Genomic DNA, 72089 nt, shown 5'->3' with positions numbered 1-72089 from the left:
TGTGCTTTATGTACTTTGTCTCTAATTACTATGGAGACTGACTTACCCACCTAAAATGAAGCCCATTTCTCTTTCAGGACACATCCACCTGTTGAATTGTGGTGTTTAAGAGATTTTTTTTTCAGAACTGTTGCAGACAGAGGTGAGTTCCTATCTCCTTCTGCAATTACCTGCTGAATATCCTTGAGTGAGAGGTCATTGCCATAAAAATAACTTGCCAAAAGTTAATTTTCCTTATGCATAAGTCGTTGTTGTGGTCTGTTCAAGCTGCTATAACAAAATGCCATGGGCAGAAATTAATTACTCATGGCCCTAGAGGCTGGAAGTGCAAAGTCAAGACACTGGCAGATTTGGAGTCTGGTGAGGGTCTGCTTCCTGGATCATAGATGGCTGTCTTTTTCTGTGTTTTCACATGGTAAAAGGGGTGAGGAATCTTTCTGGGGTCTCTTTTATAAGGCCACTTGCTCTTTTAAATAAGGGTCCCACGTTGTTGCCAAGTGTACAAAAATAGCAGAAAAGCTAAAATCAAAATGTTGGACTAAGATTAGATGCAGGAAAAGATGTAGACAGGATGTAAAAAAAACAAGTATGTAGAGTCATGAATGGCTCAAAGTCAGACACAACAGCATCACAAATAACAGTCTAAACACTGGTCATCTCTGAGATGTCTTCCACAGATTAATCTCACCCATTGCATACAGATGCTTCCATTTTATCTTAACATTTCGAGGTGATTCATTTTATTTTGAGGACCTACGTGCCATTCATTTTCTTCCACAGCTGCACCAACATACACACACATGCTCAAACATTAGTCTCAACCAAAAATTATATACACAAACAGACTGAAGCTGGAGATGCAGTCAGTCAGCCAGAAGTTGTTTGGTAAATTATCTATTCATTTGGAAGAAAAACAAAGTTAGATCCCTATCTCAAGCTACTGAATGAACAAAATTAAAACTCCAAAATGTAAACATTAAAAAAAACTATAAACATACCAGAGATGATACTTCAAGTTAGAGCAGCCTAAAAAGGTGGACAAATCCTCTCCCCGCCAAAACAAATATAAAAGTATAAAGTTGTTTTGCTCACTTCAGCAGCACGTGAACTAAAATTGGAATGATACAGAGAAGATTAGCATGGCCCCTGCACAAGGATGACACGCAAATTCATGAAGCATTTCATTTTTAAAAAAGTATAAAATTGTTTAAACAAGCGTTTTAGGACTGGAAATCAACCAAAAGCAAATAATAAACTAAAAGGGTCTATTCATGAAATCTACCCAAATGTCATATAAGAACAGCAAGAGTCTGAACTTACTGATTATTTCCTTCTATCATCTCACATCTATAGACATAGATAGATGAGTAGAAATTATCCTTTCTGCAGCCAGGCGAGGTGGTTCACACCTGTAATCCCTGCACTTTGGGAGGCCGAGGCAGGTGGATCACCTGAGGTCAGGAGTTCGAGACCAGCCTGGCCAACAATGATGAAACCCCACCTCTACTAAAAATACAAAAATTAGTCGGGCATGATGGCGGGTGCCTGTAATCCCAGCTACTTGGGAGGCTGAGGCAGGAGAATCACTTGAACACAAGAGGCAGAGGTTGCAGTGAGCCAAGATAGTGCCACTGCATTGTGGGCGACAAGAGCAAAACTCTACCTCAAAAAAAAGAAAGAAAGAAAGAAAGAAAAATTATCCTTTCTGAAGAACACAGAAAAAAAAGGCTGGAGAAAAACGATCAGAGCCTCAGAGACCTCTGGGACAACATCAAGCACACAAACATACATATAATAAGAGTCCTGAAGGGGAGGAGAGCAGAAAAAAGGTTAAAAAAATTTTTTTGAAGAAATAATGCCCTGAAAACCTCCCAACTATGCTGAAAAACATTAATCAGCAGGTTCAAGAAGCGCCACAAACCTAGGTAAGAAAAACACAAAGAGATTTGCACATCATAGTTAAATTGCTAAAAGCCAAAGACAATTTAAAAATCTTGAATGCAGTAAGAGAAAAATAACTCCCATGTACAGAAGAACAACAACATATTTAACAGCTGAGTTTCCATCAGAATCAATAAAGGCCAAAAGGCAGTAGAACAACATATTCAAAAGACTCAAAGAAAACAGTGTCAACCAATATGTCCAGCAAAATCCAGCATATAAACAGAACCAAAGACAAAAACCACATGATTATCTCAATAAATGCAGAAAAGGCCTTTGACAAAATTCAACAGCACTTCATGCTAAAAACGCTCAATAAATTAGGTATTGATGGGACGTATCTCAAAATAATAAGAGCTATCTATGACAAACCCACAGCCAACATCATACTGAATGGGTAAAAACTGGAAGCATTCCCTTTGAAAACTGGCACAAGACAGGGATGCCCTCTCTCACCACTCCTAGTCAACATAGTTCTGGCCAGGGCAATCAGGCAGGAGAAAGAAATAAAAGGTATTCAATTAGGAAAAGAGGAAGTCAAATTGTCCCTGTTTGCAGATGACATGATTGTATATCTAGAAAACCCCATCGTCTCAACCCAAAATCTCCTTAAGCTGATAAGCAACTTCAGCAAAGTCTCAGGATACAAAATCAATGTGCAAAAATCACAAGCATTCTTATACACCAGTAACAGACAAACAGAGAGCCAAATCATGAGTGAACTCCCATTCACAATTGCTTCAAAGAAAATAAAATACCTAGGAATCCAACTTACAAGGGATGTGAAAGGCCTCTTCAAGAAGAACTACAAACCACTGCTCAATGAAATAAAAGAGGATACAAACAAATGGAAGAACATTCCATGCTCATGGATAGGAAGAATCAACATTATGAAAATGGCCATACTGCCCAAGGTAATTTATAGATTCAATGCCATCCCCATCAAGCTACCAATGATTTTCTTCACAGACTTGGAAAAAACTACTTTAAATTTTATATGGAACCAAAAAAGAGACTGCATTGCCAAGTCAATCCTAAGCCAGAAGAACAAAGCTGGATGCATCCCACTACCTGACTTCAAACTACACTACAAGGCTACAGTAACCAAAACAGCATGGTACCGGTACCAAAACAGAGATATAAACCAATGGAACAGAACAGAGCCCTCAGAAATAATACCACACATCTACAACTATCTGATCTTTGACAAACCTGACAAAAACAAGAAATGGGAAAAGGATTCCCTATTCAACAAATAGTGCTGGGAAAACTGGCTAGCCTTATGTAGAAAGCTGAAACTGGATCCCTTCCTTACACCTTATACAAAAATTAATTCAAGATGGATTAAAGACTTAAATGTTAGACCTAAACCCATAAAAACCCTAGTAGAAAACCTAGGCAGTACCATTCAGGACATAGGCATAGGCAAGGACTACATGCCTAAAACACCAAAAGCAATGGCAACAAAAGCCACAATTGACAAATAGGATCTAATTAAACTAAAGAGCTTCTGCACAGCAAAAGAAACTACCATCAGAGTGAACAGACAACCTACAGAATGGGATAAAATTTTTACAATCTACCCATCTGACAAAGTGCTAATATCCAGAATCTACAAAGAACTCAAACAAATTTACAAGAAAAAAAAACCCCATCAACAAGTCAGCAAAGGATATGAACAGACACTTCTCAAAAGAAGACATTTATGCAGCCAACAGACACATGAAAAAATGCTCATCATCACTGGCCATCAGAGAAATGCAAATCAAAACCACAATGAGACACCATCTCACACCAGTTAGAATGGCGATCATTAAAAAGTCAGGAAACAACAGGTGCTGGAGAGGATGTGGAGAAATAGGAACACTTCTACACTGTTGGTGGGAATGTAAACTAGTTCAACCATTGTGGAAGTTGGTGTGGCGATTCCTCAGGGATCTAGAACTAGAAAAACCATTTGACCCAGCCATCCCATTACTGGGTATATACCCAAAGGACTATAAATCATGCTGCTATAAAGACACATGCACACATATGTTTATTGTGGCACCATTCACAATAGCAAAGACTTAGAACCAACCCAAATGTCCAACAATGATAGACTGGATGAAGAAAATGTGGCACATGTACACCATGGAATACTATGCAGCCATAAAAAATGATGAGTTCATGTCCTTTGTAGGGATATGGATGAAGCTGGAAACCATCATTCTCAGCAAACTATTGCAAGGACAAAAAACCAAACACCGCATGTTCTCACTCATAGGTGGGAATTGAACAATGAGAACACATGGACACAGGAAGGGGAACATCACACACTGGGGCCTGTTGTGGGGTGGGGGGGGAGGGATAGCATTAGGAGGTATACATAATGTTAAATGACGAGTTAATGGGTGCAGCACACCAACATGGCACATGTATACATATGTAACAAACCTGCATGTTGTGCACAAGTACCCTATAACTTAAAGTATAATAAAATATATATATATATAAAGAAGCTAAAATAAATTCATTCAAAGATATACAAAAACAGGCCGGGCACAGCAGCTCACGCCTGTTATCCCAGCATTTTGGGAGGCCGAGGCGGATGGGTCACTTCAGCTCAGGAGTTTGAGATCAGCCTGGCCAACATGGTGAAACACCATCTCTACGAAAAATACAAAAATTAGCTGGGCGTGGTGGCAGTCACCTATAGTCCCAGCTACTCTGCAGACTGAGGCACAAGAATCACTTCAACTCCGGAGGTGGAGGTTGCAGTGAGCCAAGATCGTGCCACTGCACTCCAGCCTGGGTGACAGAGCGAGATTCTGCTCAAAAGAAAGATGAACAAAAACAGAATCTGTAGCTAGCAGAACTGTCCCATGAGAAATTCTAAAGGAAGACTTTCAGGTTGAAAGAAAATGGTACCAGAAAATGAATCCGCAGAAAGAAATGAAGAGCAATGGAAATGATAAATATGTGGGTTAGCATAAAGGGCTGTATGAACAGGTTTTTTTCTCTTTTTTTATATGAGTTTGTTTTAAATGTTCTGTTTAAATATATATTTATAGATTATGTAAGTTCATATGATATATATATATACATTTGTTAATATAAAATAGTTTAAAATGTTTGTTTAAATATTATATGACTGCATAAGGCAATCACTCTATCACTGTTCTGTCGGATTTATGGCATATATAAGTATAATAAATATAGCATTAATGGCTCAAAGAATGGGGAAATTGAGCTATATTAGAACAAAGTTGTTATATTTTTCAAAATTCCCAGCATTAAGCTAAAGTAGATTGTGATAAGATATGTATTATAATCCCTAGAGTAACCACAAAGAAAATTAAATTTCAAAATAGTTAATAAAATAACCTAGGACTTAAAATGTCTCACACTTAAAAAAAAAAAGGATGTGTTTAACACAAGAGAAGGCAGCAAAATAGGATGGGGGAAAAAAGACATGGGACATACAAAAACAAATAGTAAAATGGCAGATGTAAATCCAAAGATATCAACAATTAAATTAAATGTAATGGATTAAACACTCCAATCAAAAGGCAGTCATTATCAACATGTACGAAAAAGCACGGTCCAATACAGTCGTGTGCTACACCATGACATTTCAGTCAATGACAGGCCGCATACAGGAGGGTGGTCCCATAGGATTATAAAGAAGCTGAAAAATTTCTGTTGCCTCGTGATGTCATATCTGTGGTAACGCTGCAGCACAAAGCATTACTTATGAGTCTCTGGTGAAGCTGGTGTAAACAAATCTACTACCAGTCATATAAAAGTATAGCCCACATAATTATAGTTGCAGTCTCTAATGCTTGATAAAGATAATAAATGACTACGCTACTGGTTTATGTATACGCCGTACTATACCTTTTTTTGTTCCTATTTTAGAGTGTACACCTACTTATTTTTTTTAACTGTAGAGCAGCTTCAGGCAGGTCCTTCAGGAGATATTCCCAAAGAAATTATTGCTGTCATAGGAAGTGACAGCTCCGTCCATGTTACTGACCCTGAAGACCTTCCAGTGGGACAAGATGTGGAGGTGGGAAACAGTGATATTGATGATCCCGACCCTCCCTGTAGAGCCCTAGACTAATGTGTGTGTTTGTCTCTTCGTTTTTAACAAAGAAGTTTGAAAAGTAGGAAAAAAAATTACAAATTTTAAAAATAAAAATTGAATAAGGCTATAAAGAAAGAAAATACTTTTGTACAGCTGTACAATATATGCTTTAAGCTAAGTGTTATTCCAAAAAAGTCAAAAAGTTAAAATATTAAAAAGGATAAAAGCCAAGCTTGGTGGCTCATGCCTGTAATCCCTGCACTTTGGGAGGCCGAGGTGGGCAGATCACAAGGTCAGGAGATTGAGATTATCCTGGCCAACATGGTGAAACCCCATCTCTACTAAAAATACAAAAATTAGCTGGGAGTGGCACCACCTGCCTGTTATTCCAGCTACTCAGGAGGCTGAGGCAGGAGAATCGCTTGAACCCAGGAGGCAGAGGCTGCAGTGAGCCAAGATCACACCACTGCACTCCAGCTTGGCAACAGAGCTAGACTCTGCCTCAAAAAAATAAAAGGGTATAAATTTAAAAAGTTGTAGTATGTAATGTTATTTTATTATCGAAGAAAGAAAACCATTTTTAATAAATTAAGTGTAGCCTAAGTGTACAGTGTGTATAAAGTCTGCAGTAGGGTACAGTAATGTCCTAGGCATTCACATTCAATTACCATTCACTCACTGACTCACCCAAAGCAACTTTAGTCCTGCAAGCTCCATTCATGTGAAGTGCTCTATACAGGTGTTACATTTTTTATCTTTTATATCATATTTTTACTCTATCTCTTCTATCTTTAGAAATGTTTATATACACAAATAGTCATGATTATGTTACAATTTCCTACAGTGTTGAGTACAGTAACATGCCGTACAGGTTTGTAGCCTAGGATCACTAGGTTATACCCTATAGTCTAGGTGTGTAGCAGGCTATACCATCTAGGTTTCTGGAAAGGTACATTTCTCAAAACATCCCTGTCGTTAACTGACACATGACTACATAAGCTGTCTTCAAGAAAAGCACTTTTAATTCAGACAAAAGTAGTTACAAAGTAAAAGAATGGGGAAAATATAGCTGGCTCATGCCTGTAATCCCAGCACTTTGGGAGGACCAGGTGGGCGAATCGCTTGAAGTCAGGAGTTCGAGACCAGCCTGGCCAACATGGTGAAACCCCATCTCTACTAAAAATAGAAAAATTAGCTGGGCCTGGTGGTGCACACTTGTAATCTCAGCTACTCAAGAGGCAGGAGGCTGAGGCAAGAGAATCGCTTGAACGTGGGAGGCGGAGGTTGCAGTGAGCTGAGATTGCACCAGTGCACTCCAGCCTGGGTGACAGAGAGAGACTTTGTCTCAAAAAAAAAAAAAAATGGAGAAAATATATGTAAATCATACAAAATGTTACCATAAGGGAGTTGAAGTACTTATGTTAATATCAGAAAAAAATAGAATTTAAATCAAGAAATATTGGTAGGGATAAATAGCAACAATATTTCATAATGATAAAAGTATCAAAACATCAGAAACATAAAACAATTATAAAGACATAGGCATTGAATAACACATACATGCAGGAAACACTGACAGAATGGAAAGGAGAAATGGACAATTTAGTAATTGTAATTAGAAATTTTAAGTCCCTTCTCTAAGTAACTGATAGAATGGCTAGGCATAAAATGAATAAGGATATATAAATCTTGCACAACAGTCAACCAACTTTACCCAGCTAACATATAGAATGCTCCCACCCAACAGCAGGGTATACAGTCCTTTCACATCCACATGGAACATTTTCCAGGATAGAGCCTTTGCTGGATCACGAAACTAGTCTCAATAAACTTAAAAGGATTGAAGTCATCTGAAGTATGTCCTCCAACCCTGATGGAACTAAATTGAAAATTAACGACAGAAATAAATTTGGTAAACCCTCAAACATTTGAAAAACATACTTCTGAATAACCATGGAGGCCAGGAGCAGTGGCTCATGCCTGTAATTCCAACAATTTGGGAGGCTGAGGAGGGTAGATTACCTGAGGTGAGGAGTTCGAGACCAGCCTGGCCAACATGGCGAAACCCCATATCTACTAAAAATACAAAAATTAGCCAGCATGGTGGCACGCACCTGTAGTCGCAGCTACTCAGGAACCTGAGGCAGGAGAATTACTTGAACTGGGAGGCAGAGGTTGCAGTGAGCTGAGACTGAGCCACTGCACTCCAGTCTGGAAGACAGCATGAGACTCCGTCTGTGAAACCCCGTATCTACTAAAAATACAAAAATTATCTGGCATGGTGGCACACGCCTGTAGTCACAGCTACTCAGGAGGCTGAGGCAGGAGAATCACTTGAACCTGGGAAGTGGATGCTGCAGTGAGCCGAGGTCGTGCCATTGCACTCCTGTCTGGCCAATAAGAGCAAAACACCACCCCCCCAAAATAAAATAATAAATAAATAAGTAATTTAATAACCATGGATCAAAGAAAAAAAATCATAAGGTTAATTAGAAAACATTTCAAACTGAATGAAAACAAAACCACTGAAATCTCTGAGGGTAGCTAATGCAAGGCCTAAAAGAAAGTTTATAGCTTTAAATGCTTAAATTAGAAGGAAGAAAGATCTATAATCCATAATCTAATCTTTCACTTCAAAAGGTAGAAAAAGAAGGGCAAATTAAACCCAAAGTAAAGTGAAGGAAACAATAGCAATCAAAATACAAATCAATAAAATAAAAACAGTAAGGAAGAAAGTCAAAAGCTGATTATTTGAAAAGAGAAATACAGTTGATAAAATTTTCTCTAGACTGACAAAGAAAAAAAGAAATAAGACATAAATTATGAAAATCAGGAATGAAAAGGGAATGTAGCTACTGACCCTACAGAAAGGATTTTAAGAGAATACTATGAACAGCTTTATGCCAGCAAATTACACAACATAGATGAAATGTATAAATTCCTAGAAAGACAAAAATTACCAAAACTGACTCAATCAGAAATTTAAAATCTGAGGAGACTGATAACAAATAAGAAATTGAATTAGTAACTTAAAATCTTCCCACAAAAAAAAAACTCTAGGCCCAGATGACTTTACTGGTCAATTGTATCCAATATTTAAGGAAGCAATCTTGCCAATCCTATACAAACTCTTCAGAAAATCTGTGTATTTGTTTATGAGGGCTGCCATCACAAAGTACTGCACTATGTGGCTTAAACTATGGAAATTTACTGTCTCACAGTTCTAGAGGCTACAAGTCCAAGACCAAGGTGTTGGTAGGTTGGTTCCTTCCAAGGACTGTGAGGGAAGGGTCTGTTCCAGGCCTCTTTCACTGGCTTGCAGAGTCATCTTCCGCCTGTCTTCACATTCTCTCCCCTCTGTCTGTGTCTGTGTCCAAATTTCTGCTTCTTACAAGGACACCAGTCGTATTGGATTGGGACCCACCCTAAAGACCTCATTTTAACTTGATTACCTCTATAGAAACCTCATCTCCAAATAAGAGCACATTCTGAGGCACTGGCACTTAGCATTTTAATGTATACATTTGGGCAGGAGGGCACAGTTCAACCGATACCAATAGGTGAGGAGGAAATATTTCCTAACTCATTCGATGAGGCCAGTATCATTACCCAGATACCAACACAATACAAAGATATCAGAAGTAGGAAAAACTATCAACTAAAATCTCTCATAAAAATAGATGCAAAAACTCTTTAAAAATAATACTAGCAAACTGAATACATAAACATATATTTTTAAGTACCCACCATGACAAAGTGGGAATTACCCCAGGAAAGTAAGGTTAGATTAACATCTTAAAATATATTAATATTACATACCATATTAATAGAATAAAGAATAAAAATCGCATGATTATCTCAATAGATATAGGAAAATCATTTGACAAAATCCATGATAAAATAAAAAGAACTTTCCACAAAGTAGAAAAAAGCAGAACTTCTTCAACCTTATAAAGAGCTTTTCTCAAGAAACCTGTATCTATGTGATATTTGATGGTGAAAGACTGAGATCAGAAACAAGACAAGCATGTCCATTCTTAACACTTCTATTGAAAATTTTACTGAAAGTTATAGCCAGGGATAGATTGGAAAAAAATAATAAAAGGCATCCAGACTGGGAAAAAAGAAATAAAACTGTCCTTAATCACAGAAGATGTGTGCAGAAAATCTGATGGAATCTATTTTTAAAAACCTGCTAGAACTAATGAGTAAGTTTAGGAAGGTTGCAGGATATAAAACCAATATAAAAAATCAATTGTATTTTATATGCTAGCAATGAACAATCTAAAATGATATTAAGGAAAAAAATTGCACTCACAATACAATAAAAAATAATAAAACACTTGGGAAAATATCAACAAAAGAAGTGTAAGACTCATACACTGAGAATTTCGAAACAATGTTTTGTGAAGTTCTAAATAAATGGAGAAATATGTTATGTTCCATGGCATTTTATTATATTTATAGCATAGTTTTATTATAGTTATAAAATCAGTTTTTTTCTTTTTAATGGAGTTCTTTTTCAAGTTTGATTTTTTCTTTTTTCTTTTCTTTTTTTGTGTGTGTGTGTGTGTGTTTGTTTGTTGAGACACGGTTTCACTCTGTCACCTAGGCTGGAGTGCAGTGGCACGACCTCAGCTCACTGCAACCTCCACCTCCTGGGTTCAAGCCATTCTCCTACCTTAGCCTCCAGAGTAGCTGGGACTAAAGGTAGGCACCACTACGCCTGGCTAATTTTTGTATTTTTTTGTAGAGACAGGGTTTCACCATGTTGGTCAGGCTGGTCTCGAACCCCTGACCTCAAGTGATCCACCCACCTTGGCCTTCCAAAATGCTGGGATTACAGGCGTGAGCTACTATGCCCAGCCCCGAATTTGATTTTATTATACCAATATTATCTTCTCCCCTCCCACAGTTCCCCAATCACTTCTCTACACACTCTGGTCTGGCACAGTTTCAAATTTGTGGAGTTGATATCTGGGGCTCCTACTGGAAGGAGGATAAAAACAGAAGGAATTTGGCACGGGGCTCCTCCATCTTCCACACATGCGGCATTTGTTCTGAGAATGTCACCTCCCTCACAGTGCATGTCAGAATGGCACGCCAGCATGGGCCTCTGGTCTAGCACACAGAAAGGGTAAAAAGTACATATGGTGACCATTGTCACTTTGCAGATTTCCTGCCTCCCACTCACATGTCTGAGACCAGTTTTGCTACTGTTGCACCGCTAACCACAGAAGCCAGAAAGGGAAACTACTTTCTTTCTTTTTTTTCTTCTTTTTTTTTTTTTTTGAGATGGAGTCTCACTTTGTCGCCAGGCTGGAGTGCAGTGGCACGATCTCGGCTCACCGCAACCTCCAACTCCCTGGTTCAAGCTATTCTCCTGCCTCAGCCTCCCAAGTAGCTGGGATTACAGGCATGCACCACCACACCCAGCTAATTTGTGTATTTTTAGTAGAGACAGGATTTCACCATGTTGGCCAGGCTGGTCTTGATCTCCTGACTGTGTGATCCACCCACCTTGGCCTGTCAAAGTGATGAGATTACAGGCGTGAGCCACTGCGCCCAGCCAGGGAAAATAAGTTTTCAATAGAGAATTTTCTATTAAGGAAGAGAGTGTTCTTTCAGCAAAGACAGGCTTTAGCCACACCTGTTTTTATAAGGATTTGAGGGGAGGGAAATATGCCAAGAGACAACTTCAGAAGTTTATAAAGACAAGAGCGACCTCTCCAAAACAGCTAGGAGAGTGGGTCTTTAGTGGTGAGGTCTTCATCTCTGTCTGATCTCTCTAGGCTGAAGGACAGATGTGAATTTGCTGTGAAGGGATATTCTTCTCAAGGACACTTACCGTCTGTTTCCTGGGGATCGGAAGGTAAGTCATCAGTGTCAAGAACCTTACTGGTAAAACAATAAAACAATGTATTCATTCGGATTTGTGCTCTTCAAGTGAGAGGGGTTCCAAAACAGCCTTTCTGTCTGGACCCCTCGATGGTAAACCATCCCGTGTGAGGTCTGCTCTTTACTGTGTGGACGAGGCCAGGGCTGTCATTTGACATCCGTGGCCACAGCCCGGAGTCGGCCAGCTCCGGTGCGATTGTACTTAGTACATCAGTAGTCACGAGAAAACTGGCTAAGAAAACACGGAGCTTCAACTGGAACAAAATGTTATACGTGTAACACCCATGACCGTGTGGCTGTTTTATCCCCATTGCTCCTTTCTTTTCTGCAGAAGGTTCTTTTTAAATTTTAACGTATATTTGTCCAATTGTTTGGTAATGCATTTCCATGTTTTCAGAAATAGTGAATCAAATCTGGACTGGAACAACACTCCCTCACTTACCTCCTGCACCCAGCGCCTGCCTCGCTGTGGGAATGCCCCATCCTTGGTGTCTTAAAATTTGCAGAGCGTCTTTACTTGTACATGAGACATGTGCATATACAGAGCAAAAATTCTACATGACCTCACTTACGTGTGGACTCTAAAAATGTCACACTCACAGAAGTGGAGAGTAGAATGATGGTTACCAGAGGCTGGAGGGAGGGGCGGGCAGGGAAAGGGGAGAGGTTGGTCAATGGGTACAAAGTTCTCATCAGTTAGAAGGATTAAGTTCTGGTGCTCTATTGCACCGCGTGATGACTATAGTTAATACTAATGTATTGTGTATTTGAAAAGACCTGAAGGAGAGGATTTTCAATGTTCTCACCACAAAGAAATGGTAACTATCGGAGGTGATTGATATGCTAATTAGCCTGGTTGTATCATTCCCCAGTGTATATGTGTATCAAAGCATCACACTGTATCCCACAAATACATGCAATTATTTTTTAATTAAATTTTTTTTAAAACTTAGGCCAGGCTTGGTGGCTCATGCCTGTAATCCCAGCACTTTGGGAGGCTGAGGAGGGGGGATCATTTGAGGTCAGGAGTTTGAAACCAGCCTGACCAACACAGGGAAACCCCCTCTGTACTAAAAATACAAAAATCAGCCAGGTGTGGTGGCATGTGCCTGTAATCCTAGCTACTCAGGAGGCTGAGGCAGGAGAATCACTTGAACCCAGGAGGCAGAGGTTTCAGTGAGCCGAGATCACACCACTGTACTCCAGCTTGAGCGACAGAGCGCAGGCTCTGTCTCAAAAAAAAAAAACCTAAAAACTTCAAAAATAAATGTGTATCTTATTGTCCCAAATGTTTCACACACCAAAAAACCATTCTGTTCTAAACCTTGTTTTTCTTTTCATTGAACAATAATTTTTGGAGAGCTTTCCAAAGCAGCACATACAGAAATTCATTTTTTGTAGCCCTATAGTATTTTATCTTTGCACAATTTATTTCGAAGCCTCTATTGAGGGACACGTGGACTGTTTACAACGCTTTACTATTATTAAAAAAAAAAAGAATGCTGCAGTGAATTACCTTACACATATATCTTTTGCGTTGTATCTATGGAATAAATTCCTGGAAATAGAATTGGGAGAGATATACATTTGCAATAAATATCACCAGACTGTCCTTTGTAGGCTTTGGCTTATCACTTTATAACATAAAAATTTTTATAAGATATATCCTTACCTCATACCGTATAAAAAATTAACTCAAAATGAAACAAAAGCCTACATGTAAGAGAATACACAGGGATAAATCCTGATGATCTCAGATTTGGCAATGGGTTCTTTGTTCTGAGAATCCTGACTCCCTCACAGTGTGTGTCAGAAGCTCAAGCAACAAGAGAAAAACATAGATGAAATGAACTTCAACAAAATTTTAAACTTTTGTGCATTGAAGAACTCTATCAAAAAAGTGAAATGACAACCCACAGAATGAGAGAATGAGTTTGCCAACTGTATATATCTGTTCAGGGTCTGTCTAATATTGTCCTGTGATTTCCCAGATTTTTTTTTTTTTTTTGAGATGGAGTCTCGCTCTGTTGCCCAGGTGGGAGTGCAGTGGCACGATCTCAGCTCACTGAAACCTCCACCTCCCATGTTCAAGCCATTCTCCCACCTCAGCCCCCCAATTAGCTGGGATTACAGGCACACGCCACCACACCTGGCTAATTTCTGTATGTTTAGTAGAGATGGGGTTTCACCATTTTGACCAGGCTGGTCTCAAACTCCTGACCGCAAGTGATTTGATCTCAAGTGATCTGCCCGCCTTGGCCTCCCAAAGTGCTGGGATTACAGGCGTGAGCCACTGCGCCTGGCCTTAAATTCTTTATGTCTATTTGGCATCTAGTAACTGCAAGGCCAGCAGACAAGTGTTTACCTCTCTCCTTCAAGAAGGGGCATTCCCCTCCAAGGATGGGGCATTCCCACACTGAGGCAAGGCTGGGTGCAGGAGGCAAGTGAGGGAGACTTGTTCCCGTCCACGTTTGATTCACTGTTTCCAAAAACATGGAAATGCATTATCAAACAATTGTACAAATATACGTCAAGTTGCCTGGAATTCTCCTTTCGTGTGCAGACAGGCTGATCCAAGTCTGTGCCTCCACCTACCTTCTATATAACTCTCACACACCAAACCAATACTTCCCTTATCCTAAATCATCCCAAGGCCAGGTTCCAGGCAACTAGAGACCACCCCCTATAGCCCAGGCTCACCCATGTTATTCAAAGTAGCCAGTCCTAAACTGATGGCCCGGCCCTGCCTTGCCTTTCCTGCAGAAACTCCAGTAAGGGCTATGGCCCATGCCTTCTCACTCATCTTTTGCCTCTTGACCATCCTAATGCTTTCGCTGTGGCCCTGCGTGTTGTGGCATGTCCCCTCCTCTCAGGAACTGTAAGAAAACTCTTCTTTCAGTAACATTGGCCTCTCCACATCATCATTCAGTCACCTCCATAAACTAAAATCCTGCCATTACAATTGAGACAAGTATCCATAATATATAAAGAATGGTCACAACTCAACAATAAAAACACAACCCAAATCAAACATGAGCAAAGATCTTGAACAGACAGTTCTCCAAGGAGGATATACAAATGGCCAGCAAGCCCAGGAAAAAGATGCCCAACATCATTAATCATCAGGGAAATGCAAACCAAAACCACCATGATGCGAACAATATGAATGTCATGAAGGCCGCTGAGCTGTACAATTAAAAATGCCTCAAATAGGCCAGGTGCAGTGGTTCACACCTGTAATCCCCGCTCTTTTGGAGGCCAAAGTGAAAGGATTCCTTGAGCCCAGGAGTTCAAGACCAGCCTGGGCAACATGGGGAGAACCCAGCTCTACAAAAAATAAAAAATTAGCTGGGTGTAGTGGTACATGCCAGTAGTCCCAGCTATTCGGAAGGCTGAGGTGGGAGGATCACTTGAGCCTGGGAGGTAGAGGCTGCAGTGAGCTGTGACTGCACCACTGCACTCCAGCCTGGGCAAGAGTGAGACTTTGTCTCACAACAACAACAACAACAACAACAGGCTAAAATTATAACTTTTATGTGCTGCATATTTTACCACGGTAAGAAAAAAATAATTAAAGCATTGTGTTAGTCAGGGTTCTCCAGAGAAATAGAACCAGTAGAATTTGTTTGCTTGTTTATAAGCTATTGATTGGCTCATCTAGAACCAGAAATACCATTTGACCCAGCAATCCCATTACTGGGTATATTATAAATCATTTTACTATAAAGACACATGCACACGTGTGTTTACTGCAGCCCTATTTACAATAGTAAAGACTCGGAACCAACCCAAATGCCCATCAATGACAGACTGGATAAAGAAAATGTGAGACATATATATCATGGAATACTATGCAGCCATGAAAAAGAATGAGTTCATGTCTTTGGAGGGTCATGGATAAAGCTGGAAACCATCATTCTCAGCAAACTAACATAGGAACAAAAAACTAAACACCACATGTCTCACTCATGAGTGGGAGTTGAACAATAAGAACACATGGACACAGGGAGGGGAACATCACACACCAGGGCCTATTGGGGGTGGGGGGAAAGGGGAGGGAGAGCATTAGGAGAAAAACCTAATGCATGTGGGGCTTAAAACCTAGATGACAGGTTGATAGGTGCAGCAAACCACCGTGGCACATGTATACCTACGTAGCAAACCTGCATGTTCTGTGCATATATCCCAGAATTTAAGTAAAATTAAATTAAATTAAATTAAAGAGATATTGATTGGATCACATCATTCTGGAGGCTAAGTCCCGCTGTGAACCACCTGTGAACTGGACCCCCAGGAAAGCCTGTGGTGTCCCAAAGTCCAAGAGGTGGAGAATCAATAGTGTAGATTCTAGTCCAGGTCTTAAGGCCTGAGAACCAGGAGTGGTGAGGGCTGGAGAAGATTGATGTCCCACCTCAGTAGTCAAGCAGAGTTAATTCAACCTTCCTCTGCCTTCTTGTTTTATTCAGGCCCTCGGTAGATTGATAATGCCCACCCATGTTGACCATCTTCTTTACTCAGTCCAACCATTCAAATGCTAATCTTTTCTGGGAACACCCTCACAAACACACCAGAAATAAGGTTTAACCAACCAGCTGGGTATCCCATCACCCAGTCAAGTTGACACATAAGAGTAACTATATCAAGCATAGACCATAAAAACGAAACCAAAACATCACAGTGATACACCACTTCGACTTACGAGTAAGGCTGTATGAAAACAAGAAAGCCCCTAAAAAACAGAGCATAACAAATGTTGTTGAGGATGTGGAGAAACTGAGACATTCATACGTTGCTGGTGGAAAGGAAAAATGGTGCAGCCACTGTAGAACAGCTGGGCAGTTCCTCAAAACATTAAACACTGAGTTACCATTCGATCCAGCAATTCTACTCGCAGGTATATATCCAGGAGAAATAAAAACGTGTCCACACAAAAACTTGAACACAAACATTCGCAGCAGCACTATTCATAATAGCCAAAAGGTGGAAACAACCCGAACACCCAACAACTAATGAATAGATCAACAAAATGTAGTTTGTCCACACAATGGAGTATTATTTGGTCATAAAAATAGGCCAGGCGCGGTGGCTCATGCCTGTAATCCCAGCACTTTGGGAGGCTGAGGCTGGTGGATCACTTGAGGTCAGCAGTTCAAGACCAGCCTGGCCAAATGGCGAAACCCCGTCTCTACTAAAAATACAAAAATTAGCTGGGCGTGGTGGCGCATGCCTGTAATCTCAGCTACTCAGGAGGCTGAGGCAGAAGAATCGCTTGAACCTGGGAGGTGGAGGTTGCAGTGAGCCGAGATCAAGCCACTGCACTCCAGCCTGGGCGACAGAGCGAGACTCTATCTCAAAAACAAACAAACAAACAAAACCCGTAAGATTCCAACCTTTTGGGCTCAGCAATTACACTCCCAGAAGTCATGCCTCAAATGCACTTTTCTGTCTTCTAGGTCTTTTCTCCTCTCTGTCCTAATCTCCTCTCCATGCCTCAAGTGATGCCAATAAATGGGTAATAATTCCCTTAAACTCCGTGGAATTAATTTCTTTTTGACTACAGGAATTCACAGTTCAAAACAAAATAACCCCAGATTCCTTAATAAATAGAAACCTTAAAGTTCCTTCTAAAAAGATTCACAGCTATAAAAGTAATAAATGAATCGCCCAAAATACTGCACTGTGGGTCGGGTTAATAATCCTACTGGACAGGAGCTGGCATGACTCAGTTTGGGCGGCCGAGCCCAGACATCAGCATATGTGCTACTGTAGTGCCCTCTTCTGGCCGAATACAAAATCAAATTTATGTGGCCGCTTTTAGTCAAGTTTTCCATAGCTGCTTACAGGCACTGAGTTTCCTGCGACTTCCTGTTTATTGCCTCTGCTCTCCTCAAGTTCTCAGCTTTTTCTTGCATCAGCTAGGCTTGCCTCCTCCTCCTCAGGGAAGATCAAGATCCCCTGATATTCCTAATCTCAGCTCCCAAGATTTGCCCCTTCCACTACCCTGTTTCCTGGCTGTTTGCACCATAGCCTCCCACCTTGAGTAAGTCTAGTTCCATCTGTTCTCTCTTATCTATCTGCCTCCGTACTGGCCATTTACCATGTGCCAACATTGCATCTGGGCCTCTGCAATCATGACCTACCTGCCGTTCCCTCACTCACTGCCCCATCTCACCTACACTTGCCTGAGCACTCTCCGTTGATTCCTTGATCCGGGTTTTATAAAATGAGGTCTGTGGACAATCTACATTCTCTCCCCCTGGCTGCTTGCTACCAGGCAGATTCGTGAGCTCCCTGAATCAGACCTTCTGGAATCCTGGAACCCGCATTTATAATACCGTAAATAATTTTTATGTACATGCACACACATACACACAAACACACACACAACATAAAAACCAACCTGGGCTGGGCACAGTGGCTCACGCCTGTAATCCCAGCACTTTGGGAGGCCGAGGCGGGTGGATCATGAGGTCAGGGGATCGAGAACATCCTGGCTAACACGGTGAAACCCCGTCTCTACTAAAATACAAAAAATTAGCCGGGCGTGGTGGCGGGCACCTGTGGTCCCAGCTACTCGGGAGGCTGAGGCAGGAGAATGGCGTGAACCCGGGAGGCGGAGCTTGAAGTGAGCCGAGATCGCGCCACTGCATTCCAGCCTGGGTGACAGAGCGAGACTCTGTCTCAAACAACAACAACAACAACAACAACAACAAACACCCTGATGTTTTTGTTTGTTTGTTTTACTAAGCCATATTATCTTGTCCAGAAACTTGCCATGGCTCCAAGCCATCTAAAGATTTAAATGCAAAAGACTCAGATTGGCTTTCAAGGCTTTTGGTAAATTGTTTTATATATTTTTTGTCCTTTCCTGTAAGAGGATTATATTTCCCCTTTCCCAGGGATGGCAGGCATGGCCAAGTGACTTGCTTTGGCCAATGAAACGTGAACAGCTGTAACATATGCCACAGTCAAGCGGACACTACGAAAACCATTGAACAGTTCTCCCATATTTTCTTTCCCTTGGCCAGAATTGATGATAACCCAGATCGAAGCTGCTTCTGCAGCCTGACCCCAGAACAAAGGAGCCATGGAGCAGAGCTACAGATACCCACAAGGGAAATGTAATGTAAGAGAGAAATAACCTTGTAGTATTGCTGTGATTTGGAGAGTCCTTTGTTACTGCAGTTTAACTGCCTAAGCCGACTGATACACAGTATTTCACAATTTGCTTTTCTAACTCTATTTCCCATTATTCCCTAACACTTATTCCAACTCCTGCCAGACTGAACTACTTGCTTTTCCCCAAAGACCAACAAATTTCTCCAACTCGATGCAGTTATTTGCTTCCTATCTACTGCCTGCCAACAATACCTCTCAAAGTTTAATTTCAATCTTCAAGTTCATCTCAAGCGCTACTTTCTCTGTGCAGAGGTGTCTGATCTTTTGGCTTTCTGGGCCACACATAAGATACACTAACACTAATGATGACTGGTGAGCTAAAAAAAAAAAAAAAAAAAAAATCTCATAATGGCTAAAGAGAGTTTATGAATTTGTGTTGGCCCACATGCAGCCTGCGGTACACAAGCTAGACAAGCTTGGTAAAAAGCCCTTCCCCATTCCTTTGATGCCAACTACTGTAAACTATGTTTATTGTTTTTACATATTTTCTTATCACCTCCGCCAAGAAAAAAATCATAAACTCCTTGACATTAAAGACTATCTTATTGGCCAAGTGCAGTCTCTCACACCTGTAATCCCAGCACTTTGGGAGGCCGAGACAGGCGGGATCACTTGAACTCAGGAGTTCGAGACCAGCCTGGCCAACATGGTGAAACTATGTCTACTAAAAATACAAAAATTAGCCAAGAATGGTAATGTGCTTCTGTAATCTAAGATACTTGGGAGGCTGAAGCAGGAGAATCACTTGAAACCCAGGAAGCGGAGGTTGCAGTGAGCCGAGATCACACCACTGCACTCCAGCCTGGGAGACAGAGCAAAAAAAAAAGACTATCTTACTCACCACTGTATTCCTTGAAGCTTTGCAAATAGTAGGTATCCACTCAAATATTTATCAAATTAGCACATTCAATTAGAGAACTGCTGTTTAATATGTTTATGATTTTTTTACAGGAAGATTTTAAAGAACATTTAACATACTCATTGGGGAAGCAAAACTAACATGCAAGAAGAATTAAAAATCATAGCAAATAGCAAAGATTCCTACTGAGTAAAATATGGGCCAGGCACGGTGGCTCACATCTGTAATCCTAGCACTTTGGGAAGCCAAGGCAGGCAGATTGCTTGAGGCCAGGACTTCGAGACCAGCCTAGGCAAAATAGCAAGACCTCATCGCTACTAAAAATCAAAAAACTTAGCCAGGCTTGTTGGTGTGCACCTGTAGTCCCAGCAACTTGAGAGGCTGAGGTGGGAGAATCACTTGAGCCCTGGTAGTGGAGGTTGCAATGAGCCAAGATCATGCCACTGTACTCCAGCCTGGGTGACAGAGCAAGACCCCATCTCAAAAAAATAAATAAATAAAAATAAAGTATAACTCAAAGTTTAATGAATCTCTTTCTCTCTCTCTCTGTAAAAATAAGCATGTCTTGACCTTCATCTCTCTCCCTGGATATACTCAACAGATCTTAAAGTAAAACTTCACCAAAGGGAAACAATGTGTCACACGACTCATGAGTTACGACCCCTATTGTTACAGTCCATATGCTAAAAGCAAGGATTTTTCTAATTATGGAACAAATTAGCTTATGTAAATTCTTAGGCATAGGAAAAATGTATTTCCCTGCTTTTGATTAAAAGCCAACAAAATATAATTCCAATTTTAAAACAAATCCCCTTACCAAACCCCAGCAGCAAAGTGCTGCCCCTACAAACCTCACAGCAAATAGTCCTTATTCTCAGTGACTAGCAGCTGCCTCTTTTCTCACTCCTCTCCAGCTTCAATTAACCTAATGCCCTCTGAGACATTTCGGCAGTAATTGCAAAGCTTCTTCTGGTTTGGGAATCTAATTTAATTAGATTGGCGAGATTTGATTTTAGATGTTTCTCCTCAATACCAATTCAAAACTTAATACTTACTTTGCTTTTGTTTCCTGGTAATAACTGGTTTACGGCCCTGAGAAGAAAAATTGGGGCCAATAAAACAAGCTGGATTAGCCTGGTTCTTCACTGACTCCACAATCGGCCTACCATTTGTGCAAAGTCCACTCCAGGAGAAAAATGCTTTGAAGGTAGGACTCTAACATCCTAATGTGTCCGGACTCAGTGGGTTCTTGGTCTCACTGACTTCCAGAATGAAGCCGTGGCCCCTCGCGGTGAGTGTTACAGTTCTTAAAGGCGGCATGTCCGGAGTTTCTTCCTTCTGGTGGGGTTCGTGGTCTCGCCGGCTCAGGAGTGAAGCTGCGGACCTTCGCGGTGAGTGTTGCAGCTCTTAAGGCGGCGCGTCTGGAGTTGTTCATTCCTCCTGGTGGGTTTGTGCTCCCGCTGGCTTTAGGAATGAAGCTACCGACCTTCACCATGAGTGTTACAGCTCATAAAGGCAGTGTGGACCCAAAGAGTGAGCAGCAGCAAGATTTATTGCAAAAAGCGAAAGAACAAAGCTTCCACAGCTTGGTAAGGGAACCCCGGCGGGTTGCCACTGCTGGCTCCGCAGCCTGCTTTTATTCTCTTATCTGGCCCCACCCACATCCTGCTGATTGGTCCATTTTACAGACAGCCAGTGGTCTGTTTTGACAGGGCACTGATTGGTGCGTTTACAATCCCTGAGCTAGACACAAAGGTTCTCCGTGTCCCCACTAGATTGGCCAGATACAGAGTGTGGATTGGTGCATTCACAAACCCTGAGCTAGACACAGGGTGCTGCTTGGTGTGTTTACGAACCTTGAGCTAGATACAGAGTGCCAATTGCTGTATTTACAATCCTTTAGCTAGACATAAAAGCTCTCCAAGTCCCCACCAGAGTCAGGAGCCCAGCTGGCTTCACCCAGCGGATCCCACACAGGGGCCACAGGTGGAGCTGCCCGCCAGTCCCGCGCCCTGCGCCCGCACTCCTCAGCCCTTGGGTAGTTGATGGGACTGGGCACCATGGAGCAGGGGGCGCTCTGGCCACACAGGAGCCCATGGAGCTGGGAAGGCTCAGGCATGGCGGGCTGCAGGTTCCAAGCCCTGCCCCGCGGGGAGGCAGCTAAGGCCCGGCGAGAAATCGAGCACAGCGCCGGTGGGCCGGCACTGCTGGGGGACCCAGCACACCCTCCGCAGCCGCTGGCCCGGGTGCTAAGCCCCTCATTGCCGGGGGCCGGCAGGGCCCGCCGAGCCCACACCCACCCAGAACTCGCGCTGGCCCGCAAGCACCGCTCGCAGCCCCTGTTCCCGCCCTCGCCTCTCCCTCCACACCTCCCCGCAAGCTGGGGGAGCCGCCTCCGGCCTCGGCCAGCCCAGGAAGGGGCTCCCACAGTGCAGCGGCAGGCTGAAGGGCTCCTCAAGTGCCGTCAAACTGGGAACCCAGGCAGAGGAGGCGGGGAGAGTGAGCGAGGGCTGTGACGGCTGCCAGCACGTTGTCACCTCTCACTAATCCAAAGACTGAAGATTAATTGTTGGCCAATATTGCTTCCTTTGTGGATCCATATCAGTCTAGTATAGAGAACACTAGACTGACAGTCAGAAAATGTGAATTTTGTCAGTAGCCTAGATGTTAAGAAACATGGGGCATATAAGGGTGGTCAGGTAATTTAATGTCTAAACTATGACACTTTTGAAACTGAAAGGGGCACTATTCATGATTGTCCTAGGACAGCAGGTAGAAACTAGGACTGTCCTTGGCAAACCCGCACACCTCGTCACCCTAGAGACCCTTGAAAAATGATGCTGTGGGCCAGGCGCGGTGGCTCACGCCTATAATCCCAGCACGTTGGGAAGCCAAGGAGGGCGGATCACGAGTTCAAGAGATCGAGACCATCCTGACCAACATGGTGAAACCCCATCTCTACTAAAAATACAAAATGTAGCTGGGTGTGGTGGCGTGCGCCTGTAGTCCCAGCTACTCGGGAGGCTGAGGCAGGATAATCACTTGAGCCCAGGAGGTAGAGGTTGCAGTGAGCCGAGATCTCGCCACTGCACTCCAGCTTGGGTGACAGAGCAAGACTCCATCTAAAAAAAAAAATGCTGTGATTAGTGAACTGATTTTAAATGTTTATCTCTAAAGGTTAGGATTGACAAATGACTAAGTGACTTTTCAAAATAAATAGTAGATGAAGAAAGAAGTTATAAGTAGTCAAGTAGTCAGATCAAGGCTTTAAGAACACTATCTCCTTAAGATTCTATTTTCAGTCTTTCAAGAAAAAAATTTAAGAAATTATTTTTACTCTTTCCCAAAGCTTCTATGAATACACTATCCTGAATGCTTTCATTCTTATATTTTGTCACTGAAAAATATTTTTCATATTTTATATATGTTTGGTTTTAAAGAGGCAATAATGTTCTTCACATTTCCCTTTAGCTCAGCTTGGGAGAAGAAAAAGGGAAAGGGGAGTAAGTAGAGGAGGGAAGGGATTCGAAATACTAGTCCAGGGCAGGTACTTTCCCCTAATTCCACTTTCTGGAGTGGACTTGACATGGATAAAGGTGATCTTGGTTCCAGAATATTTCTTGTACCGTGACATCTTCGCAGGCTGTGATTCTACTGTTGAAAGTAAGTGTTGTCCATACAATATGGTCCCCAGTGCAAATGTGCCAATTCTGAGCCTGCTTGACCTGAGGTCTGCGGCTCTGCTCTAAGTCAGGGGAGTCGACACCAGAGGGATACCACCAAGCTCCAAGCTCCTGTGCCAGCTGGCTTCCAGTCAGCTCCTGCCACTGGGAGTCAATGGCAAAAAGCAAAGCAAAGCGAGAGTATTTCTTTCCCTCCTTCTTTGCCTCCAGCTGCAGCACCCTGAAGGCCCCTGTGCTCTGCTGCGGGGGTTGTGCTTCCTCTGGGTGACCCTGGCCTTGAGCTTTATGACGGCTTCCTCCCTCCACCCCACCATCCTAGGGATAGCATTGGCTTTCTGCTGTTGCTAATTTCTATTCCAATTTTGGAGGAAAAGTTCAATGGAAGGGACTTATCATGAGAAGGAATGTAGATCTCTTATTCAGGACCTTCCCAAGGGCAATTTGATTATTCAAAAATTTCACCTTTTGGTTTTAGACCTTAACATGCATAAGATGCGACTCAGTGTGTTTAATGTTTGGTCTCCAAAGCTGAGTGATGTGCTCCACAAGAAGACCTACTTTATCAAATACCCGAGACACATCTTAGAGACTAAGGTGTGAAAGAATGAATGAGTGAAAATGTTTTAATAAAAGGAAACTAGAAATCAAATATTTGTATAAGGACAGATTTGAGGTTTTTCTGTACTTTTAATGAGCTAGAAAATGCATACTATAAATAGAATATACAAATGATTTTACACAAATGAAGCATTAAAAATCACAAATCTTATATTTGGTTATCCACAGTCTATAAAATAATGTTCCCAAATTATATACTTTAAAATACACAATGTTTCAAGTTGCAGACAAAACCAGGGTAGTTTTGGTCCTAAATCATAGCTAACATAAGTAGGAATTATAATTAATTTTATAATTGTGTTTAAATTTTAAATACTCTAGAATCTGAAAATATTAAATATTAAATAGATGGAGGGATCAAATTATCAAGTTTTTTAACAAAATTGAGGTAAAAATCTGCATTAAATTACACCAAGAAAAACATTTCTAAAACATTGTTTCCATAACTCATTATAAATATTTCATCTTCCGAAAGTACTCTTTGATTACCTCTGGACTTCTGGGTCTGGTAATTAAGTTGACTTAATATTTGCACATAGCTACTGATTACTCAATACAGGCCTATCAGATAAAACTAAAATGCTGCAACTTAATCAGAATGATGCAATCTTGTCTTATATAAATATACAAATCACAGTATGCTGACACTAGATAACTTCAGCTTTATTTGCCAAAGGGGATTTAGAATATACTACAAAATTGTATATAAAATAACCCTTTACAAGGATTTACTAGGATGACTTCAAAGAAAGGCAAATTAAATATACCTGGTCCCATACAAGAATTGTTGCCTAACCTCATATACTAATTTGAATATGAAGACTCACTATTTATTTCTTATTTTTTTGAAACAGGGTCTCGCTCTGTCACCCGGGCTGGAGTGCAGTGGTGTGATCTCAGCTCACTGCAACCTCTGCCTCTTGGGTTCAAGCGATTCTCCTACCTCAGCCTCACAAGTAGCTGGGACTACAGGCGTGCACCACCATGCCTGGCTAATTTTTTGTATTTTTAGTAGAGAAGGGGTTTCTCCGTGTTGGTCACACTGGTTTTGAACTCCTAATCTCAGGTGATCCACCCGCCTCGGACTCCCAAAGTGCTGGGATTACAGGTGTGAGCCACCGCACCTGGCCTGAATATAAAGACTCATTTTAAATTATACTAGTTGAACCTTTATACTACAATGTATCCTGACACTTATTTTTTTAAAACCATTATCAGATATTTCATGTTCTACTAGTAAAGGGAATTCGCATTTTCAATGTCCTGTCTGCATTCCTCCTAGCCTCTCTCTGCTCGGGTTTTGGAAAATAGATCTTTCAAATGCAATTGCAGTATCCAAGGAAATTCCTCCCACCCATGCCACCAGTGCTCATCCTGTGGGCACCCCACAGTCAGCAGTTTAAGACCATTCTGGATGAATGCAAATGCTTGATTCAATTTTCCCAAATCCCAATCAACTAGCTACAGTTTTTATTGTATGCAATCTTCCCAACATTGCAGTAAAGCAGTCTAGATGGCTGGGGAAAGGTAAAAGAACCCTGGTTGTGATTATTTTTTTCTAACAAAATGGAATTAAAAGATGAGAAAACCTCGTAGTATTTTAGTCTGGTACTTTTAGCATCCCCAACTTTTAAGATTATAAATTCACAATAGTGAACACCCTAGTGACAACTTTTAAATAAAATACTGGATAGCTGGGCGCAGTGGCTCACACCCGTAATCCCAGCACTTTGGGAGGCCGAGGCGTGTAGATCACTTGAGGTCAAGAGTTCAAGACCAACCTGGCCAACACGGTAAAACCTCGTCTCTACTATAAATACAAAAAATTAGCTGGGCGTGGTGGTGCATGTCTGTAATCCCAGCTATTCGGGAGGCTGAGGCAGAAGAATCACTTGAACACAGGAGGCAGAGGTTAGAGTGAGCCGAGATCATGCCACTGCACTTCAGCCTGGGCAATGGAGCAAGACTCTGTCTCAAACAAAATAAAAAATAAAAAATAAAAAATAAAGTACTGCATAATTACATGCTATAGTAAATTAATCATACGCTCACAATTTTAGCTTGGATTTGTTTTGCAACTGATTTGATGCTGTCTGAAAATCAAGATCAAGCAGGTGATGAAAACTATACCTTTTGAACATGCATTAGGTAACCAGGGGGCAACATAGTAGGGACTAATAAGGCCAGCAACTCAGGAAAATTAGCCTATTCATCTGACATATTCGGCCTCCATAAAACTGCCATGGATTCCAACTGTACTCAAACATAATACAACTTCTTCAATGCTGCTTTATAAACCTGACTGAAAACTTTTAAGGAGTCAAGATGCTGAACACCCTAACAAAAGCAAAAACAAAATTACGGCCTATGTGGCGTCACTGTTATTACCACTCTTTACAAAGCACTAAGTACACACAGGTGTTTGGCATTGTCTCTGGAACTACAAAACTACGGCCTATGTGGCGTCGCTGTTATCACCACTCTTTACAAAGCACTAAGTACACACAGGTGTTTGGCATTGTCTCTGGAACTACAAAATTAAACTTTTAGAATCACAGCATTTTACACCTGAGAGGAATCTTAAAAGATACTGAATTTCGCTCCTCACTTTATAGCTGAGAAGAGTGAGGGAAGGACTGACCATGGGAGTCAGCATTTTTCAAGCATCCAGGCACGCTGGGCCTGGTATTTCAATTAGAGTTTCTCATTCTCACAGTCTCAGGCAGGTTGCATTAACCTCCACTTCACAGCTAAGTAAATGCAGATCTACCAGATTGAATAATCTCCCCCAAATAAATTCACTAATGAGGAACAGAAGGAATCCAACGTCAGAGTTAGTGCTCTTCTCAGAGTAATAATCTGCAAAGTGTGGTCCTGGGACCAGCAGCTGGGGCATTACCTGGACGCTTGTTAGAAAGGCAAATTACCAGGCCCACCATCCCCACCGCCAGACCTACTGAATCAGAAACTCTAGGGTGGCACCCAGCAATCAAGTTTTTGGTTTTGTTTTTTTAATAGACAGGGTCTCACTTTGCTGCCCAGGCTGGACTGCAGTGGCCCAATAATAACTCACTGCAGCCTCGAAATCCTGGGTTCAAGTGATCCTCCTGCCTCAGACTCCCAAGCAGCTCAGACTACGGGTATGCACTACCATGCCTGTTTGTTTTTTGTTTTTGTTTTTGTAGAGACAGGGGTCTTGCTGTATTGCTCAGCCTGATCTTGAACTCCTGGGCTCACGTGATCCTCCTGCCTCAGTCTCCCAAAGCACTGGAATTACAGGCATGAGCCTGTGTTCTCCCCTCTCTTCCAATAATGTGTATTCAACAAGGCCTTCAGGTGATGCTGATGCTGTCTGAAAGCCACTGCTCTCCAGCATGTGGTCTCTGAAACTTTACTTAGGAGTATGCATATTAAAATATATATATAACTTAACACTATGCTACTACAAAGGGCAAAATAATTCACTTTATTGTACTTTATTTTAGAATAATTAAGACAAGGATAGGCTTCAATGAAATTTTGCTCTGATGTTACATGGTCTGACTGACACTGGATTTCTTCATAAGAAAAATAAATGTGATAGCTATTCCAAGTAAGCAAATGGTGGCAAAAATAATCTAAAGAATTGGTTTTAGCCAGGCATGGTGGCTCATGCCTGTAATCCCAGCATTTTGGGAGGCCAGGGCGGGCAGATTACTTGAGCTCAGGAGTTCAAGAGCAGCCTGGCCAACATGGTGAAACCCCATCTCTACTAAAAACACAAAAATTAGGCAATATAGCAAGACCCCATCTCTACCAAAAATACAAAAAAACTAATCAGGAATGGGGGCACATACCAGTAGTCCCAGCTACTCAGGAGACTGAGGTGGGAGGATGGCTTGAGCTTGGGAGGTTGCAGTGAGCCAAGATCCTGCCACTGCACTCCAGCCTGGGTGACACAGTGAGACCCCATCTCAAAAAAAAAAAGAATTTCATCTCATGTCAAAAATAAGACTCTTGGACAGAAATCTTCTGCCTGCCTTCCAAGGACCCACTGAAATTAATGGATACTCTCACATGACTGACTTTATTATTAAATACTTGCTGTAATCACAACTAGGCATAGAAAAATCAAGTAGAGAAATACTGAATGCCTAGCATACAACGATCTAAGTGAAAGTTAATAAAAGTAGCTCTTCAGAAAGACATCTCATGTAAAATTAAATTTAAAACTAAAAATTTCATGAAGTGACCTGTTAAGAGTTTCAATTTAGAAGCTTTACTTTTCTAATTTTAAAATATCATGAATGAAATGATGTCTTCATCTAGGTGCTTCTCCATCAAAATCCCTAGCTCAAAAATAAAAATCATGTTTGTGTCACCCCAGATTCAAAATGCTGTTATTGGAAATGTTACCATTTCACATGAACATTTCAGCAAATATGCATATAGAGGGTACTCATTACTTTTGGTTGGTAATTTTTCCTTAAATATATTTCAATGATTTCACTGTTTGACATTTTCATAGTTAATGTATACTGAATACAGAAAATTTTGTAGGAAAACACTATTTTTTAAATGTAGTAACATTAAAATATTAAAATATCTCGTTTATTAAAGGCTCTTAAGATTTAAAGAAAAATTTCCTGTGCACATACAATGTACCTATGAAATACTGTATTATTAGTTATTGTACAGGCAAATGAGGCTGTTACTATAAAAAAATGTGGTGTCTAAAAATTGCAAGTCTATGTGAAAAATGAACCTCAATTTATCTAAATGGGATTTGGGGGACACGGCAGACTACTAAAATAGAACTCAAACTTCAAATTCTGTAAACTGAACATCTCATTAATGCCACTTCACCATTTAAAAAAGTCAGCACACAATGTTAGCTATGTAAGTTTATCTGCAGATGTTACAGGTAATTATTTCTGTTAACTCCTCCTAAAATATTATTTAGTAATAAAGAATATTTCAAAAGGAGAGTAGGTAGAAATGAAGCAAGATCATAACTATAATTACTTAATATGAAAATGACATTTCATTTATTTGCTAATATGTGAAAAAAACATTTTCTAATTAATTCCTCCTTTATCCTTCTTTAAAAACATTTTATTTCTTCAACCAGCACACTGAGGATTAGTGCTATGGGTATTACCACAGTGCCCTATGAAAAAACTTGGCTTCCAGAGGAGTCATACCTTGCATACCTTGGAGTCATACCCCAAATTGGCTCTGCATGATTGATTTTACAGTGGGCACTAAAATTCTTCTGAAACAAGGCTGTGTACCTTTGAGAACATTCACATTTAACCTTGTGAGCTCACTTCTACAAGAACAATGAACTTATTTGTCAGCTGCCAGGGGGAAAATCAGCTTAATGTAAAGAATTAATTAAATCAGGTTGACAGAAGCCAATATCTCAATGTTTTTAAATTAAAATTTATTTAAAGGAATAAGTATGGGTGCATTACATAAACCTAATGGTTCTTCTAAGCTTCAAAAAGCACTCATTTCAAAAGTATTCACTTTTTTTTTTCTTGAGACGGAGTCTTGCTGTCGCCCAGGCTGGAGTGCGGTGGCCTGATCTCGGCTCACTGCCAGCTCCATCTCCTGGGTTCACGCCATTCTCTCGCCTCAGCCTCCCGAGCAGCTGGGACTACAGGCGCCCGCCACATCGCCCAGCTAATTCTTTGTATTTTTAGTAGAGACGGGGTTTCACTGTGTTAACCAGGATGGTCTCAATCTCCTGACCTCGTGATCCGCCTGCCTCGGCCTCCCAAAGTGCTGGGACTACAGGCGTGAGCCACCGCGCCCGGCCCAAAAGCATTTCCTGTTAAGGCTGCCTCATTTTTCAGCTTTGTTGTAGTTGAGATTCTGATGTTCACCTAACAAAGTCCCTGACAAAACAGACTTCCTTCAATCCAGGTCATAATTTGAAACGTTATACAATAATGAGATTTAAGTGATGAATGGAAAGAAAAGTAGGAGACTGAAAAGATATCAGAAATTTCTATTTGTTTTTAGATTCAGAAAAATATAATTACAGGCCAACATGGGTCTGACAGAGAGGAAGGACGTCAGCAGTTACTTGAATGTAACCCCTTCCCAGCATTTCCAAAGACCTGCAATGTGCTCATTGTGATCCAAGGGCCTTGTTACCTAGTTTCTAGGTGATCTACAGAATTGAAACAACCCAGCACAACTTTATTTCTTGAGAAGATGAACCCTTAACTATGAAGGTGCAGAAAGGAAGTCTTCAACTGCTCACTCACCATGGCTACAGTATTCAAATGCAACAATCATTCAGATAAATAAAACCTGTGAGAAAAAGCCAACAGGTGGGCAAGCAAAGCGGCAGTGATTCATACTTTCAGTTAACCAATTGAACAGTGGTGCTTCCTTCTAAAGAAGTTGTTCATTGATTTTTGTTTTTTAAGAAACAGAAAAGCAGCAGTATAATGAAAGAACATTGGCTGAAGGTCTATCCAGCCTGTTAACTACGGTTTAGTACTTCCAGAATCCTGAGTAACAACACATGACCTGTGTGATAAGAGCACAGAACACATGAACAACCAAAAGATTCTAAGCTCAGCCTCTTTCCCTATAGTATTTACAGAATAATTTTAAATTTCAGTTTCACCTCCACTACTTCAACGATTTTACCCTGTAAATTGCTGAAGGTCTTTGTGAACTGTCGAACAGCAAAAACAAAAAGTAGAGGTATCTAGATTATAAACTTCAACCAAAAGTAGTCCTTGAGTAATTAAAATGTTACTTCATTATGTTCTTTTTAAAAGAAAATTACTCAGAAGTCCACATTCTTTACATGCCTTCACCCTGTTGAGCTAAACAGGTCAAAAGTATAATAAACTCAACATTATTTTTAACTTGCATTATTGGTGGTGCCAAATGAGAAAAGAGCTGTTTTTGCCACTTTGGGCTGGATGATTAAAAAAAAAAAGAGAGAGAGAGCTGTTTGTATTTTAAATTTAATATCATAAACAATTTTTAAAGGTAATATAATATAGAAGTTCTCAGAATGAAACAAAAGGAAGGCTAAACTTCATTTTAGACTCATGGTAACACCAAAGCAATTTTAAGAATGTGAATAGGAAGCTAAACACTGCAAAGAGAATTCTTAAAAATCAGATTAGTTAAGAAATTTTGAAGAGAACTAAACTCTTCACACAGAAAACTTGAAAAGAATATTGATTAATCAAAAGCCTGTGAATCCTGGGACATACGTTTACTGATATCTATGGTGAATAGAGTCCAGGAGCAGTTGCATAATAAGTACATGTAAGGCCTAAGTTTAAGAATTGCAATTAGGAGTATTTTACATTTAATTTATAATCTTAGTAGAGGAAAAGTTCTGATGTGATTTTAAAAACAGAATCCCTTCTCGCCTTACTTACTTGGTACTTTAACCATTACAAATTTATTCAGGAAAACTAAAATTATTTAAAGAAGAGACATCTAGTTCTAGAGTAATCTGGCACATTCATATGTGAAAAAAATTAGAAATCACTTGATACATCTACAATACACAAATACACGTATAAACATTGTATTTTAATAATACTCTTTGTCACTTCAATTTAAATCATTCCATTATGAAAATTTCTTAATTGAAGGGAGACTATTTCTTCAAAACTCTAAATTAAACAGAGCTTTATCAACTAAGTTTACAGCAATATAGCCTTTAGAAATACATATTTCTTCATTTTATAATAATACTTCCCCTTTAAAAATTTGCCACGGTTTGTCACAGATTTAAAATACAAGGCACCTAATGCTATAAAAGAATAATACAGTAAATGTAGTGTAAGTGAACCAGATATTTTCTCAAATACTTATTCTTTTTAAAGTCCCATGAAATTTGCACAAACATGCTTGTTGCATAAATTAAACATTTTTTGTGTAGTTAATTTGCAATATGCTACAAAACCCAAAAATATAATCCACACTTATTACAGGTAGCTTATTTTAGCATTTTACCTGTCAGAAATACTGGTCTATGAACACTTAAGTGATTTCTTGAAAACATTTTCATAATATATTCCAGCATTTAACATGTGAAAATAAAGTCCCAGAACATTAGGATTTATTCCTTGATTAGTTCAAATGATTTCAACAGCTGAATTCCTTGAGATGTGTAAGACAGGTTGGTCCTTTGGATGGACTGTAGACTGAAACTTCCTATAACTGTAGTGATATGTACACAGCTACATAGCAAAGTGCTTCATTATGAAAATGAAGAAAACAGGTATGAGAAAAATATATTTTAGAGTTTCAAAGAACTGAAACTGTTATTTTTCAGACTAGGCACTGAAACATTTTTTCTACAAAAACTTGCCAGAGATTGTCTCTTCGCTGTATAGTTCCATTATCAAGCTAAAAACAGAAACCACAGAAATGTGATTAGATTATAATTTCACAGTTTTAGTTTTCTATAGTTTACATTTTAAAAAGCACATTATCTTAAAATTGAAATACCTATTTTCACTGTATACACACTTAATAACTGGATACTCAAATTTGGAGTACTAAGAACTTATGAATGTGACTTCTATAGCAATGTCAAAAGCTGACATCAACACTAAAGACTGTGTATTAGCAGTTAGTTGTACCCCTGGTATATTCCACCATTACTCCTGCAAAGACAAAGACACCTGCCCAGTCTATTCTACTCTATTGCAATCCATCCTCTCTAGTCTTGACTCTCTTCTTTACATAGCTCTCACTTCTAAAAATACTGAAACCTTGCTGGATATGGGTAGGTTTAAGTGTGAGTATGAGAACAATGCACAGCATACCCAAGAAAAATAATGCATAAATTACAGCATTAAAAAGCTTTCAAGAATACAAAGTCCTCACTTAATGTCATAGGTTCTAGGAAACTGACTTTAGGTCCCCGAATAACATTTTTTCGTTCAGTGTTGTTATGTTATAATGTTGATGCAAAAAAAAAAAGTTTTGCTGTAATTTTGCATAAAGTCACAGTTTATAAGAACCTACTGATGATGTTAAGTGAGGACTTACTGTAATTGTGTTTACGTTTTTTTAAATTTAAAGATGGCACATAAACATATATTTAGTTCCACTTGTTCTCCAAAACCTCACTAAAAAGGAAACAAAGGGTTAAAAAAATATATTTTTTAACAGAAATAAGGTCTCACTATGTTGCCCAGGCTAGTCTCAAACTCCTGAGCTCAAGTGATCCTCCCTCCTTGGCCTCCCAAAATGCTAGGATTACAGGCATGAGTTACTATGCCCAGCCTGGAATTTTTTTCTTAAAAGGAATAAACCACATGGACAAAAAGAAAAGTAGAGAGATGAGAAAATAACAGCCAACTCTTGGTTAGCAATGGAAAAACAGGACCAGATATCTCTGTAAGGAGGGGTGAAGAAACAACTAAAAACAAGAAGACTGGTATAATGTCTATAGAAAAAGCAGACAGACACTCAGATGCCCTCTCTTACTTTTCACAGTTGGCCAAGTGCCTTTTCTCTATCCCAGGAGAAGACTTTAAGGTTTACTCTCCAAAAAGGGTAGTAACAGAGAATCTCTGGATAAGGGAAATACCAGGACGAATCCTACATAGCTCAGTTATAAGTAACAATTTTTTAGTGACAACAATATAAACACTGACTTCAGATCTATCCAAAATTATGCAATAACTATACAGGGATGATGAGGAGGCCGAACTGATATGGAGACAGGAGGCATATGAGGTGGGAGCAGAGGAGGAGTAAACTTGAAAATAATCTGTCCTCATTGATCTTAGTGGGAAAGTCAGCTGAAGATGCCTAAAACCGAGAACTCATGAAACACAAGTCATAAGCGTGATACTTAGGGAGACAAGAAGGAAAATACCAAAAGAATCAGCTAAGAGTTTAATTTCCTCAGAGTGGGAAGAAAATTAAAGCAGGATGAGCAGGGCAGGGAAGGGCAGGGGTAACTGCCTTGTACAAAAAGTCTTGGAGAACTAGAGCTCAAACCATGTGCAGGTATAAACTAGATTTAAAAACAGCACACTAAAGAAAAACAGAAAACCAGGACCATTAGCTGTAGGTTAGAAGCAAGTTTACCATGAGGATAACGAAACTTAATCTTCAAGCCTAATATAAGTGTTAACAACTGACAGGAGTTGTACAATGTTCTAGATAGGGAGGGAAAACTCAGTAGCAATCAAGAAACATTTCAATATAAATTGCCTAAAGATGTCTTAGAAAAACTAGAAAAATTCTAGTAGTTTATTGTGATCTTTCATTCTAAATAATCACTTTTGTACCTGCAAAATCTGTATGTTACATTTAATCTAAGCTTTCATTCAGCAAAATATTAAATGTCATGTACTCTATCATCGAAGACATATAAAAGACACTATTTCTTAAAATGTAAAAAATGGAAAAATATTCCAGAAACATTGTTAAATGACAAAGCAATGTCAGAGAATGAGGATAAACACTGTGCCAGTTATGTAAAACACACACATAAAGACTAGTATTTTCCAACCAGTATATTGTACCCCAGGATATTACATTTTTCTTTTACCATCAGAGAAAAAATATTTTTCTAAAGCGTATTATTAAATAAAATGACCCTTAGCATGAATAAAAATGAGTTAAAACTTTCTGATCATTTGAGTCAGGCACTATTATACATACTTTATATTTACCAAGTATTTACTATTTTAACACCCTCATAAGGGAGGTTCTACTGTAATCCCATTTCACAAATAAGAGAGCCGGAGCATCAAGAGATTAAGAACCTTGCATAGGGCCACACAGCTAGTATGTGGAGAAGACGGAACTGGAGTCCAGGCTTTAGCCCCTTTAGCCTCTAAGGCTGTATTGCCTCTCAAACAACTAATTATAGAAAATCAACCCTTTGAATATGACACAGATAAGAACCTTATTCAATACTAAACCCAGCTCACATACAAACCTGGGCTACAGACAACAAACAGCTAACTAGCTCCATCCTCCTGAGAAACACTGTGCATAGAGATGAGACTCTCACACTGTTCGCTGTCTTCTGGAACTCTTAAGAAAAAAAAAAGCAATAATTAAGGAAAGCTTTAGAGCTGAAAAGGAACCTCAAACCTTATTTATTCCATTGGCTGAAGCTATGTGGACAGGATGCAAGTCAGTGGCAGAACCAACACTAGGATAAAATTTCCCAAGAGCTTGTCCCAAGTTAGCGTTTTTTGTTTTTGTTTTTTAAATAAGAGATAGGGTCTCACTTTTTGTTTTTTAAATAAGAGACAGGGTATCACTTTGTCACCCAGGCTAAAGTGTAGTGGTGCTATTATAGTTCACTGCAGCTTTGAATTCCTGGGCTCAAGTGATCCTCCTACCTCAGCCTCCCAAGTAGCTTGGGACTACAGGTATATGCCATCGTGTCTGGGTAATTTTTTTTTTAATTTTCTTAGAGACAGGGTCTTGATATGTTGCCCAGGCTGGTCTTGAGCTCCAGAGTCACTGGAACCAAGTTCTTTTTATAGCAAAATGTAAAAAGCTTTCATTCTTAAAAAGAAAGAAATTGGAAAGAAAAACTGAGGCAATACTATTCTATCATGAATTATGTTCAAACCAATAAAAGTTTTCTATATTTAAGTTTGTTACGGCAAAACAGTAAACCTTTTGGTATTACCTGTGAATCATATTTTTTTTAAAAAAATGTAGTTACTAGGCAGGCAAATCACTTGTGGTCGGGAATTCAAGGCCAGCCTGGCCAACACGGTGAAACCTGCCTCTATTAAAAATACAAAAATTAGCTGGGCATGGTGGTGCACGCCTGTAATCCCAGCTACTCAGGAGGCTGAGGCAGGAGAATCACTTGAACCCAGGAGGCAGAGGTTGCAGTGAGCCGAGATCGTGCCATTGCACTCCAGGCTGGGCTACAGAGCAAGACTCTGTCAAGAAAGAGAAAAAAAGAAGAAAGAGAAGAAAGAAAGAGGGAAAGAAAAGGAAAGAAAAAGAGAGAGAAAGAAAGAAAGAAAGAAAGAGAAAGAATCTTAATACCCAAAAGATCTAAACAAATTATTTTCATCTGCCGTAACATATAAGTTATCATCTTTCAATAATTCCTCACAAAATCTCTAAAAGCTAGGCCAGCATGATGCAATTCTCAGTTATCTAGCAAACACTATTTTTAAAAATGTGTATTGGGACTAAACGTACCTCTGAATTCGATGTTTTCTGCATATAAAAGCAAATATTCTTCTGATTCCCACCATCACAGGATCCCAATTATTATAATGGCATAGGAGAGTTACAATAAAAAATGAAAAAAATACAGGGATAGCTCCTGCAAAAAATAACCAAGAAAACTGCACCTAAAAATAAAAGATAGAGGAAAAAACACACCCACAATTATCATTAAGGCAATTTTCCCCTTCAGTGTAAGTTTTCTATTTGTGAAAACTAGCAGGAATAAGAACAATGGGAAGACAAAACTAAACACTGACAATGTATTAAGTGTATTGTTATTAAATAAGAATTCAAGACTTCAACTTACTATTCCATGTACCTAAATTACGAACAACAATAGTTCTTGCTTGGAAAATAGGCTAAAGGAAAGCCAAGAAAGCATACTTTCCATTTATAGGCATTGTACACTTAGAGTAGAGATATACAGTATGAAACTTTGCTCCTGCACACCATGTTGCTCATTTCTTCTTCACTGTTTGCTGCCTAGTCTCAAGTGGGTCTCTCTCCCTCAGTTTCTGAAGTCATCTTCAAAAAATGTATATTTTCATAAAAAGTTACAGTTGTAGTATGCTGTGTATGCTACAGTCCTTATGACAGTACCAAAAACAAATTAAGTGCAAATTTGACACTCAAAACTCGCTTATCTAGTAATAAATGAAAAAAGCTCAAAATGAAATAATGACCAAATAAAATAAAGAAAAAAAAATAGAAATATTTTTACTAAGGAATGTTAGCCAGAGAAGACAAGCAACAAGACAAGCCTCATCAGTGATGTCAACAAGTCTGATCCTCCAATCCATCATTTATCAGGGTTGTCAAGAAAATAAAAAATATCTGTAAGTAGGGTGGAGGTATTAAAATCAAAAAGAAAAAAAAATAAGAAAAACAAATATATAAATAAAAAGAAAATAAAAAATAATGAGATGCCATCCAAAACAAAACTCATTCTTCCCTTTCACTAGTTCACTTTTACCATCTAGACTCAGCTAAAGATCAGAAACGATTGTCAAAGAAGCCTACACTGATCAACCACTGAGACTTAAGTGTAACACACAGGAGGTTTGCTTTAAAAATAATGATGAAAATAGTAACTTCTATCTATAAAATAGGGAAGGAAAACTGTGTTTGCCCTCTTTGAGAATTAGAAAAAAAAAAAAAGGGCATGGAATCATAGGTAAGACTCCCTCTGGTGGAAAACATATACTATTCCATTTCATAGCACCATTAGTCAGAGTAAACGAGTTTTGTGAGCATAATGTCTTTTATGAGGGAACTCACAATGCATAACACAAGAATAATAACTGACAATTTTTAACATGCATGCCCTATTTCTATGGTATTCATATACAATGACTGAGTCAGCCTAAGAATACCCCGGAAAGAATAGTCATTAAACTGAAAAGCCTTCATTTAGTTATGAAATTACCAATATATTTTAACATATTCCTGGAATATTTGCCAGAATGACTAATAATCAGGAAAAACCATGCTGCATTTAAATTATCCAAGATCAGAAAAGGTATTAAGAAGTTATAAATAATGCGATTAAAAATGTAGATATAGTTGATAGAATTATTTCATGAATATTCAACTAAAAACCTTATTTCATAACTGTATCAAAGCAAACTTAATAAAGATAGATAAAGCCCTAGAAGACTTTAGAAGGCAAGTTCACTTTCCACAATGTAGCTGTTTATATGTTGTCTCATAATAAAAAACTTCTAATTTGATTTCCAACAAGCTAAGACAAAAGAAATGAAGCCATTTATTACAACAAAGAAAATTACCTATGTAAACAAAAATTTTTTTTCTAATTCCTAAATATATCTGAATATCAAATAGAATATGATCAAGGATGCTTTCTGTTATATAAAATGATTATAAATAGATTTAAATAACCAATTTGTTTCAAGCACAATGTTAATAAATGCTAACATTTCAGAAGCTATATATAAATACAGTTAGCTAATTAAACCTAAAAACCCTAGAAAAGTAGATTTCTCTTATCATGTTTGTGTTACAGTTCTGGACACACACTGCTGCTTTTTCCAGATGGAATCTCCCTAACCTCAATCCTGACACCAACACACAGCCTGCTCCTTTAACTGACTGCCCAGTTCTAGATATGAAGACAATCAAGAACACCAAATCTTTTCTTGATTGTCTTCATATCCAGAACTGGGCAATCAGTTAAAGTTTGGTTATGTTTTTATAATTAATTGCATGTGCATACATTTCCCCGTTTTGTCTTTACCCTAAAATACTTTATTAAACAAATTATAACCATTATTGTTTGTAATGATAATTATGAAATGACTAATCATTTAATACAATTAGGTCCCCTGTGACTATTTTCTTAAAAATTCCTGAACATTAAGCTGCAATTTTTTTCAATCTACGAAAGCTTTTGTTTTTAAAATATCAGTACAATAAAGATGATTTACACAGTAGTCTACCAAAATCCTCTAACAAGTAGCACCTTCCCAGTTTCACAACCAGTTTGGTTCATATTCAGGATTATGACCTGAAGATGAAGAAGGGCCTAGATATTACTTAAATCTATAAAAGAATGATGTGTAATAATGTGCAATGTTAGTGTTATATAGAATATCCACATTCTTTGAAAATGCAAGTTATGTAAGATAATTAATTCTCAATTAAGGAAAGAATCTCAGTTCTTTAACCATGACAAATAAGAATTTACTGACCATAAAACAAAGCTAAATATCAGTAAAGAATTATTTTATAAATAAAGAGGATATACAGCACTAAGCATATTTTGCTTTTATCTTTTATTTTTTTGAGATGGAGTCTTGTTCTGTTGCCCAGGCTGGAGCCCAGTGGCATGATCTTGGCTCACTGCAATCTCCGCCTCCCGGGTTCAAGTGATTCTCCTGCCTCAGCCTCCCAAGTGGCTGGGATTACAGGTGCCTGCCATCACACCCAGCTAATTTTTGTGTTGTTAGTAGAGACGGGGTTTCACCATGCTGGCCAGGCTGGTCTCGAACTCCTAACCTCAAGTGATCTGCCTGCCTCGGCCTCCGAAGTGCTGGGATTACAGGCGTGAGCCACTGTGCCTGGCTAAGACCTAGAGAAAAATAGGTTTAAAATTTTGGTTATTGCTTGTACACATTATAAGCCTTTGGGCCTTGAAGTATTTCCCTCTTCAAATTATATTAGACTAAAACACACATACACACACACACACACACACACACACACACATACACTTCTGTGACTTAGTAGTTGCAGTTAAAAGTTAAATGCCTACATATACTGAACTGTGTGATAAATGGCTATGCTCCATCTTTCAGTGCTGGGCAACAGCATACCTCTGTTCTTCCTGCTACACTCAGGAGCACTGAATAAACTCTTCCCTTCTAGGCTGCTGGCAGCAACATCCCAGATTCTCTTTTCTGTGGTGTTAGCATTGCCAATATTTATCACGAGAATCCCCACATCCATACTAGGCCTTCAGAGAAACGGGATGGGATACCCACTCTGCTGAGTCCAGAGAGAGATGGCTAACTTTTACTGCAAACAGCATGATTCCTGTGCTGCTCATTCAGCACAGTGTGAAGGAGCCTGTGACAGGGTTTATCGCAGAAACTAAAATGCTTGTATGATAAAATGTGACTTACCAAAGAACATCTGGAACAGAATCAGCTCAAAAACTGGAGAACTACATATGAAGATGATGCCCTTAACTTAGAAATTTAGGGAAAAAACGGAAAAGCTAAAAATGGAAATTATCTATTTCTTCGGTACTTTCTATATTTCTATGTAGTAAAGCACCTTGGGAGAGAAAGCATCAAGTATTATTTATGTTTGTATCCTTATAATTTAATCACATCTCAACTTTCATTAGGTTTGTTTTAATAACACACCTAAAATATCTATGAATAATAAATAGCTTCCTTACCTTTTGCACACACATGTCAGCTATTATGGACAGAGGTATTGTAAGGCTTAGTGCAAGTGTGCCTATCAATGATGAGGTAAGAAAGCAGCCCCTGAAAAAAAGAAAATATACATTTCTATATTTAAAAAATTAAACAACCAAAGAAAAACACTGAACAAAGACTTTCTATCCTATAATATAGGCCTGTGAGATCAGGAGCAAAGATAAGAGGCTAGGATGGATTGAAACATAAAATATAATAAAGTTATTAAGATGATTCTCAAAGTTTTTCTTCAAATATTAAAAATACAAATATATAAGTGTAAAAAGCTCAAAATATTTTATGCTATTTTCAAGATCTGTTTGCAGATATTATTCAACTTTGGGTGTATAGCTTATATTTCATTAATTTTTTTAAAAAACTGTTGAACAGTTATTACAGTTTTGTGATGATTTGTAGATAACAAAGAAAACAGCATTATTAACACTGCAGGACAATACTTCACACATAGACCTTAAGGACGTGATAAGCCAACATGTGATTCTGTCACCAAGCAAAAATATCTCACCTTCATGAACACTAAAATCATGTGTTACTCTTTTGATTTGGCTTGGCATAAAAAAAGAAAGACTTGAATATTCTTAAAAAATATTTTCTTGTTGTTTTCCATTTTTCTAACAATTGTCCTAACCAAAAGCTAAGTAAGCTCTTTATTTTCACCTTGAATTATCAATGTGGGTATGAAATTTTGAAATATCTATCTGCATACAATTTTGTTGAATTGAAAGAAAATATTACACCCAATGGAGACAGATGAGCCATTTATAAAGACTGATAATTTGGGCATATAAGGAGAAAATGAATTATAAGCCAAGATAAAACCATAATGTATATCGTTAGGACTACAGATCCATGGAAGTTATAGGCAAGTAAAATCTAGCTCAGTATATGTCAGAATTAATAATGCTGTCCTGCAATAAAAGGGGCTATCTCTCAATAAAGTGTCACTAGAAGTAATGAACAGAGGCTGAACAACGAGTCCTTATTGATGAGGTAAAGGAAACAAGTACTTGTGGTTCCCACTACTTAGCTGCTCTGTGAAAAGAGCATTCGGGGTCAAATACAGCATATGTTCTTGGATGTTTATCATGCAGAGTACTATAATAAAAAACCTGGGAGGTAGAATTATAAAGCCTGTTTGACTTAATCCAGCTGTTAAGGTGGATCCAATTTAGCTAAAGGCTAAAGCCTTTTGTCATCTGTTAATAGTTAAGGTTAAAAAAATCGAGTATCTAAAATGTACATAACTAAAGATGAAAAAATTAATGAGCAAATGGATTATGATTTTAAAGAATTTTAGATCAGCAAAGGAGTTTAGATAAGAACATAAATTACTACAATACAAAGTAAATCTTTAAGTATTACACAAAAGAGAGTGATATGGGGGATACCAAGAAAATAGGTATTTCTTAACTGGGCAGGGAGACACAGCACTATAGGCAGAGCATTAAGGAAGACTCCACAAAAAAGTCTATTTCTGTTGCAGTCTTTTGCAAGGGAAAACTAGTTAACAGTTTCAATGGGTATGTAATAAAATTCATTTTATTCACTTATGTTTTATTCATTCTATTCATTTCAAATTTCTATTAAATAAAAATAGGACTAAGTATGAAGCTCTGTTATTTGAAAGGTCTCTCAAACTCCATACATGATACTGTCTTCAAACTATTTTAAGTTTATTATCGCATATCAGTATATTGGATATACAGCATATCAAAGTATGTTAACATCTCAAATCAATCACAGTTTAAGGTTTACATATCTGGCTCACCCATATGAAAGGTCCTGAAAATAAATAAAACAAAAACACCTATGAACAAGCAAACAGATATTCCAAAGCCTCTTAAATAAGCACCATCTCCTGGATTCTCAACTAGAACTCATGCACTCATACTTGGCATACATACCTCATATGCTTGGATATCCATTAGATAATGACTACTTTCATTTGCATAATACTCCACTTTCTAAAACATTTTTACAGATTTACACCATTCATATTCATTCTTTCCTTCAACAAGTATTTATTGAGCTCCTTCTGTGGACAAGGTACTACTCTAGAATGGGCACACAGAAGTTAAAAAACAAAGTCCCTGCTCTAGTGGAGTTAAAGTATTCAGTTGTATGTGTGTTGCAGAATGGGGTGCACAGGAAGGGCCACCAGCAAACAGACAAATATAAGCGCTTAAAATATCCAAAAATTAATCAACTGATAATAATTGGAGAATAAACAGTACATACCACAACCACAGGAACTCTGAGAGTACTGTTCCAATAAGGCCATTAACGATAATGCACATTAATACTACTTTATTGGGAAACTCGAAGTCCTCAAATCCAGTATAATGAAGTAAAAAGAAACCTGGCCATAAGAGCAGCAGATTAAACAAACCTACAAAACCTGAACATGTATAAAAGAGACAAGAGTTAAAATTGATTTATTTCTATTTTCCAAGCTTATTAACTCTAAAATTAAAATTAGATTTTGCACAAAAGCACTCTGGGAGGTTTCCTTAGCTAAAACTTCTGTTGGTTTGTTTTTAAGTCAGTCCTGTGAATAGCTCAACACCATAAAAAAAAAAACTGTCTGAAGCAACTGGTGATCACTCAGTTCAACTATCCACATTGTATGGGAGCAACTACTATGGAATAAACCACTTAGGACAACTCAACAAGAAGGGTTGTTAACCTTAGCTACTGATAATATAGTGCCCTAGAACTTAAAAGAAATAACTGGTATGTATGTGTTTGTGTACTCAGCCTAAATTAATTTTGAGGAATTAGATGGTTTGCTCTCTGATTCAATTATTTATGTCCAAAACACTTGTGCTTTGCGAGCAATAATGGAAGAAGGTTCCAAAGGAGATAAAACTCTTGGTTCCTGCATTCCCAGACCTCTAACTAGTTAGTGAGAAAGTATGTACACACAAAGAGCTATTCAACGTATGAGCAAAGTACCACTGACTAGTTATTAAGGAAAGCCATCCCACATAGTGGTTAAGTGTGTACTCGGCAGTCTGACTGCCTGGGTCCAATCCCAGCTCTATATATCACTCAATAGTAGTGCAAGCCTTATACCTCTTTAAGCCTCAGTTTTCCAATCTATAAGCATAAAATAACATTTAATAATATTTAATTAGGTTTCTGGGAAGATTAGACAAAACACATACAATATAGCATAGTATCTGGCACATGGTAAGCACTTAATAAAAGTTAGCTAATATTATTACAGAAATTAAGTTTATATATGACTATATACAAGTAAAAGTAAAGAATATAAAGAAAAAAGATTACAATTCTATAATAAATTTTGTTGTACTTCCTATACAGTTTACGTCACAAATTTACTATATGATTTATGTAACTATACAGCTTTCTTAAAAGAAAATTAAATTACAGTAGGTATATAATTGATACTTACTATGTCACCTAAATAATAAACCAGTCATTAGGATGCCTAGTTAAATCTTAACAGGGCAGGAGCACCCACTCTCTGTCTGATGCTAAAGACTCACAGCCACCCCACTTCTGTGAAGGGGGGCAAATAAGTCTGCCTTTCCCAGCAAGTTCCCACCCTCCACTCCACCCCATCTTCTGCAGCTCATGACTAACTGATGGAGGCTTTACGAGGCCAGCCATCACGACTCAAGGCCCAGACATATTAGCTGCTCTCCCTCTGCTCCCCGCCTCAGTACCTGCAATGAATTGGGCCAAACCTCAGTTATACTTGTGCGCCACACGGTTCTTTCCCCTTCTCTATCTTGCTTCCTTCACTGCAAGTTTTTCCTTCAGTGAACTCCCCACAAAAAATCACCCACACAAATTCCCCATCTCATATCCTGTTTTAGGGAGCCCAACTATTATGGTTTGGCTCTGTGTCCCCACCCAAATCTCATCTTGACTTGTAATCCCCACGTGTCAGGGAGGGACCTGGTGGGAAGTGACTGGATCATGGGGGTGGTTTCCCCCATGCTGTTCCCATCATAGTGAGTTCTTACAAGATTTGATGGTTTTAAAGTGTTTGGCAGTTCCCCCTTCTCAAGTTCTCTCTCTCTTGCCAGTGTGTAAAACATGCCTTGCTTCCCCATCACCTTACGTCATGATTGTAAGTTTCCTGAGGCCTCCCCAGCCATGCAGAACTGTCAGTCAATTAAACCTCTTTTGTTCATAAATTACCCAGTCTCAGGTAGTTCTTTATAGCAGTGTGAAAACAGACTAATACACCAACTTACATCTATTGATTAAAAAAACAACAACAAAAGAACGCATATACAGCAAGGACACATGACCTAAAATGCTTAAATAACATTACAAAGTTGTTTTAATGAAACACCAAAATGTGGCATTACCAAGATCTAAATCTATTTTCTAGTCCCTGAAGTGCTGAGTCTATGAAATCCCACATAAATTAACATCCTTTGACCTAGAGACAAAAGTCCCAATGACCCCACCTATTCCCTCGACTGCCCAGAATCTGGCGCCACATGCCTTTCTGTTCTTCTTCCACAAAGCGAAGTTCCAGCACAATCATTCAGATCTACTCACTGCTCCCTGTTAAGCCTCTGCTCACACTCCCTTGCCTGAAGAGCCCCCAACATCCCAATCCTAACTTCTCCAAATCCTGTCTATTCTAAAGCCCAGGGCAGATCAATATTGCTTTACATATCACATCACATATGAACAGGACCAACACAAGCCACATGTCTATATGCACTCTCCCTAATATGAGTAAATTAAGCAATTTTTCTTGCAACTTGTCAATGTATAAATTTTTAAAAAGTACCACTGACCCAACCACCTACCTATAACACTAAAAAAAACTAGCATTTTATTCCATTCCAAATAAAATTTTCTATGACTCTCAAATAAAATATCATTAAAATTATCTTTTCTTTTTTAAGAGACAGCATCTTACTCTGTTACCCAGGCTAGAGTGCAGAGACACAATCATAGCTCACTGCAGACTCGAACTCCTGGACTCAAGTGATTCTCCTGCCTCAGCCTCTCATGCAGCTGGGATTACAAACACATGTAACCAAACCTGGCTATTATGCTATATTTCTTGAATTCTATATTTAAAAAGAATTTAAGCAATCATTCAGCCTCATGGCTTTTCAAACATTTTATTTTTGTTAGTCTTTAGGTACAAGTATTTAATCTATTTTTAGTTTTAAAATAGTTTTAAAATAGTCTTTTTAAAAAAAAATTAAATAGAAATGCAGTCTCCCTATGTTGCCCAGGCTGATCTTGAATCCCTGGCTTTAAGCAGTCCTCCTGCCTCAGCCTCTCAAAGTGCTGGGATCACAGGCGTGAGCCACAATGCCCAGCCATAAGAAAAATCTTTACTATAAATTGAATTCTAATGCAAAATGCTCAACAAAGTAGAGCTGTTCCACAGGTGAAGCAGCAAAGGAGTCCAAGAACTAGACCCCTGCATGCAACTGTATTTCCTTCCAACCATCCCAGAAGCCTACCTATTCCCTAAATCACAGTTTAGAGGCCATTCATCTAGTCCAATTTCCTCATATTTCAGATGCCTGTGAGATAAATAAAGTTACAACAGCTGGATTCCAGGTCTCCTGACTCCTTGTAAGCTGCACTTTGAATTCTTATCACGGAGCTTCTTTATCTATTTATATTCAGATATCTTTTGAAAGATTATCTTGTCAATGTGTTCTTCGTCTGCAGTCCTACAGATATCGCAAGTTCTTTCCTGAACTGATGTCAGGCAAAGGAAAATTTATAAACCATATCCAGAAACTATAATTGGGTAATTTGAGAATGAATCTATGTTATAAAAAGTGTCTGTGTCTTAAAGATAAAATGCAAATGAAAAGCATTTAAATGGCCCACAATTTTTAATGTACATAAGTACATAGACTGCGACAGCATTAACATATAATTCAGGGGCAGTCTCCCCAGTCCTTTGCTAACTATTCAAAAATGGCAAAATGTAAAATACAGCAGGTAAACTCTCACATGCTTATAAGAGCATAAATCTGTCCTATCCGTGAGATAAATATCTGACTTGCAGTCTGAAGACATCAATTTGAAAAAAGTGTTAGGAGTTTCTTTCTGTCTCACACTGAGGAGACGGGCACTCCCTCATAGGTGCACAACTATGCAGGATAAAGTAAGGAAAACATTGGGACTGGCCTTCATAATCTTTAAATGGTTTTAAAGAATCATACGGAAGAAAAAAAAAGGCTTCCCTATTCCCTCCAAAAAACAAAAGCAAAACCCTGTGTTAATCATTTAGAGTAAATAGCCTCCCAAGTTACATATATTCTTACCAAAGAACATTGGAATATCTAACTTGTCTTCTCTATCTACTTTTCTCTTAATCATAACAATATAGACAGCATAGAGCATGGCTCCAGCAAGAGACCAAATGGAACCTGTAAAAATGGACGTGATTTAAAGCAATCACTCATTAGCTCATTCAATATATGCTTAAAATCCAATAATGTGTCAGATAATATTGCAAGAATATACAAAAGTGAAAAGATATATAATGATATAAATCACCTTTATATTGATATAAAGATATATAATGAAAAAGTATAGCCTACCCCATCCAAGTCTTCTAGGAGTACAGGAAGGAGTTTAATGTGTTAACAAATAAATGCAAAAGCATTCACCTCAATGATCCGACCAAAACCTATACATATTATAATAATACAACTCCAAAGTAACACTTTGTTTTTAATTTAGAAATGCATGTTTCTTATTTTACCCTACATAAACAATCTTGACACCTGGCATTTTCCAACTTAACAAATGTTTTTTTCCATCACTAAGCTGTTGCTTGTATTGTCTTCCTTACCCCCATATACCATTCTTAATATGTATTGCACTACCACTCCCATCTTAAAGGCTCTGTTAAAGTTCCATTTCTTCCACAAAGCATCCTCTTTCTAATCGGCTGTATTTCTGTCCTGTCTTCTGTTTTAGACAATACTTACTATTGTCAAGTATGGTATTAGTTTAATCCCTAGTAGCTTCATTTTATAAATCTCATATTGTTCCAAATCAAGAACTCCTTGAAAACTGCAAACACATAATTTATACTTTTTAATGTTCCGAAATAGCTAACATAATACAGATCTCACAGTACATGAATAATAAATACTGATTCTCTTTATTAACTCTCAAAAACATTTAAACTTTTCTAAACAGCTAAATAATGTTCTGCCAAGTGGTCATATTCAATACTTTAATCAATTATTCAAAAGACGAATGTTTTATTACTTTTTTTAATTATTTTCAAACTTTTTTTAAAGCTAAGGAAAAGCCTGTCAACAAAATCTTGCATACACATGCACATACCAAATACATACATTGTTTTATATACACAAAGCTGCTCTGGGTGAGAAAGAGGTGAGGAGGTTCAAAGCACAGCTCACTGGGTAGTAGCTAGGAATAATTCAGAAAGCATTGTTCTATTCAATAAACCTCAAATATCTAAAGAAGTATTCAAAGAGAAATAATTAATCTAGGTTTATTTTTTATTATGAGGTCTCACTATGCTGCCCAGGCTGGTATTGAACTCCTGGCCTCAAGCGATCCTCCCACCTTGGCCTCCCAAAGCACTGGGATAACAGGCATGAGTCACCATGCTCAGCCCAGCTAGGTTCTGATTACTTTTGTTTTTGTTAAGTCTAAGCAATGGATCAAAATCTAAGTGTTCACCATAGCAGTAACTATGAATCAAGAATCAAGAGTAAATGACAATATTCGTGGGTGAAGATATGACAGCAACAGGAAATTTGTATAGCCTCAAAGTATCCCCCACAAGATGCTTATTACTTACAGTGGGAAATATTAGTAACTTTACACTGGAGTAGGGTGGTTAATTTTAACCACCTTAAAATTAACATTACCAGCAACAGGACAAATCAATATCATGTGCCTTTTGGTAGAATGCACTGATCAGGAAACAATATCACTTCCATTATATTCTTACCAAAAATGCACAACCTCAATTTAACCAAAGAAAATGTCAGACAAATGCAAATTGAGGAACATTCTACAAACCAACTAGGTGGTACCCTACAAAAGTGTCAAGGTCATAAAAGACAAGAAGACTGAGGAACACTTCTGCATTTAAAGGAAACTAAGGAAACACGACAATTAAATGCAATAAATGATCCTGGATCAGAAAAAGAACATTAGTGGAAAAAATGGCAAAATTTGAAAAGGCTTTACAGATAACAGTATCATAATCAACGTTAATTTCTGATTTTTATAACTGTATAATATTTATGTAAGTTGTTAACATTTGAAAAATCTGGGTGAAGGCTATGAGAATTCACTAAACTATTTACGCATTTTTTTATGTTATTTCCAAAGGAAAAGTTCAAAAAAAAAACACCCTGCTAGGGCCTACCCTTCGTACGTTCATCTGTGCACATGAGCACGCACATGTAACTTTCTTGTTTACTCTAACAGAGAGAATCCAGAGTCAAGTACTTACCTATTGTACCTCTTCCAGCAGATTTTTCAGACCCTGACAGGTTTACCAGTACAACACCTCCAATGCTATGAGAATAACAGTCATTAATGATGAGCTAAAGAATTCTGAAAAGGCTAATCATAAAGATAAAAATTATTTATAAGTGATCAAGACTAATCTCAACTTTGGGTAAAACTATCAAATAATTTAGCAATTTCAATAATAATATCTAACAATATCAATATAATATAGTGTTATATTTGTATTAACTCATTTAATCCTCACAAAATGTACAATATTATACCTTATAAGGAAGTCTTATTACTGCCATTCCCATTTTACATGTGAAAGCTAATACATAAAGAGGTAAGGTAACTTGACCAAGATCACATAGCCGAGACTGAAATACAGGCAGTTTTACTCCAGAGTCCAGTGCTTCTATGTGCTATGCTATCCACTGTCTTTCAGTTAAGAATGAATTAACCTACTTGTCATCCCTTTCCAATCTTTCTTTTGGATTATACAAATATATCAAACCCATATAAATCCACCAATGGTACTACTCTTGCTTATTGGTAAAATCTAAATTAACAGTAAAACTATCCTTATGTGCTTAAACAATTTCACTAATCTCATGATTTTAGTGGATAAAAATAAGACTGAATTAAGGATGTAGAGATATCAGAGGTCATTCATAAACTCAATTGTTATTTTCTGGGCATCTAATATGGGCAAAGCACTGGGTTACAGAAGTGAACAATACAGATGTGGTTCCTGTCCTCAGGGAACTCTTTACATTGTCTATTTCTATGAATCTTATAAATTGTAACACGTTTTCAAGTAGATGAGATATTGCTAATTAAAAAAAAATTAGCCTAATTCTCTCACCCTGATGAGAAAGACCAGTGTGGCAGTGGGAGAGGAAGATGAAAGAAAATATGTATTCCCTTACGGAAAGATGTCATCAGAACTCAAGTGTAGTCCTTACATTAAATATGCAAACCCTTCAATTAAATCATCACAATTTTCTGTAATAATCACTGTTCATATTCAGATTCAGCTATTATTTATTGAGTATCCACAATATATTAGAAACCAGGGATTTTGTTTCCATTTAAATGATGATGATTATGATAATGGCTAAATATAGTGAGCACCTCCTGTTGTGTATCAGACATTGTTCCAAGCACTTTAGAACTTCTACTCATTTAATCCTCATAATAATCCTATGAGAGAAATCCTATTATTATCCCCAATATACAGATGAGAAAATTGGCACAGAAATGTAAGGAACTTGTTCAAGATCTCAAAACTAGTAATGATGGAGATGGGATTGGATTCCAAGTTGTTTGGCTTGAGGCCACACTCTTGTCTCTCAATTGATGAAATGAGATTTCTTTGCTTAGATTCCCTTCAAGATTGTTGCTATGTAAAATTCTTTTTATAGCCTCAGAAATTGAATCTCTTAGTAAAACGCCAATTCAAAACAAAATATTAAACAATGTTTAATACATAATTCTTAAGAACATATACTTACTCAAAAAATTTCTAAGTAACACTTTTTTTTAAAGGTACAGATAGTAAATATTTTAGGCTTCTGGGCCACATGGTATTGCAATTCAGCTCTGCCTCTGTAGTGCTAAAATGGCCATAGACAATTTGCAAATAGATGAGAGTGGCTGTGTTCTAATACAATCTGATTTACAAAACCAGCAGCTGACCCAACATAGTTTGCCAACCTCTGTTCGTCTACCTACTTTAATGAGAAGAAGTAATGTACTCTGTCAAAATACTTACAAGTTCAATATTTTATATCCATTTCCTTCTTTATCAAGTCTTTATTAAGATACCACGAAGAAAAGTTATAAATTAGCACATATTTTAAATAAAGTTAAATAAAACCTCATTTACTTCTCCAATACAAACATATTTCCCTAATGCAAAAATTTGCTCGGCTTAAAACATTAGTAAACCATGTAAAAGAATAAATCCCTAGTGGCCATAAAGTCTAAATGATAAATTAGTTGGATCAACCAGCTGCCCATTGGAGCAACCGTGGTTAATTTACCCTTATAACTAAAAAAGAAAAACATTTAATATTAAGAGCTACCGGTCTTCTATGATTGCCCAATACCAGACACTTCATAGCTATTACCACTAAACTTTAAAACAAGGCTGCAAGGTAAAATAGATAATATCATTTTCTCAACTAGGAAACCCTTTCAGAGTTTAAGGAAACTGCCCCAGGGCAAACAGCAGAGCTCTTATTCAATCTCAGCTTTGATAACCAAGAAACACTACTCTCCATCAAATCATCCTGCTACCTTCTCTGATTTTGTTTCATAAAATAAGTTTTATTAAACCAACACATCTTTTTTCAATACTGTCTATGGGCAAAGCCCTATGCTAGGTCTTTGATGACACAAATATAAAACAAGGCTATGGCCTTCAAGGGTTTACAAACCAGTAGGGAAGGCAAGACAAACATACACAAAGTTAAATTAAAATATTTAAGTATAGTTATCAGCAACACTCATATTATGCAGTAGTGCAAAACTGCCAAATGAATTATACAGAAAATAACTGAAACATCACCTGAGGCTTAGACAATTAGAGAAAACTGAATGTTAGCTTTCTAAGAGAAGTAGAAAAAGGAGAAATAAAAATCAAAACAAAGAGGGGAAATTGCCTTAAGAAAAAGAAATAGAAACTTGGGAGATTATGAGGATTAAGCTGCCACATTAAGTGTGAACGTCAGTCCAATACTTGATGAGTCTGCAGACACATGAATGGGAACCAAAGCAGCCTTGGGGTTTTCCCTCTGGTTACCCTACCCAGGAAGGTTTAGAAACCTAGTGCAGGATGTGACAGGGCTAAGTAGCATCATGTCCACTTAAAGCCTTCTTTTATCCACATCTTTCTTTGCTCTTACAATACAAACTACCCTGGTGCCACTATCAGAAATTGTAATATTGTATTTTTAAGCAGAGTAAACTAGCTATCACACTATATGCTTACCTTAAAATTACAGCTAATAGTTTAGAAAGGGTAAATCTATCTCCACTCTTACTTGGAAATACTGCAGCAAGGATTAAGGTAAAAAGTCCTATGAGGAGAAAAGAATTTAAAAATGGTACATGAGTTTAAATACTGTCAACATTTTTACTACCAACTTCATTGTTTAAATAAGCAAATTATATACCTACCTTTCAAATTATTTTTGTCACTCTTAACTAAGAAAATGACTGCAGTTAAGTAATGACTAGACTGAAATGTTTAAAGTTCATGCATAAAATAGCCTCCAAACTAAACCATGTTTATTTCAACAGTACAGATCAAGTACAGTCCTATTTATTTTAAACTAATAGGAAACTTAAATCTTATTCAGAGTAACAAGCTGACATCATCATAATCAAGCCTGTGTCCCTAAAGTTACTTTTATAGCTTTAAAAATACTTTTGTCTTCCAGATTTGAAAGGTGATTCAATCTTAAAAATAAAACACCTATCATAGGGCAAATTATAGTTCTGAAATAAGCAATTAAATTTTAGCCAAAGGGTCTAGAAAAAGATCTCTGGAAAGGATGTGTGAAGGGAAAGGCAACTACAATACAAAAGGCCAGCCTATAAAACTGTAATATGTTGTTATATAAAAAATATTGTAAAGTATTTGAAGGAACATAAATAGCACAGGCTAAGGCATGAAACTACAGTCATGCTTAACAACAGGGATAAATATAGAGAAAATGTGTGTCTTTAGGCAATGTCAGCCTTGTGCCACCATCATAGAGCATACTCACACAAACCTAAATGGTATAGCCTACTACACAGATAGGCTATATGCTATAAGTCTATTGCTTGTAGGCTACCAACTTGTATGGCATGCTACTGTATTGAATACTGTAGGCAACTGTAGCACAATGGTAAGTATTTGTGTATCCAAACATATTTAAACATAGAAAAGGTACAGTAAAAATACAGTATTATAATCTTATGGGACCACCATCGTATATGCAGTCTGTTGTAGACTGAAACATCATATGCAGCACCTGACTGTATACAGATTAAAAGGCAGTTATAATAGACTAATGTATATTAGAACTAATGTAAGAAGCTATAACAAGATTAAAATGTTGTACATGTACACACATATATACCAGAAATACACTGATTTATAATGCAGATTTTTAAAGACAAATTTCTTACTGGTAGTTGAAGATAAAATATTAACTATAGCAACTTGTGTGTCTGAAAGTGCTTCTTGATATGACAAATTTGCCAAAAACCACTAAAGAAAAAGAAAACCAAAGTGAACCCTAATGAAAGACATGTTTACATCTGTCATTACAATTCAGAATTCCCTTTTTTGTTCTCCTCCTAAATACCGTTCTCACAAGATGTTTTAAAAGCTGCTTTGTATTGAAAAAATCACAGGCTCCCAAAAAAGACAAACATTTATAATCAGACCAAAGACCATGCTACCCAATTGCCCTTAAAATTTAACAATAGTTGGTTAACAATTAGCATTCAGGTTTTTTTTAATGAGTAAAATCAAGTATCAAATCAATTTAAAAATTTGCTTTATCTAGGCTGCATGTAGTGGCTCATGCCTGTAATCCCAGTACTTTGGGAGGCTGAGGTGGGTGGATTGCTTGAGCCCAGAAAGACCAGCCTGGGCAACACAGTGAAACCCCATTTCTACAAAAAAAAATACAAAAATTAGCCAGGCATGGTAGTGCACACCTGTAATCCCAGCTACTCAGGAGGCTGAGGTGGGAGGATTACTTGAGCCTGGGAGGTTGAGGCTGCAGTGAGGCATAACTCCCTCACTGCACTTCAGCCTAGGTGACAGAGAGACCATTTCTCAAAAAAAAAAAATTGCTTTATCTAAGTACTGCTGACACTCTGTTAAGTTTATCTAAATCATATTTAAATTTGAGAAAATTCTCCAACATTAGAATATATACAGATGAATACAGCATAATGAGAAATCTATTAAACCAGATGATGTGCATGGATATGGATGGACCTAGCTAGCTAGCTGGATTGAAAAATAAAAGGCTATATTCACTTTGGAAATTTAGAAATGTCCTATGAAAATGATAATTTATTGATTAATTGTGATTGCTTTTCTGAATCTCAGTTTGGAGACACAACCCAAAGAGTTCTCATAACTTTGGATACAGTGAAGGAAGTTTTCCAGCTATCAGGACTTTTTTTAAAAAATTCTTTCTTCTCTTCCACTTATCTAGGTTAGGATGGAGAATAAGAAATAATACTTTTTTTGATGACGGTTGGCAGGATGTGTGTGTGTCCAAAGTTCAGTAATTTTCACTGATAATTCATCCATTTTTTTGTGGATAACACTTTTTTACTATCTGAAACAATGCTACTATGAATATCTTAATTCTAGTACACACCTGCCACCTGGTGCATAAGTACATGAGTGTCACCAAAGCATATACTAAGAGGTAGATTGCTGGGTCAAGCAAACTAAACTAATGGCTGGTTTTTGGTGTCTCTGTTACTTACACTGGTTGACTCGAAGAGTTATTCCACCAAATGACTTATCTCTATTAAGAGAAGGACATCTCTCGATCTCTCTCAGAGCTTGTGGCTGAGTAGTTTTACACTAGTATTTACATTGAAAAGAAGTAGTAGAGACACATGATTGTAGAGCACTACCAGAACGCAGCAGATGGCTGAGAGCCTAGTAGTCTCCATTCAGTCCATACTGTACTCAAGGCTGAAGCCAGAATGAAACTGTGGCAACGTGGTTCTGATTCCATCTGCAATCCTTTGATTTCCTAGATAATTTCACATGCCTATCTAGATAGGTCTCGAACTCCTGACCTCAGGTAGTCGACCCACCTCAGCCTCCCACAGTGCTGAGATTACAGGCATGAGCCACCACGACCTGCTAGGAGTTCACGCTTTAGTTGGGGAAAATATACAATAAGCAAGCCAATTTTTAAAAAGAGAACTGCAATTAGAGTTAAATGCTACAAAGACAATCTCACAGGAAGATGGGATGTAGAATGATAAGGCTCTCAGAATAGTAGGAGAAACTATTGCTTCTTACGATGTTTGTCTTTCTTTGTATCAGTGCTCAGCTGAGTCTGCAGTGCTTCAGAGGCAGCTTTCATTTTATAAAAATCTATGATTTCTCCTTCCAGTTGTTTTTCTCTTCCTCGAGCTTCCTTATCTCCTCCTGTTGAATCATTTTAAGATGCTCGAATTTGTCCTGCAGCTGTGAAACCAATGTGCAGTTGTGACACCAAAGCAGTGTGGCTGAACACCCAAAAGAATATGCTTTTTTCTGATTATCAAACAAACCCAAATCATCACAGTAGAGCACGATCTTAATAACAATCTCAAAAACTCAGGAGTAAACACTCAGATATGGAATTTTTCTTTTCTTCTTTTTTCCTTTTATAAGATGGAGTCTCACTCTGTTGCCCAGGCTGGAGTGCACTGGTGTGATCTCAGCTCACTGCAACCTCCATCTCCCAGTTCAAGTGATTCTCCTGCCTCAGCCTCTTGAGTAGCTGGGACTACAGGCATGCACCACCACTACAGGCGTGTGCCACCACACCTGGCTAATTTTTGTATTTTTAGTAGAGATGGGGTTTTGCCATGTTGGCCAGGCTGGTCTCGAACTCCTGACCTCAGGTGATCCACCCACTTTGGCCTCCCAAAGACTTTTTTTTTTTTTAAATATAGAGACAAGTTCTCAGTACGTTGCCCAGGCTGGTCTCAAACTCCTAAGCTCAAGTGATCCTCCCACCTCAGCTTCCCAAAGTGCTGGGACTGACTGGATGCAGTGGCTCATGCTTGTAAACTCAGCACTTTGGGAGGCCAAGGTGGGAGGATCTCTTGAGCCCAGGAGTTCAAGACCAGACTGGGTGATATAACACAATAGTAAACTTCAACAGGAGAGAGAATCTGTAAACTTCAATATAGATCTTCTGAAATTATCCAGTCAGAGGACAAAGAAAAAAAGAATAAAAAAGAGAAAAGAAGGCTGGGTGTGGTGGCTCAAGCCTGTAATCCCAACACTTTGGGAGGCCGAGGCAGGCAAATTAAGAGGTCAGGAGTTCAAGACCAGCCTGTCCAACATGACAAAGCCCCATCTCTACTAAAAATACAAAAATTAGCCGGGTGTGGTGGCACACGCCTGTAGTCCCAGCTACTTGGGAGGCTGAGGCAGGAGAATCGCTTGAACCCAGGAGGCGGAGGTTGGAGTGCAATGTGAGCCGAGACCACACATTACACTCCAGCCTGGGTGACAGAGCATGACTCTGTCTCAAAAAAAGAAAAAGAAAAAAAAAAGAGACAGAGAAAAGAAAGCCAACAAGACACCATTAGGCAAACCATTGTCAGGTTATGGGAGTTTGGGAAGGAAAGTAGAGAAAGGAGAAGAAAGCTTATTTAAAGAATGGCTGAAAACTGCCTAAATCATGGGAAAGATTTACACATCTAAATCCATGAAGCTTAAAGATTCCTAAAGAGGTTCAAACCAAATAGATACTCACCAAGTCACAATGTAATCAAATAGTCAAAAGTTAAAGAAACTTTGCAGGTCAGGACAGAATCGAATAATACATTCAAAGTGCTGAAAGAAAAAAACTGCCAGCAACTAATACTATGTCTGACAAAGCTGTCCTTCAGAAAGAAAAAAGAAATAACGTGTTTCCTCGACAAACAAAGCTGAGGGCATTCAGGACCACTAGGTCTACCTTAAAAAAATGCTTAATGGAGTTTTTCAAGTAAAAATGAATGAAGTTGGGAGCGGTGGCTCATGCCTGTAATCCCATTTTGGGAGGCTGAGGTGAGTGGATCACCTGAGGTCGGGAGGTCAAGACCAGCCTGGCCAACATGGCAAAACCCCACCTCCAGTAAAAATACAAAAAATTAGCCAGGTATGAAGGCCACTGAGATCGTGCCACTGCACTCCAGCCTGGGTGACAAGAGTCAAACTACATTTCAAAAACTAAAAACAAAACAAACAAAAAAAAACAAAACTTGAGGCCTGGCCTTCTGCTCCTCTCCAACCTCCCCTTCTCTGGGCCCAAGCCACCTTGGCTGAGGAGGGGGTGAGGAGGTCTGAGCCCCCGCCAGGAACCCCCTGCCCGGACCAAGTACTCGACCCCCAGGCCTGCATTCAGTGAGGCCTCCCGTGGCGTCAGCATGTTCGTGTGGAGGAATGTGGAAGGTCACTCTGCACCCGTGTTCCCCTGGTACTCCATCCCCTTCCTCACCCCTCCCTGCAGCCACATGAGGCCCAGCAACCTGCCAGTCACTCAGTGGCCTCCAACCAAAGAAAACAACCTGCCAAGTTGGCAGCTGTTGCTCATGAGCGTCCACCAGGTGGCACAGGGAGTGTTGACCCTGGGCGGCCCCCTGGAGCCACCTGCCCTGAAAGCCCAGGGCCCGCAACCCCACACACTTTGGGGGTGGTGGAACCTGGTAAAAGCTCACCTCCCACCATGGAGGAGGAGCCCTGGGCCCCTCAGGGGAGTCCCTGCTGGACAGTGAGACAGAGAATGACCATGATGATGCTTTCCTCTCCATCATGTCTCCTGACACCCAGTTGCCTCTACCACTCAGATGATGTCAGGCCCAGTCCCTCAGTGCCCTGCGCAAGGAACAGGACTCATCTTCTGAGAAGGATGGACGCAGCCCCAACAAATGGGACAAGGACCACATCCGGTGGCCCATGAGTGGCGGTCATGATCTTCAGCAAGCGGCACCAGGCCCTGGCAGGGAGCACCAGGGTCACTCCAACCAGGATATCCGGACGGTCAGCCAGATGCTGACTCTGGCCCAAAGACTTCTACTCAGTATGGAGCTCCAGGCCACTTTGCAGCCCCTGGTGAGGGAGGTGTACATACCATGAATTGTGGGACCTTCAGAGCTTTTCACTTTTCGGAAAATAGCTCCTGTAGGGGCTACAAGATGGAGTGTGAAGAGGGCCTTGGGCCACAGGGAGGTGCCTGTGGACTAGGGGGAGTTCATGCACCCCTTCTTTCTCCAGAGGGGCTGGACTCAGTTGAGTATGGGGGTGGGGGCTCCTGCACTTCGACACAGGCAGTGGGAGGGTTTTCTCCCCATTCCCTCTGCACTCCCAACTTGAGCTATACTTTTTAAGAAAGTGATTCACCCTGCCTTTGCCCCCTTCCCCAGAACAGAACACGTTGATCATGGGCGATATTTTTCATTGTGCCAAACAGTTGCCATGACCGTCATTAAACCTGTTTAACACCAAATAATAAGGAAAATAAAATAAAAAATTCGGGCTTGGTGCAGAAACTCACCCCAAATAAATCACCTACCAAAATATTTACATAATGGTGGAAATATTCCAAAATTCAATATTTTGGGATTTATACACAAAAGATAAACAAATTAGAGGCCAAGAGGCTGCCGGAAGGGAAAAACGGGGCCTGGGAAGGCCGTTGTGAGGAATGAGCTGGGCCTAAAGAGGCCACTGGCAGGCGGGAGCTGGGCCTGCTGAAGCGGCCGAGAGGCAGGAGCTTTGGACTCGGGAGGCCGCAATGAGGCGAGAGCTAGCTGGGCATGGAGAGTCAGCTGTGAGTCCGCTGTGAGTCCGGGCCCATGCAGGCCTTCGAGAGGCAGGAGGCCGGGCCTGCAAAGGCCCACTGGAGGTCAAGTTCTGGGCCTGAAGAGGCCACCAAAAGTCAAAAGCGGGGCCTGGGAAGGCCGCCAAGAACCATGAGCTGGTCTGGGCTGAAAGAGGCCACTGGGAGGCAGGAGGAGCTGGGCCTGGAGAGGCTGACTCGAGGAAGTTTTGCACCTGGAGAGGCCACCGAGAGGACGGAGCTGGGCCCGGGGAGGCCGACTTGCTGCTCTTCCAGGCCCAATTTCAGGCCGACTTGACGACGACTTGGGCCTGCAGAGGCCGCCGGGAGGCCAGAGCTGGGCCTGGAGAGGCCGACTTCAGGACGATTTAGGCCTGCAGAGGCCGCTGGGAGGCCCAAGCTGGGCCTAGAGGAGCCCACTGACCTTGCCATTGGAGGGCAGGAGCTGAGCCTGGAGAGGCCACCGTGAGGCCTGAGCTGGGCCTGGGGAGATTGGCTTCGGGAAGTGGTGGGCCTACCAGGGCCGCTGGGAGCTGGGCAGGAGCTGAGTCCAAAGACGTTGTTGGGAGGCCAGAGTCAGGCCTGGAGACACAGCCGGGAGGAAGAGCTGGGCCCGGAGAGGACGCCCGGAGGCTGCAAGTGGGTCTGGAGAGGCCGATTTGAGGAGGCCCGGCCTCCGCCTCCCGCATGGCGGCCTCTGCAGGCACAGCTGTTTCTCCTGGTTGCATCTCCCGCCTCCCAGCAAACAAGCTTTTTTGGCTCAGCTCCCGCCTGCGTTTGTACACCCCGAAGTTTCTGCAACCAAGCTCTTCAGACCCACATCCCGCCTCCCAGTACCTGAACAGTACCAGCTCCGGCTGGAGAACAGAGTCTGTAGGCCCCGCTGTTGCCTCCCAGGGGTGTCTCCAGACCCAGCTCTCGCCCCACCACGACCTCCCAGGCCCAAGTCGCTGCCTGCCTCCCAGCAGCCTGCGTGCAACCCTGCTCCTCCCTCACGGTGGCCTGTTGAGGCAGGGGCTCACGCTGACCTCTCTCAGCGTGGGAGGGGCCGGTGTGAGGCAAGGGGCTCAGGCTGACCTCTGTCAGCCTGGGAGGGGCCGGTGTGAGGCTAGGGGCTCAGGCTGACCTCTGTCAGTGTGGGAGGGGCCGGTGTGAGGCAAGGGGCTCAGGCTGACATCTCTCAGCATGGGAGGGGCCGGTGTGAGGCAAGGGGCTCATGCTGACCTCTCTCAGCGTGGGAGGAGCCAGTGTGTGGCAGGGGCTCATGCCTCTGGGCAGGGTACCAGAGGCATGGGCATCAACAGGCCACCGTGAGGGAGGAGCTGGGCTGCACACAGGCTGCTGGGAGGCAGGCAGGGACTTGGTCCCAGGAGGCCGCCGTGGGGGCAAGAGCTGGGCCTGGAGAGGCCCCTGGGAGGCAAGAGTGGGACCTGCAGAGGCCACTCTCCAACCATTGCTGGGCCCGTACAGGCCACCGGGCGGCAGGAATTAGGCCCGAAGAACTTGGCTGGAGAAAGTTCAGGACCTACAAAGGCGGTTGGGAGCTGGGCAGGAGTTGAGCCAAAAGAGCGTGCTTACTTGCTGGGAGGCAGGCCCGGGAGATGCTGACTTCAGGACAACTTGGGCCTGCAGAGGTCGCCGGGAGGCCCAAGCTTGGCGTGGAGAAGCCCACCGACCGGAGACCATTTGGGGCCTGCAGGTGCCATCGGAGGGCAGGAGCTCATCCTGGAGAGGCCACCGTGAGGCCTGACCTGGGCCTGGGGAGCGTGACTTGAGGAAGCTGTGGGCCAACCAAGGCAGCCAGGAGATGGGTAGGCACTGAGTCCAAAGAGGTTGTTGACAGGCAGGAGTCGGGCCTGGAGACACAGCCAGGAAGAGGAGCTTGGCCCGGAGAGGACGCCTGGAGGGTGCAAGTGGTCTGGAGAGGCCGACTTGAGGAGGTTTTCAGCCCAGAGAGGCCGCCGGAAGGGAAAAACTGGGCCTGGAAAGGCTGTTGTGAGGAATGAGCCCCATGGGCCTGAAGAGGCCACTGGCAGGTGGGAGCTGGGTGTGTAGAAGCTGCTGAAAGGTTGGGAGCTTGGCTTGGGGGGTCCACAGTGAGGCAGATGCTGGGCCTGAAGAATCTGCTGTGAGGTAGATGTTGGGACTGTAGAGGCCGACAGGAGGCAGAGGCTGGGCCTGGAGGGGCCAAGATGCAGGAGCTGGGCCTGGAGAGGCTGCAAAGAAGCATGAGCTGGGCCTGGTGAGGTCGACTTGAGAAAGCTCAGGGCCTGGAGAGAAGGCTGGGAGGCAGGAGCTGGGTCTAAAGAGGCCATTGTAACGATGGAGCTGTGCCTGTGGAGGCTGTTGTGAGGCAGTAGGCTCATCTGCGGAGACTGCCATGAGGTGGGGTATGGGCCTAAATAGGCCACTGTGAGTCATGAGCTTGGTCTGTAGAGGCTGACTGGAGAGAGTTCTGGGCCTGGCGAGGCTGCCGGGAGGTAGGAGCTGGGCCAAAAGATTTAAGCACATTTACATTTGTTAGGCACTTTATTTCCATTATTACAATAGATAATAATATATTTAATATATTAATATATTTAACATATTAATATATATAATAAATATATATTTATTAGATATCCAATATATAATAAAATAATTATAGAACTCACCATAATGTAGAATCAGTGGGCGTGTTAAGCTTGTTTTCCTGAAACTGGATGGTCCCACCTGAGCGTGATGGGACAAAGTGACAGATCAATAGGTATTAGATTCTCATAAGGACAGCACAACCTAGATCCCTCACATGCACGGTTCACAACAGGGTGCGTTCTCCTATGAGAATCTAATGCTGCTGCTCATCTGAGACGGTGGAGCTCAAGCGGGAATGTGAGCAAAGGGGAGTGGCTGTAAATACAGACGAAGCTTCCCTCACTCCCTCACTCGACACCACTCACCTCCTGCTGTGTGGCTCCCTACGGCTCCATGGCTCAGGGGTTGGGGACCCCTGCTCAAGTGCATCCAAAGCGACCCTTCCCACACCAGTCTTCATAGTGGTCAAGGGCAGCAACCACTTAGCTCCCAAGGCATGTGCCTCAGCTGGCATTTTGTCACAATCAACAGTAAGTGGTAGCTTGAGTCATTGTGAGGTCACTTCCTGGAAATCACCAGCATCCCATTTCCCACCGGCAAAGAGCTCAGCACTGCCCCCTGGGAAACCAAACCTATGCCCAAATCCCATCTGTGTGGGTTTATCTCCTGGGACCCTTCCTAACATATTAGTCAGAGTCCAATCAGGAAGCATAAACCACTCAAAAGTTTAAAGTGGTAAAATTTAATACGGAGAATTATTCATTATAACAGGTGAACAGCATAATGAGAGATTGGCTAGCACAAAGTAAAGAGAACTCTAGAGAATACAGGACTAGCCCAGGCCAGGCATGGTGGCTCATGCCTGAAATTCCAGCAATTTGAGAAGCTAATGCACGAGGATTGCTTAAGGCCAGGAGCTAGAGACCGGTCTGGACAACACAGTGAGACCCTGTCTCTATCCAAAAGAAGAAAAAAGTTAGCTGGGAGTGGTGGTGCACACTTGTAGTCCCAGCTACTCGGAATGCTGAAGTTTGAGCCTGGGAGGTCAAGGCTGCAGCGAGGCATGATTATGCCACTACAGTCCAGCCTGGGACAGAGCAAGACCCTGTCTCAAAGAACAAAACAACAAAAACTGTTTACAGACAGAAAAGAGATAGAGCTAATAAGCTGAGGAAAGATGTTGAAATGTGACAAGTAAAGTAACATGAGGTCTTTTGTCTATTTAAAATAATCAAACAAAAAATGACTTACTAAATTATAATACCCTGTGCTGGCAAAGGTGCAGTGAAATGGGCACTTTCTTATACTATGAGGGGTGTTTACATTGTGTATAAGCCTTCCCGGGTAAAGCCTGTCAATTTTTTAAAATAATGGAGACAGGGTCTCACCATACTGCCATACTGCCTCCTCCAACTCTTGGCCTCAAGCAATCCTCCTCTCTTAGCCTCCCAAAGTGCTAAGATTATAGCTGGGAGGCACCCAAAACCCTGTCAATTTACATCAAGGGTAATGAGAATGTCCATTCACCATGACTCACAGTAATCTTACTTCTGGGGAGACAATTCAATCTAAACAAAAGGTCATCTGTACAAACACAGTAAAAATCTGGGAGTAACTGAAGACAGAGTTGGTAAGTGAAATAAGAAACAGTTCTAAGAAATTAAACTATGATATCAATAGGCACCTGGTATAAAATTTCAGTTGATGTTAGCTGCTACTTTTTTGTTGTTTTGAGACAGGGTCTCACTCTGTCACCCAGGCTGCAGTGCAGAGGCCTGATCATGACTCATTGCAGTCTCAGCCTCCCTGGGCTCAAGTGATCCTCCCACCTCAGCCTCCCAAGTAGCTGGGAATACAGGAACATGCCACCACACTAGGCTAATTCATGTATTTTTCTGTAGGGATGGTGACTCCCCCTTTGTTTCCAAGGCCTATCGCAAACTCTTGGCCTCAAGCCATCCTCCTGCCTCAGCCTCCCAAAGTGTTCTGATTACCAGTGTGAGCCACCACACCTGGCCAGCTGCTACTTTTAGCAATATTATTATTATTATTCCACTCAATTAAAAATTATTATTTTCAAGGCTACGCAACAGTATGTATCCTACAGCGTAATTGTAAAAACATATACAGTCGCCGTCCCTCAGTATACAGAATTAGTTCCAGCCCCCATCTCTGCATATACCAAAATCCATGCTTACTCACGTTTCGCTGTCACCTCTCTGGAATCCACGTATACGAAAATTCCAAATATTAGTTGGGCATAGTGGCAAGCACCTGTAGTCTCAGCCACGTGGGAGGTTGAGGTGGGAGGATCGCTTCAGCCTGGAAGGTTGAGGCTGCAGTCAGCTGCGATAGCACTACTACACTCCAGCCTTGGACAACAGAGTGAGACCCTGTCTCAGAGAAAAAAAACAAAATAAAACAGGTTAGAAATTGTAATGAGGTCTGTTGGACAAAATTCCATATAAGCAAAGTATAAATAAATAAAGCAAATCGTGATAAATTAGTACGACTGACTTTCTGGAGTTTCTGACAACAAAAGTAAGGAAAATGCAGAACACAAAGACAGAGAGTAAAAAGAGAAATTAGGAAAGCATTCTACATGTTTAATAGGAAGACACTGGCCGTGTTCGTGCAACAGCAGTATGTCATGACATGACATACCTTGGAGAGAAGTTAACAGATGAGGAAGTTGATAAAAATCATCAGAGAAGCAAAATACTGGTAGCAACACTCAAGTAAACCACGAAATTTCCATAACTTATGTCAGCAAAGTGGGAATATTGTACAGTGTGTGTTGAAGTTCCTATACAACATTGTTTATCTGCTGTTTGTTTGCTTGTAAGGAATGTATATACTAAAAGTTCTTCTTGCTGTCAAAAGAATATGTGTGAATAAGTCATTTTAACTTATTCTTCGTTTTTCTTTTATCTTCCTGCCATCATCCCACAGCCTTACTTTAGAAATTTTTTCTTTAGAAAATTGAACAAGTGCTCCTTGTGGTGGCACATACCTCTAGGATGGGAGGCAGGGGTGGAAGGGTCACTTGAGGCCATTAGTTTGACACCAGCCTGGCCAACAAAGTGAGACCCCATGTCTACAAAACAATTTAAAAATTAGCCAAGTATCGTCATGTATACCTACAGTCCTAGCTACTCAGGAGGCTCAGGTAGGAGTACCCTTATCCCAGGAGTTCAAGGCTGCAGTGAGCTGTGATAGCACTACTGTACTCAAGCCTGGGTGACAGGGTGAGACCCCATCTCCTAAAATAAAAAACAAAGAAAAAAAGTAGTTCAAGTAGCAAGCTGTATGTGGCTTAGTCTGAATATTTGTAAACTAGAAATTCTCAATCTTTTGGGGTCTAACATCCCTTTACCTTTTTTAACTTTATTGAAGATCTCTAAGACTATTTCTTTCTGTAGATAATTATATTAAAACTAGAAAATAAGACCCAAATTTTTAAATATTATTCATCACATATTAAAGCCATTACATGTTGATATAAGATTTTAAAAATATTTAATATTCATTACATATTAATAATAAAACCATTACATGTTGATATAATACTTTTTTTTCTTTGAGACAAAGTCTGTTCTCTTGCCCAGGCTGGAGTGAAGTGGCTCAATCTCAGCTCATTGCAACCTCCGCCCCGCAGGTTCAAGTGATTCTCCTACCTCAGCCTCCCAAGTAGCTGGGATTACAGGCGTCCACTACCATGTGCAGCTAATTATTGTATTTTCTTTGTAGAGAAGGAGTTTCACCATGTTGGCAAGGCTAGTCTTGAACTCTTGACCTCAGATGATCCACCCGCCTGGGTCTCCCTAAGTGCTGGGATTACAGGTGTGAGCCACCGCGCCCACCCCGATTAATGTATCTTTTAAAACACTGATTAGCCAGGCAACAACACCGGGCAGGGGTCTCCTCATTCCCAGCGATGCAAACCCCACTGCACGGCTGACGGGTTTCAAGGGCTGCAGAGCCAAAAGGCTCTGACTTGAGATATTATTTTACTTGTATTTTTATTTATATTGTGAGACAGGTACTGCTCTGTCACCCAGACTGGAGTGCAGCTGTGCATTTACAGCTCGCTGCAGCCTCGACCTCCTGGGCTCAAGCCATCTTCCTGCCTCAGTTCCCCAGTAGCTGGTAGTACAGTTGAGTGTCACCATGCCTGGTTATGTTTTAAATTTTTTTGTAGAGTGAGGGTTCTTGCTATGTTGCCCAAGCTGGCCTCAAACTCCTGACCTCAAGAGATCTGCCCACTTCAGCCTCCTGAGTAGCTGAAACTACAAGTACACATCACCATGCCTAGCTACATTTATTTCATTTTGAAAAATATTTTTGTAAAGAGCAGATCTTGCTGTGTTGTCCAGGCTGGTCTTGAACACCTGCCCTTAAAAGATACTCGCACCTCTGCTTACCAAAGAGCTGGGACTACAGGCATGAGCCATTGCAATCAGCCTGAAGAGATTTCTTTAATCTAGCATCCCATACTTGGTAGGATTGGGAAAGGCAGTAGTGTTTTTTAAAATTACTTAATAATTTCAGTAACAATCAAACTCAACCTTGACCACTGCCTTCTCTCACACCCCATATCCGGTCTGTCAGGAAATCCTGTTGATTGTCTTCGATATCTACTAAAGATCCCCACCCAGCAACTCCCTGGCTTCCTCCCCTACTTCTCCCCTCTGACCATCTCTCAACACCACCACAACCCTGGTCAGGACCACCATCATCTCCCGCCTGGATGTTGCCAAAGCTTGGCCCCCATGCTTCTATCACATCTTCCCACAGTCTTTCTCAACTCAGCAGCCAGAGAATGCTTTTAAATCGGGAGACAGATCATGTCGCCTCTCTGCTCAGAACCCTCCCGCAGTTCCCATCTCAGTCAGAGTAAAAGCCAAAGCCCCAGCAATAACCTCCCAGGGCTTATGTGATCTGTACTGATCCCCACCCAGCAACTCCCTGGCTCCCTCCCCTAATTCTCTTCCTCTCTCCATCTGCTCCATGGGCCTCCTTCCAGAGCCAGAGACACACCTCAGACAGTTTATTCTATTGTTTCTGCCTACAATCCTCTTCCCTCAGCACCTTGGCCACATCCTTCCCCTCCTTCAAATCTTTACTCAATTTTCACTTAGGAGGCCACCCCTGACTATTCTATTTAACATTGCCATCTGTCCCCATGCCCACCATGCTCATTTCTTCTTTCTTTACTTTCTTCTTTCTTTTTTTCAAGATCTCACTGTCACCAAGGCTGGAGTGCAGTGGCGAAATCACAGCTCACTGCAACCTCAAATTTCCAGGCTCAAGCGATCCTCCCACCTCAGCCTCCCGAGTACCTGGGACTCCAGGTTCATGCCACCATGCCTGGCTAAATTTTTTAGTATTTTATTTTATTTTATTTTATTTTGAGACAGAGTTTCACTCTTCTTGCCCAGGCTGTAGTGCAACGGTGCGATCCCGGCTCACTGCAACCTCCACCTCCCAGATTCAAGTGATTCTCCTGCCTCAGCCTTCCAAGTAGCTGGGATTACAGGTGTGTGCCACCACGCCCAGCTAATTTTTGTATTTTTAGTAGAGCCGGGATTTCACAATGTTGGGCAGGCTGGTGTCAAACTCCTGACCTCAGGTAATCTGCCCGCTTCGGCCTCCCAAAGTGCTGGAATTACAGGCGTGAGCCACCATGCCTGGCCAATTTTTTCATTTTTTGTAGAGACAAGGTCTTACTATGTTGCCCAGACTGGTCTTGAACTCCTGGCCTCAAGTGATCCTCCTGCCTAAATTCCTAAAGTGCTGGGATTACCGGCATGAGCCATCATGCCTGGCTTCATGTTCATTTCTTCTTGCTGCTGCAACATAGTTTGCAGTTTCCTACATTTAGTGGCTTAAAGCACCACAAATCTACCATCTTACAGTTCTAGGGGCCAGAAACCCAAACTAGGTCTATTAAGGCTAAAGTCAAGGTGTCAGCAGGGCTGCATTCCTTCTGGAGACTCTAATATGTTCCCTTGGCTTTTCCAGCTTCTAGAAGCCACCCCCATTCCTTGGATCATGGCCCCTGACTCCATCTTCAAAGCCAGAGGTGAAGCATCTTCAAATCTCCCTCTCTTACCTCTGCTTTCATCACCACATCTCCTGCTCCAATTCTGAGTCTCCTACTCTCTTTTTTTTAAAAAGACCCTTGTGATTGCTGGGCATGGGGGCTCCCACCCAGAATCCCAACACTTTGGGAGGTCAAGGCAGGAGGAACACTTGAGGCCCGAAGTTTGAAACTAGCACGAAAAACAGTGAGACCACCCCCTCTAGAAAAAAATAAAAATAAATATTAGCCCGACATGGTGGTATGCGCCTGTAGTCCCAGCTCCTTGAGAGGCTGAGGTGAGACAATCCATTTAGCCCAGGAGTTTGAGATCAGCCTGGACGACATAACTAAATCTCATCTCTACAAGGACGAGGTGGGAGGATCACTTGAGCCCAGGAGTTTGTGGCCAGCCTGGGCAACAAAAGAAGACCCCATCTGGCCAACACGGCCAACCTGGCCACCATGGCAAAACTCTGACTCTACAAAAATGAGCTGGGCATGGGTGACATGCATGTGTAGTCCTAGCTACTTGGGAGGTTGAGATGGGAGGATTGCCTGATCTCAGGAGGCCAAAGCTATAGTGAGCTATGATCACATCTGTGCACTCCAGCCTGGATGACACAGGAGATTCTGTCTCAAAAAAAAGAAAAGAAATATATATTTAATCTCTGTCCCTGGTTCCTGGCACAGAGCTTCTAAAGCTCTTACAAAGACCTCAGTGATAGATGTGACAGGAACATCTTTTGTTTTAATATTTGGTCTTGGTCCAAGGTTTCTAACACAAGAGCCTCTAAGAACTTTGGGATCTCCAGCATGGTAAGAATGCATTTGGGGATGTTGTTGAGATGACTGGGTGACTGCAAGCTCCTAAATTTCTTCAAGAGGAGGGCTGATTACCACGCAACCACATGGTAAGAGGCTTGGAACTTTCAGCCTCATGCACTGAACTCCAGGAGGAAGAGGGGCTGGAGACCGACTTAATCACCAACAGCCAAAGATTTTATCAATCATGCTTGCATAATAAAGCCTCCATAAACACCCTGAACGGGGTTTGCAGAGCTTTCAGGGTTGCTGGACACAGGAGATGCTGGGAGGGTCGCATGTTCAACAGAGGGCATGGGAGCTCTGTGCCCCTCCGAACTTAATTTGCCCTGGGTATCTTTCTTTTTTTTGAGACAGGATCAGGCTCTTTTGTCCAAGCTAGAGTGCAGTGGCACAATCTCAGCTTACTGTAACCTAAGCCTCCCCAGTCCCCAGCTCAAGGTATCCTCTCATCTCAGCTTCCCTAGTAGTTGGAACTCTAGGTGCACAACACCACACCGGTTATTATTATTATTTTTTAATTTTTTATAGAGACAGGTTTTCACCATGTTGCCCAGGCTGGTCTCAAACTCCTGAGTTTAAGCGATCCTCCCACCTTGGCCTCCCAAAGTGCTGAGATTACAGGCATGAGCCACTGCATCCAGCATGAACGTCTCTTTCATTGACTGTTTCTGAGATGTATCCTTCACAATCAACCAGTAATAGGAAATGAACTGGCCAGATGTGGTGGCTCACATCTGTAATCCCAGCACTTTCAGAGGCTGAGGTGGGAGGATCACTTGAGACCAGGAATTTGTGGCCAGCCTGGCCAACACAACAAGACCCCATCTATACAAAAAATAAAAGAAACTAGCCAGATGTGGTGGTGCAGGCATGTAGTCTCAGCTACTAGGGAGCCTGAGGTGGGAGAACCACTGGAGCCCAGACAATCAAGGCTGCAATGAGCTATGACTGCACCATTGCACACCAGCCTGGGCAACAAAATAAGACCCTCTCTCTCAGAAAAAAAGAAAATAAACTGTTTTTCTGAGTTCTGTAAACTGTTCTAGCAAATTATTAAACCCAAGAAGACAGTTATGGGAACCCCCGATTGGTAACAGGTTGGTCAAAAGTATGGTGACAACTTAGGACTTGCCATTGGCATCTGAAGTGAGGATGGCCTCGTGGGACTGAGCCCCTAACTTGTGGGGTCTGTGCTAACTCCAGGTAGTGTCAGAATAAAGTCATGGGATACCCAGTTAATATCCAGAGCACTGAAGAATTTGGTGTAGAAACTCCATACATACATTCAGTCAGAAGTGTGTGAGTAGAGACAAACATGGGCTTTTCTGTCACCTACCTGCTTAACTGCATAGGAGAGGCAATATGTGGTGCTCATGAACAAAGCAAACATTAAAGTCAGACCAGACCCAACATTTGACTCAGTCTTAATATCCAGGTGAGCCTGCGCAAATCATTCATTATTCCTAAGGCTTCATCACTCCATTCATAAAATGGAGATAACTGTGGCACCTACATGTGATTCTGTGAGAATTAACGAAATACTATGCTTGGGGTTATTGTGATCATTATACCTGTTCCAAACTATTTGACAAGGACAGTGATGGATGAAGACATCAAAAAATCAGAAACTGCAATGAGGTCTCTCAGGCAAAGTTCCATACAAGCAAATTACTGTGTCTACAAAGCATTCCTGCCACACTTAATTCACCATTCCCTGAACAAAATACGCCATCTTCGTTGTTCAGGTCTGTACGGTGCTGGTTTCCCTTCCCGGGCAGTTTGCGCTGTCCCATCCCGGCCCATTCCCCATCCCTCCACCTCCCCCTTCCCTCCCCACTCTCATACAACTCTTCCTCATCTTTCAGGACTTGGCTTCAATGTCACCTTAACTGGAAGCTTCTCTCACTCTCCAGAAGAGCTTCCCATTGCACTTGATGCATGCACTATTATTTGATCATTTTTAAGTTACAGTCCAAATCTTTTTGTACCTGAATAACATGTTGCCCAGTCAGTCTCTCTTCCTGGATTCAGAAGTCCTTCATGGTAGATCCAGCTGGAAGTGACAAAAAGACATCTTTTGACATAAAGGGATGACACAGACAGACATAAGTTCTTAAATGTCTTAAATGTTATGTGAAAGTTAAACAGAATTCAAAGACTTGTGGGGAACACTTAGGAATTTACTGGGAATGTCATAAAGGGTTAATTTGTATTTTATTTTATTTTTTGAGACAGTCTCATTCTGTCACCTAGGCTGGAGTGCAGTGGTGCAATCAGGCTCACTGCAGCCTTGACCACCTGGGCTCAAGCAATCTCACTTAATTTTTATTTGGTTTAAGAAAGTCTTGGTTGAAGGTGGTGGCTTATGCCTGTAATCTCAGCACTTTGGGAGGCTGAGAGAGGTATATTACTTGAGGCCAGGAGCTTGAGATCAGCCTGGGCAATATATTAAGACCCTGCCTCTACCAAAAAACAGAGTGAATGTGTGGAAGACAATTTTTCCACAGACTGGGAGTGAGGGAATAATTTCAGGATGATTCAAGTGCATTACATATATTGTGCACTTTATTTCTATTATTACTACATAGTAATATATAATGAAATGATCCTACAACTCACTATAACGTAGACTCAGTGGGATCTCTGAGCTTGTTTTCCTGCAACTAGACTGTCCATCTGGGGTGATGGGAGACAGTAACAGAATATCAGGCATTAGATTCTCATAAGGAGTACACAACCTAGATCCCTCACATGCACACTTCACAACAGAGTTTGTGCTTCTATGAGAATCTAATGCTGCTGCTGATCTGACAGGACATGGAGCTCAGGTGGTCATGCAAGCGATGGGAGGGGCTAGAAATACAGATGAAGTTTCCCTTCACTCGCCTGCTGCTCACCTCCAGCTCTGTGGCCCTGTGGTTGGAGACCGCTGCTCAAGTGCATTTCAAAGGATCCATCCCACGCCATTCTTCAGAGTCATCTTTACTGCTGCAGTGGTCAACTTGTAGCACCCCTAAGCTCGCAGGACATATGCTTCAACTGGCATTTCACAATCAACAGTATGTGGCAGCTTGAGTCATTGTGAGCTCACTTCCTGGAAATCACCAGCATCCCATATCCCATTAGCAAGGAGCTCAGCACTGCTCCTTGGATAACCAAACCTATTCCCAAATCCCATCTGTGTGCGTCTATCTCCTGGTACCCTTCCTAGCATCAATTCTGTATTTGTAGGAGTCCAATCAGGAGACACAAACCACTCAAAAGTTTAAACTAGAATGAGCAAGATGGCTCACACCTGTAATCCCAGCACTCTGGGAGGCCAAAGTGGGTGGACTGCTTTGAGCTCAGGAGTTTGAGAACAGTCTGGGAAACACGGCGAAACCTCGTCTCTACAAAAAACACAAAAATCAGCTGGGTGTGGTGGCACTTACCTGTAATCCCAGCTACTCGGGAGGCTGAGGCAGGAGAATTGCTTGAGCCTGGCAGGTGGAGGCTGCAGTGAGCAGAGGTTGTGCCACTGTACTCCAGCCTGGGTGACAGTGTGAGACCTGGTATCAAAAAGAAAAAACGTACATATATATATATATGTAAATTTAATATAAAAAGTATTAATTTTGGCCAGGCAAAATGGCTCATGCCTGTAATCCCAGCACTTTGGGAGGCCAAGGCAGACAGATCACCTGAGGTCAGGAGTTCGAGACCAGCCTGACCAGCATAGAGAAACCCCATCTCTACTAAAAATACAAAATTAGCTGGGCATGGTGGCACATGCCTGTAATCCCAACTACTCGGGAGGCTGAGGCAGGAGAATCGCTTGAACCCGGCAGGTGGAGGTTGCGCTGAGCCGAGATAGCGCCATTGCACTCCAGCCTGGGCAGCAAGAGTGAAACTCCATCTCAAAAAAAAAAAAAAAAAAGATTAATTTTTACAGAGGATCAGCACAATGAGGGACACACTAGCACAAAGTAAAGACAACTCTAGAGAATACAGAACTAGCAGAGGCCAGGCATTGTGGCTCATGCCTGTAATCCCAGCAATTTGGGAAGCCTAGGCAGGAGGATTGCTTGAGGCCAAGAGTTGGAGACCAATCAGTGCTAAATAGTGAGACTCTGTGTCTACCAAAAAAAAGAGACATT

At 40.6% G+C, this 72089-nt stretch overlaps 1 protein-coding gene and 1 non-coding gene across 2 annotated transcripts; one reads left to right on the top strand and one right to left on the bottom strand.

Annotated features, from left to right (window-relative positions):
• Positions 1–1084: 1084 nt before the first annotated feature.
• LOC129528971 (U6 spliceosomal RNA) lies at positions 1085–1191 on the top strand. Its single transcript, XR_008674327.2, has one exon. It is a non-coding gene; the product is annotated as a U6 spliceosomal RNA (small nuclear RNA).
• Positions 1192–31205: 30014 nt separating this feature from the next.
• On the bottom strand, positions 31206–57666 carry LOC129524833 (solute carrier family 35 member F5-like). Its single transcript, XM_063698252.1, has 10 exons — positions 57349–57666; positions 54950–55117; positions 51887–51974; positions 48890–48954; positions 46707–46811; positions 42655–42814; positions 40374–40464; positions 36422–36576; positions 35184–35281; positions 31206–32626 (listed from the first exon to the last, which is right to left on the bottom strand). The coding sequence occupies exons 2-9, from the start codon at positions 55011–55013 to the stop codon at positions 35206–35208; spliced, it is 804 nt and encodes a 267-aa protein (XP_063554322.1). The 5' UTR covers positions 55014–55117; positions 57349–57666; the 3' UTR covers positions 31206–32626; positions 35184–35205.
• Between the last annotated feature and the right edge of the window lie 14423 nt (positions 57667–72089).

The sequence above is a fragment of the Gorilla gorilla genome, chromosome 15 (assembly GCF_029281585.2).
Source record: "Gorilla gorilla gorilla isolate KB3781 chromosome 15, NHGRI_mGorGor1-v2.1_pri, whole genome shotgun sequence".
NCBI classification, from domain to species: Eukaryota; Metazoa; Chordata; class Mammalia; order Primates; family Hominidae; genus Gorilla; species Gorilla gorilla.
This window is presented reverse-complemented; position numbering and strand designations above follow the sequence as displayed.

Bases quoted from the DNA above. Each gene is read 5' to 3' on its own strand.
- LOC129524833 (XM_063698252.1), bottom strand. From the start codon at position 55,013: ATGAAAGCTGCCTCTGAAGCACTGCAGACTCAGCTGAGCACTGATACA. The intron at 51,975-54,949 runs GTAAGAAGCAAT...TTCTCCTCATAG, and splicing joins TACAAAGAAAGACAAACATC to GACTTTTTACCTTAATCCTT. The intron at 48,955-51,886 runs GTAAGCATATAG...TTATTCTCATAG, and splicing joins CTATTAGCTGTAATTTTAAG to CATTGGAGGTGTTGTACTGG.